This window comes from Chiloscyllium plagiosum, chromosome 3 (genome assembly GCF_004010195.1).
Source record: "Chiloscyllium plagiosum isolate BGI_BamShark_2017 chromosome 3, ASM401019v2, whole genome shotgun sequence".
NCBI classification, from domain to species: Eukaryota; Metazoa; Chordata; class Chondrichthyes; order Orectolobiformes; family Hemiscylliidae; genus Chiloscyllium; species Chiloscyllium plagiosum.
Window position 1 is genome coordinate 15,370,775 of NC_057712.1, and position 72,089 is coordinate 15,442,863.

The following is a 72,089-nucleotide window of genomic DNA, read 5'->3' on the forward strand; positions in this document are numbered from 1 at the left end:
AAAAAATTGCCTCTTTTCCTTTTTTTAAATCTCTTTCCTTGAAAGTGTGTCCCCTAGTCTTGAAATTTCCCATATTAGGCAAAAGACAACTACCATCAACTCTGCCTATACCTCTCCTTATTTTATAAACTGCAACAGGTCACCTCTCAACCTCCTATGCTTCAGTAAAAACAGTCCCATTTCCAGCCTCTCTTTATAACTCAAACCTTCCATACCTTGCAATATTCTGGTTAATTCCTTCTGAACCCTCTCCAGCTTGATAATATCCTTCTTGTAACTGTGTGACCAGAATGGACACAGTATTCCAGAAGAGGCCTCACCAATGTCCTGTACAACCTCAATAGAACATCCCAACTCCCATACTCAAAGGACTGACCAATGAAGACAAGTGTATCAGATGCCTTTTTAGCCACCCTGTCTATATGTGATGCTAACTTTAAAGAATTATATACCTACACCTTAGGTCCCTCTGTTCTACAAAATTACAGCAGGCCCTACCATTAATTGTATAAACCCTACCATTGCTAGTAAGAATACATCTTGGATTGGAAGAATGGAATACGTAAGACATATAGTGAGAAATAACAAGGAGAAGACAACGCTGGGAGTAGTCCATAGGTTCCCGAACAGGGGCTTTACGACAGGATAGAAAATAAATGAGGAGATTATAGAGGTTTATAAAATCATGAGGGGTATAGATAAGGTGAATGGCAGGTGTTTATTTTCCCCTGAGAATGGGATTTTCAAGACTAGGGGGCATATTTTAAGATGAGACAAGAGGGATGACTTTTTTTTAAAACGCAGAGTGGTTGGTGTGTCAAATGAGCTTTCTGAGGAAATGGTGGATGCAGGTACAGTTAAGATGTTTAAAAGACATTTGGATATGTTCATGAAAATAAATATTTGGAAGGATATTGGCCAGGAGCAGGCAGGTGGGAATAGTTTAATTGGAATTATGATCAGCACGGACAGGTTGGACCAAATAGTCTGATTCCATGCTATATGGAGGGCATGTAAGAAAAAGACAGTACATTAATAATGGGTGACTCTAATATTCATATAGATTTGCAAAGTCAAATTGGCAGAGATAGACAAGAAGAATTCACAGAGTGTAATCAAGACTTATCCCTCGAGTAACATATTCTGGATCTAACCAGGGTCAGGTTTTTTTGGAATTGGTAACGTGCAATGGTATAGGTTTAATAAATGACCTGGGTAAAGGTTTCGCCAAAATAGAATATCCATGGTATGGTAGAGTTCACCATTGAGTTTGGGAGGGAGAAACTTGTCAGAAACACTGCGCTAAATTGAAAGAAGGATAATTACAAAGGAATGAATGCAAAACTGTCTGGAATGAACTGGGAGAATAGTTTAACACCAAAGACAGTTGAGGAACAATGATAAATGGTTAAGAAAATAGTTCACAGCTCACAACAAAGATGTATACTAGTGAGGAAGGAGGATTCTAGGAAGGGGATAAGCCAACTTTGGTTAACCAGAGAAGTTAAGGAAATCAGTAAATTGAAAGAAAAAGAAATGCAGTAAAGATTAGTTATAAGCCAGAGAACACGGATAGATCTCCCAAAAAAAGAGATGAACCAATACATAAAGAGGAAGAAAATAAAATATTGTGAATAACTGCATGTCATGTCAAGATGAATGACAAGAATTTCTTTAAATAGATAAGTGGAGAGTCCAAAGTGAACATAGACCATGTAGAGAATGAGGTTGGGCAAATTATTAGGAGACAGGAAATAGCAGAGGAGTTGAATAAATACTTTGATCAGCCTTTGCAGTGGAAGACACTAAAGTCTTCCAAAATTATTAAATAATCAAGAGGCAATAAATACAATAACTAACACAAGATTTTAAAAAAACTAGGAAAAATAATGGAGCTAAACATGGCAAGTCCCTGGACCTGATGGGATGGGTGCTGGATTATTAAAGTGAGTAGCTACAGAGATACTGGTACTGATCTTCCAAGAATCCTTAGAATCTGGATAAGTACCAGATGATTGAAAAATTGCCAATGTAACACCTCTATTCAAAAATGGAAGGAGACAACAAAACAAAAGCTAGCCAAAGACCAGTTGGGGAAATGTTGGTATCTGTTACAAAGACAGCATTTAGGAATATATATGGTCAGACTCAGCATGACTTCATAAAGGGGAAATCATATCCGAAGAAAAGTATTAGATATCTTTCAGGTAACAAACTGAATCTATTAAGGGGAATTAGTGGATGTAATCTAGCTGGGTTTCCAGAAGGCACTTGAAAAGTTATCACAAGTTGGGCTACTTCTTAAGAACCCATCTTGTGTTGGGCTGTTATAAGACCATAAGACATAGGAGTGGTAGTAAGGCCACGCGGCCCATCGAGTTCACTCCGTCATTCAGTCATGGTTGATGGGCATTTCAACTCCACTTACCCACACTCTCCCCATAGCCTTTAATTCATTGAGGGATCAAGAATTTATCAATCTGATTATACACTACAGTTATACATTATTAACATTAATAGAGGATTGGCAAGCTAATAGAAGATAGGGAGTAGGGATAATAGAGTGGGGAGGGTGATATTTTCATCCCTCCTGATTCTGCTGTGTGAAAGGGATGTCTTTTTTTTTGTTACTTTGTGCTCATTACTAAATGAATGGAAATGATTGCTGTGCATCATCTATGTAACAGTCTGACAACATTACAAAATGTGCAGCCTACAAAATAGTTTAATTACCGGTCCTTAACTTGCATATGAATGGGCCTCCAATTATATTGCACAATGCATGCACTGGAAACCCCACCCGAACCACCACTGACATCATTCGGCATCATCATCAATCATCATCATCATCATGGGCAAATAACTGACAAGACACAGTTGGGAACTGATGATCACATTTGCCACAACTGTACAGTTACTTTCTCTCTTCTGTGCAGACAACTTGACCTATTGCTCAACCACTCAAGTTTTCTTCCCTTCATATTTGGATTACATTAGTTAAGTGTGTTTTCACTGAGCACTAATATGTGTCAACAGATCGGTGGCCCCTACTTTTTGCATTGTGTAGTCACAGTCAGTACTTTGTAAAACACAGCTGGGAAAAATGTTTGTGGGCAACTGCTGCTCCTTTTGTAACTTTCCCTCTTCTTCCCCTCTCTATTTGTCAGCACACTGTCCGCTCCCCCCACCACAATGTTTGATGGCCTTCTCTGTTGTGTTGTCTCTCATAGTCCATGTGTTAGTAAGCTTCGAAAAGACATGCTGTAATGCAGTGATTATATCGTGAGGTTACATGCTGAGGGTCCAAGCATCTCATATTCTACCTGGCTGGAAACTGCCTAAAGCATGGTATACTAGTGACAGCCTGCTGCTCTGTTTTAACCTATTAACTTAATAACAGTTCTGCTGCCTCAGGTCAACTACTCTGGAGGCAAACCAACAGAGGTGGTGGCCATCTACACAAAAACACCACCAAAGTTAGGCATTTAGAACACAAATTGAAGACCAGTGTAAAACAGCTTTGGATATCAAAGCACTCAGAAGCTCAGCGGTTTCGGAGTACAGGCAGCCACATAGTTAGGGCACTGGCAGAACTGTTTGTTTAAAATTCAGCTTCTTTGGAGAAACAAAAAAAATTCTAAAAGGAGTCCCTTTACCTAAAACCAAAGAAGGCTGAAGTTACAAGTAAAACTAAAACTAAAAAATGGAAACAGTGAGTGCTCTTTTAAACTGAAATCCAATAGCTTGCTGTATCCATTAACAAAAATAGTTAAAATGGTCCTGATAGTAAAATCCAAAGCATTAAATCAGCTTTTTTTTAAAGAAAAAAAGAAATTAGTTTCTTACATTATGATGGCTGACCTGGATCAGTTCTGCCATTTTATTTTTCTTAATTGGAGTGAAGTAGAAAGATGGGCTCACATGCCTTATTTAGCATAAACACACAGACAGAAACCTGCAACAAAAGCCTATGTTTATTAAAACAACAGTTTTAGTAAGGGGCTAAGACCAGTACACAATAAATTAAATGTGCAGCATTTCAAAATACTCATGTAACATGGTGCACAACTGTTCAAGGTCACCAGCCTTCAAGAACCTTTGAAAAACCCACCAACAGCAGTGCATCACAGCACCCTGCATGCCTCAGCATTAGTTTAATGTCCCCAAGGCATATCCTTCACTTTCAAAAATACAAGAGCTTCTCCAAAGGACAATGTAAGCAACGTCAGTATAACTCAGATGATCTGTGCCATTGGTGATTGTTCTTATGTAGCCTATCAGATATTGAATGACTACAGTGGTTGGTCAGCAGCTTATCTTGCAACTTATTACCAGAGTTTATCTTTCGGTACCAATTAAACGCACCTTTCTTTGGTATGTTTCAACAGTGGAACTATACAGCAAAAAGGAGCATATTTGTTCATATTAACATTATGAATTAACAGGCTATTTTTCCGTCACCACAAATTCCTTGTTTTAGCCCACCTTCAAGATCTGCTACAACACTTGGTTTCCTACTCTTCAAGTAAGCTCCCTGGGCAAGTTTTGCCTGTGTCAATAAAGAGACAGGCAAATTCAGACATTGTAGCCAGAGTACAGGTGTTCCTGAGCTGCTAAAGCACCAACTTGATCCACTTCACAAAAATTCGAGACTTGTTGCTCTGCATTTGCTTCTGCCCACATAAAAAGCAATGACCAGACAGTGAACTTCAGTTATCAGAATTCAAAATGGCGTACCCGGTAGAGGAACTGAACACAACATGATTGTTAATAAGGTGACTATTATTGACACACGTCTTCTGTTCGGCAGTTCAATTTTGGCACGGCAAGTAACAGTCTGCATGAAGTCTACAGATAAACCACAAGAAGGCGGCAAAGTAATAGCATCAGATCTTATATAAAGTGATCATTATCACTAACTCACTACATCAAGAATGGAATTCACATTTTAAGATTTTAGCAGAGTGAATGATTTCAAACTCCAAGTAATCTTTTAACTTTGCAATATGCTTATTTGGCTCAGGACATGAGCAGTCCAGACAACTGCAAAGTCAAGATTTTCAGACTGACTTTTCCATCCTAAAAAGTGGAACCCAATCAAACGGAGATAGGGAGAAACAATTACAGGCACTGTTCCAGCCCCTTTAATGGAAATGAAGAATTGCAGGACAAAAATTTATTCATGATTCCATATTCAGTAAAATATTCCAATTATCTAAGAGACAAAAACATTGTAATTGTGCAGAATTGAGAGGCTTTGTTTGAGATGAGATCTCCTCAGTTCTTTGGAGAGGTTATTTTGCAGTGCACTGAATGTTGCTCCACTTTATTAGATTTCATTACTAATAAGCATTCAATAATTACATTTTGGCAACTTGTTCTTGCTGCTCGTTTTCTTTAAATATGTACAACTTTAGACTTTGAGAAGTCTGCAACAGTGAAAACCATGGAATGTGGAAACCATATTTTTTATATTGTATAAACAAGAAATACAAAAATAGAAATGGAGGAAAACATGTGGTAAACAGCAAGTGCTTGGTCAAGATATAGGAGCAACGGTAGCATTTGTTTATTTACAATGGCTACAGAGCCACAGAACACATACATATTGCACATGACAGGAAATCTGAGCTGATGCAAGGGCACAGAAAATGTGCATGATAGGAATCAGTCATACTCCCTAAAAGGAAAGCTGTACTAAATAGTTCACTGACACTATTTCTTGCATTTCATTCTAGTTAATCTCAACCTAAATACTGAAGATTTATATTGTCATTTGACATTGTATTGTCTGACATTAACATTAATTAGAAAATCTAACATTAAAACTAAAACAAAGCCAGTGTTACTGACAGTGAGCTTATATTTTGAGGTTGAAGAGTGTGGTCAGATCTCATCATAACCAAAAACAGCATAAGCTCACTTTAAAACTCACACCCTAGCAACTAATGTATCCAAAGCAAGCCGTGTAAACAAACCATTATCTTATAGTAAATATGCTTTCTCCTCAACGGGTATAATAAGCATGTGGTCTGGATCAATGCACATTTATGCCAACAGCAAGCTTTGACAAGGTTAAAGCCTGGTAAATTCTCATTCTCATTTTCAAATCCTTCTATGACCGCGCATCTCCCTCTCTTTAATTTCCTTCAGTGCCTCAACCATCTGCAATATTTGCACATAACTAATTCTGACCTCTTGAGCATCCCCCCTCAATTTTAGTTGCTCCACCACTTGGGGTGATACTTTCAGCTACCTGGGCTCCAGGTTTTACAATACTACCATCCCCTCCAAAACCTCTCCTTTCCTCTCCAAGAAATCAGTTAAGAGCCTACTCCTTTGGCCAGGTTTTTGTCAAATCATCCAATACCATCTATGGCTTAGCATCCTTTTTCATGAAAAATGTTCTTTAAATAATTTGCAACATTTTATTTTAAGGTGTTCCGTATAAACACAAAGTTTTTGAGAGAAAAAAAACACATCTTTATATATAGATAAAAGGAATTTGACTAGCCCAAGTAAAATCAAAAATTTCTATTCAAATGACAAATCAAGCTTGTTTTGACAAGTTGGCAGTGATACCCATAAGTTTTGACACGTTAGTGGTACAACACTCCATTCCAGAGTCAAATGTCTTGTTTTGATCCTTATGTCGGAAAAGATTAGTCCCAATAAACTTGTCCCAGTTGATCCAAATTCTGTTTGATAAGTCTTGCACTGTCCAGTTTACCACTCCAGTAGGCCAGCATGTGTATTTAGATAAACATATCTGGATTGTCTCGTGAAGTACACCCTTATAGGAAATATTGCAGTGCTCAAAACGCAGTGGACCCATTTGAACTGACATCAACTGAAGGGCTTTTGCCCAAAATGTAGATTTTTCTGCTCCTTGGATGCTGCCTGACCTGTTGTGCTTTTCCAGCACCACACTCTCAATTCCAATCTCCACCATCTGCAGTCCTCACTTTAGCCCATTTGAACTGAAACCTGAAGTCCAATATTGAAGACTGGTGATTTCTGAGATCTTTTACTTTGTAAAGTTGTTGTTACTCTTAGCCCTATCAAATGATACTCGTATGGATCCTAGAAGTGGATATAATATTGGAACAGGAGCTAAACTATTCAGAAGCAGTGTCAGAGGACAATTCTTCAAAGACAGAAATCTAGAACTCTTTCCTCAGCCTCTCCTCCAACCATGCCTCCCTCTCTTCCCAATAGCCACTGTAACTAGGTCATCTGAAAATTTAGAGATTTATATCAATTTTTCTCAGCAACTATATTTAGGGTTATGGAACCAAAGCATAAGACCATAGGAGCAGAAATTAGGCCATTCACCCCATCAAGTTTGCTCTCATTCAATCACGGGCACGTCACAGTGGCACAGTGATTTGCATTGCTGCTTCACAGCGCCAGTGTCCCGGGTTCAATTCACACCTCAGGCAGCTGTCGGCGTGGAGTTTGCACATTCTCCCAGTGTCTACGTGGGTTTCCTCCGGGTGCTCCGGTTTCCTCCCACAGTCCAAAAAAAAGTGCAGGTTAGTTGAATTGGCCATGCTAAATTGCCCGTAGTGTTAGGAGAAGGGGTAAATGTAGGGGAACACGTCTGGGTGAGTTGCTCTTCAGAGGGTCAGTGTGGACATATTGGGCCGAAAGGCTTGTTTCCAACTGTAAGTAATCTAATAAGTTTCCCGCTTTCTCCCTGTAACCCTTGATTCCCTTGACAATCAAGAACCTATCTATCTTAGTCTTAATTATACCCAATGACCTGGCCTCCACAGCCTTCAGTGGCAATGAATTCCATAGATTTACCACTCTCTGGCAGAAGTTTCTCAGTATTTTTGTTCTAAAAGATATTCCCTTTACTCTAAGGCTGTGCCATCTGATCCTAGTGTCTCCTAACACTGGAAACATCTTCCCAACATATAATCTGTCCAGGCCATTCAATATTTTGTATGCTTCAATTTGATCCCTCCATTGAGTCCGCAAACATTCCTCATATGTTAAGCCTTTCATTCCTGGGACCAGTCTTATGAATCTCCTCTGAACAAGCTCCAGGGTCAGTAGTCTTCCTGAGAATATGGGGCCCAAAACTGCGCACAATACTCCAAACATGCAGCAGGTGGACTGAGCCAAGATACAGATCAGGCATGATGTAGCCAAATAGTGAAACAATTTTAGATATAACCTTCCATGCTTTAAAACACTGAAGTCCATGGCAGATTTAACTTTAAAAAAAATTCTCTTGATCTGATGACATTTATCCCATACCACTGTTGGACAAAGTATGGGAATACACACGCTATGGATATTTTTAATATTTATGAAGTTCTACAGAACTAGAAGAAATAAATATCATCCTTTTATATTTAAATTCGTCCTAGATAATTTATAGACCCATTAGCTTGACATTAATAGCAGATAAAATAGTTGAATCTAATGATGGAGGATGCAAGAGGACATATGTAGCAATAACTTGAGCAAAAGCCAAACCGATTTAAAAAGGAAAACCAGAACTAATAATTTGCAACCTGCACAAAATTAATAAATAACTGCATTCATACTTTACAAATTTCTCTTCAATGCCTCAAACAAAAGGACAAATGCACTAAGTAAACCAAGTTTGGGGTAGCACGGTGGCTCAGTGATTAGCACAGCTGCCTCACAGCATCAGGTGATGTATAGAGTTTGCACATTCTCCCCATATCTGCGTGGGTTTCCTCCCATAATTCAAAGATGTGCAGGTCAGGTGAATTGACCATGCTAAATTGCTCATAGTGTTAGGTGCATTAGTCAGGGGTAAATGCAGGAGAATGAGTCTGGGTGGATTACTCTTTGGAGGGTCAGTATGGATGAGTTGGGCTGAATGGCCTGTTTCCATACTATACTGAATCAAATCTAATCTAAACTGTGTTTGTTCATCATGGCAGAGAACAACATTAAAAATAACAGACTCTCAACAATTTTAAGAGGTTATGCTAAGGCCCAACAATTAACCAATTAGATTACACTTGGAATGCCTTCAGTTTTGAGCATCATACAAAAGAACTAAAGGGCCTCACTTGCATTTCAAAAAGGAAACTCAAATAGTGGTCTACAAAACATGTCGAGGTACTGTGATAACATGAAGACAAGAGAGATACAAAGAAATGCAGGCAAATCAATCAAGTGGGAAAGAAAATGGCAGATAGTGTATGTGTCGGAATGTGATTTTAGATTACATTACAATGTGATTACTACAATGGATAGCTGGAATTGAAAAAGTAGAACAATTCTAAACGGTGAGGGAGAAGTAGATGTTTGCATTCAGAAGGACTTCCATGCCTTCAAGCTCAAATCAAAGTTGACATGCAGATATAGTAAACAATAGTTAAAGGAAAATGACATTAGCCTGTATTGCAAGGTGGTTGAAGTATGAGTATGCTGCAACTATATCGAGTTTTGAGATGATCACATCTGTGCACGTTGTGGAATTTTGTTTGGTACCACAGAAAGAATATACTTGCCTTTGAAGGATTATAAAAGCAAAATTCTCTAAATTGATTTTTTGGATCAGAGGACAGTCCTAGGGGAATAAATGCATATATTCTGCGATTTAAGAGGATGAGGTGACATCATTGATAATGTGGAAGAGTTTGAAGAGGCTTGTCAAGGTAGACGCTGTAACATTATTTGGCCTGGCTGGGCAGGCTAAAACTAGGGTTCATAATGGTGACAGAGAAATGTCTTCACTCAGACGGCTGCAAACCTTTGGAATTCACCACTTTTGGGCTATAGATGGTCACACAAGTCAAGACTGAGAAAGTAGACATTTAAACTCTGGAGGAATCAAAAGATATGGGTAAAAAGGGAGAGTTCAGTACTCCTCAGAATTCAGAATGAATACCCATGTGGAAATGAAAAAGAATTAAGTTGAGAATGGTGACACAAAGAATTGGTTAATTCAGTTATATGCTTGACCAATTCCATTCTTTAAGTGTCACTGGATCAAACTCTTGAAACTCCCTCACGAATGGCATTGTGGGTCAGCCTGTGCTGAATGGACCGCAGAGGTTCAAGGCAGCTCACCACCTTCTTAAGGAGAACAGGGGAACAGGCAATAAATGTGGCAGCAGTGCCCACATCTCAGGAATGACTTAATTAAGTTAACCAGATGAGGCAAACAGATGCAAGAGCACATTCTTGTGTCTGCTGGGAGGGAGAAGAGTGTGAATACCAGGGTGTGGGGAAAGATCACCAGAGGGGGGGTGGAAGGAAGTTGGTTCTTTGGCTGACAAGCAGCTTCTGAACCTTCATTTCATTTTCTTCGTTGCTGATTGAAATTTATATTCCTATAGCAACAGTGACGATGTGCACTGTTCATCAATTACTGAACTAGGTTAATAAGTGCCCTGCTATTGTTCATTGGGAGAGAACAAAATTACATCAGTCCCTTTGTTCATCACAAAAAGAACTGATGCCCAATACCGAACTCAGCTGGGAAATTTGAGACTGCCAGAATCTGAAAAACCAATGCATGACTCCTCGGTATTTTCAAAGCCCTTCCCTTTGACAAGGGGATATACGAAACACTGTTGTAAGCGTGAGACCGTCCAACATTTAAAATAACACTGGTCCATATGCCAAATTGGATTTTTGCCTGGAATATCCCAGCTCAAAATGTATCAAAAAGCAATTTCAAAGATGCAGAGGTTCAACATGCATGGCATTACCTTCCAGCAAACCAGTCACTGATTGAGAGTTAATGTAGCTATGTCATCAATTTACTTGGCAAGGGACAGTAGCTATCTATGATCTCAAACATCACTGATCATTGAGAGAACTGAAAGCCAATTTAGTTATTTAATGTCACACTGAGAAACATGATACAAGCTGGAGAGGCAACTGCCCTCAATGCTAGTGGTTACCACCCTATCGGTTTGTTAGGCTAATCCTTCCCATCACATTCCGTTCAGAGTGCGGCCCTCCTGATGAAGGGCTTATACCTGAAATGTCGATTCTCCTGCTCCTTGGATGCTGCCTGAGCGGCTGTGCTTTTCCAGCACCACAGTCTTGACTCTGATCTCTAGCATCTGCAGTCCTCTCTTTCTCCTATCACATTTAGTTCAGGCTGGTAGTACACAGACTGCACAGTATTTTGTAAAGAAATACACATGCTGTGTAAACCACAGTCGTGCATGCTACTAAGCCAAACATTACTCAGAGGCTGTACATCATCTATAAAGCGAAATTTCTGCTCATCTTCACAAAAGGCACACATGCTGCAATGGGTGTGTTTAATTTGGAGGTCTTGCTGTTTTTGAACAAAATATATATTGTTGAATTAAAGGTTCCATGATCTGGAATGCATAGATTCCTAGTCTGAATACTGATGACAATGAAGTTAAAAATGGTTAGTGTGAAAACCCAAAAAAAAGGTACAAAGACCTACCTACATCAGCATGTGTTTGTTAAGCTGAAAGAGCTACACACCACTCACTAATGCACTTTAAAAATAAGTTTTGGAACTCTAAAAAACAAATTTTGTTTTTAAATAAGCAGAGAGATCACTGGATTGCCATCTCACATAAACAACATGTCTAGCAATTTCTTTTAGAATCATATAATACTGCCGGTAGGTTCAGTTAAGGCGAACTTCAGTGCTAAGTTAAAAATCACACAACACCAGATTATAGTCCAACAGGTTTATTTGGAAGCACACTAGCTTTCGGAGCGGATATACTCCACAACCACTTGATGAAGGAGCAGCGCTCCGAAAGCTAGTGCTTCCAAATAAACCTGTTGGACTATAACCTGGTGTTGTATGATTTTTAACTTTGTCCACCCCAGTCCAACACCAGCACCTCCAAATCATAACTTCAGTACTACATTTCTTCAACTTTAAATACAGAGGAACATTGATTGTCTAGCATTCGATTTTCTGAATTTCAAATTATCCGAACAAGATCACAAGGTCCCGATGTTTGGCTAAACTGTGTTATCCCACATTCAATGATCTGAACATTCGATTATCCAAACAAAATACTCCCCATCTGTCTCTTTCGGATAATTGAGGTTCCTTTGTACACAGTGGCTGTGCCTTAAATTTTATTTCCTACTTTCAGCACCAGGAAAGAATTTTCCTAAAATGCACCAAAGTCACACAGACGCCCTTGTGACCAGTGATGTAAATCAGTTTTCCAGCAGCTGGTGGTGAAAACAGGGCAAAGCAATACAGTGGGGGGGGGGGGGGTATCAAGTAATACTCATTCCTGCAGCAACATTCCAGAACCAGGTCGGACTGGTGAGATGACAGTGTGGATTCCCACGACCTCCCACCTCCTTTGCCTTAAAAGCAACCAAGCATCAGATAATGATTTGGATACATTCAGTTCATTAAAAGTGGAAATTATGGGGTTCACATGGAGATTTTCTAATGCCAAAATTAGGAAATTGATAAATTAAAAATCCTATGTTCACATAATGTGGAAGTGCCAGTGTTGGATTGGAGTGGACAAGTGCAAAAGTCACATGACACCAGATTATAGTCGAACAAATTTATTTGAAATCGCAAGCTTTCGGAGCACTGAAATAGTCATTGGACTACAACCTAGTGTCATGTGACTTCTGACCTACATAGACAAACTATATCCCACCGGATTGATAACGATTCATATACCTTGATCTTTCACAACCTTATGACACAGATATTAACATGGGCATTCAACGGTTTTCAAATAGTCTGAATGTACTACTTCCATCAGGGTTGATTCTCATCAAAAGTCACAATGGAGGAACAAAACTGTGGATATTTTATATTTTGAGACCGTTAAAAAGTACTCCACCTCCCAGCAACAAACAGGTGCTGATGCTTGTTTGACCAGGAGTGCTAAGTTTCAGAATTCAAAAAGAAACAAATTTCATAAGGAAGACATCTTAAATACATTTTATGCAAAGAGTATATTAGGATAATACATAGCCTGTATAGCTAAGCTTAAAAAGTGCCTTCAAAAGGAGTAACAGATACAAGCATTTGATCATACTGGAGAAACACCGTTTTGGAGCAGTTGAATAAGACAAAATGTAAAAGAAACAACATTGACACAGTTGGTATAATGCAAGATCTGGGTCTACTTGAAATTTACAAAGGCTCACTTAAATGGTGTATTTCATAACCAGTGGACATCCCAAAGCAATTTACAACCAACCAAGTACTTCTGAAATACAAAAACTATTGTAGTTCTAAAGTAGTGCCAATGGACTCAAAACGTTAACTGTTTTCTCTCTATAGATGCTGCCAGACCTGCTGAGATCCTCGAGCAATTTCTGTTTTTGTGTCACCACTGGAGCATGCCAGTCTGCTCACAGCATTCTGACACAAACCTCTGCATGAATGAACTAGTACAGATCAACAAGTGTTTAAAAAAAATTGAAATTCTTTATAAGTCCCCAAAGTAACACCACAAATATTGGATGGCCGTATGCATGCTGCTTTTGCCCAAATATGCCACTGTTTCTTTAGAAATAAATATTTAATGCCCAATTGTCTTAATATCTCACCCCAACCCTCCCAAAAACAGAGTTGGAATCATTCAAATTGGTTCCACATTTTAGTCACAAGAGAATAAAATCATGTGTATGATAGTTTAGAAAAAAATAGCAGCAGTTAGTTGTGCAATTCACAATTTATTTACTGAAGGAGAAGATCAGGACAAAACATCAAACCAAATACAATACAAACACCAGAGGCAGTAAAACCCACCATGCAGTCTCCTCTGTTCCCCTTCCACTTTACACTGAAACAAAAAGACGAGTAGTCCCTCTCAACACAGCACCATCCACAGAGTGAATATGAATTCACTCCCTTTTTTAATCGTGATTTTTGATAAATTTTAAATTAAAACTTGGCAAATCAGCTGCAGCTTTCCCCACATCCCTACCCCACCCACCCCATGAGAACTTTAACTAACCATCCTCTTTGTGTTCTGAATTGGCATATACAAGCTCTCCTGAAACGCAGGCAATAGCATCCATAAGCCAAATAGGTCAAGTAGCTGTACGTACATGCAACAGACTATAAAAGCACAAATTCAAGTTAACAGATACGTACTACAGAGTCCACATATACCTACCCAAGAACATGACCATTTCACAGAACTGGTACAGGCAGTAATCAAACAATCAAGGTACTGGAGACAACACAGGAAAAAAAAGGTATGCAAGGTAAGAAATTTCTAATCTATAGCAATTTGAAAGCAGAAAAAGTAATTTGACAAGTTAAAATTAAAAAGTACAACTTATTCAGGGTTTGAGATACATACTGTACACAGATTTGTCTATGTTCAATCATTTTACAAATAGAATCCATAAAATGTGCTTGCATTGAATAGAATTCCTCATTAAAAAGTCATATTTATGCTTTATTTAATCAAGGGCAATAAAACCAGTCAATTACTAAACTATTATTCAAATTACTTTGCTGAACCATACAACCAAGTTTAATCTAAATGCCTAATGCCTCCACAACTAATTCAAAAGGAAGTTGTGCAAATGAACAACTAATGCTTTATGCATGCAATCAAACTGCACCAGGTTCATTACAAAAAGGAGCCTACAAAACAAGTAGATTCAAAATAATGGCAGATATTCGTGGTCAGTCAGTCCAGGCACCATAAATATTTTCAGACACTGGCTAGGGTGCCTGGTGGAAGCAGAACCTTCAAAAGTACGAAGGAAATAAAAATTAGGAACAATTGCCATTTGTTCCTGTTATTTTTCCAGACCATTTACTTTTAATGCAAAAAGTATACTTTATTTTTTAGAAACCTGCATTGTCAGGAACAGACTGAATATTCCAGGCCTTCATTTTAGAATTAACCTGTATAGCACTAAGCCATAAAACAGAACATTAAACAGAACTAACCATTTTGCCATAAAACAGAACTAACCATTTTGTCATTCACTTGTGTGCTAACTCAAAGCTTATTTATATTGCAATATTACTGATTTGAGAGTGCTTATTATTTGCACAACTATTCCTTTTAAGTCTTACATGTGTAAGAAGTCCTGTGTTTGTAACAGGTAGGCAAGTAGTCTAATTAAATATACAATCTCACAAATATTGCAAACAGTGCAACAGATCACAGCTGAAAAGTAGCTAAATGTATTCACAAAGTCTTTCTTTCAAGAACAAAGAGCTACTACTTCATATTTATAACACTGACAATATATGTAGCTGTTACCATTTCAGCAGGAATGCGGGCACTTTTCAAAGAAAAAAAAAGGAATAATTTAATTGGTTTCAAGAAGATTAGGTTAAAAAGAAATCTGGGATATGATCGTTCAACTTAATTGCCATACCATTTACAGCACCATGCTTCAACAGAGATCGGACCGATGACCAGTGAAAACAAAAAAGGTAAAATACAAAATACATCTTAACACTGTTTTAGAATACTGAAGTCCAAAATAAACAAACTACCAAATCAGTAAAGATTGTACTATTGGTAATATTGGGTAATACACATTTTCTCTGCATTAATACAATGGTTCCAGTAGATATATTTCAAACCCTGAATGTTTGCCAATAAGGACTTCCCTTCCAGCGAAATTACATGACATTTCATTTCAATAGCTCCTGCCAATCTGCACTGAAGTACTGTACACACAACAGATGAGTTATTCCCTCTTAGGGAACAGAGCACTAAAAATGCTCTGCTTCTGACAATATTAAGTTTATTCAGAAAGAAAAAAAAATACACAAGATAATGAAAGTAGCTACATATAAACACAAGCATTTCCTTTAGCACCCGCATTTTATGTCGGTGTGTGTGCACCTAATTATTTTTTAATGAAACACATTGAATAAAATGTTTAAACATCAGAAACAAATTTAGGAGACTCTTATAGGAGGATTGTACGTTCCCTGAATAATGAGAGAAGGAAAATAATTAACAGTGCGATGCCAATGTGTTACATTGTGTCGAGGCTAATTAAGTTTCTATTTGTGATTTGTAACCATCATAAAATGAGTGATGAACTGCACAATTATGCATGGGTGCAGTATTCAGCCCTCTCTGTGGCTCCATGAGATGAGAAACTGCAACATTTTACACTGCCTTTTCCTCCCAAATCAATCTAACTTGATAGCAGAACCACCCAATGTGTTGTGCTACATGTCAACCCTGAAACATCCCACTCTTCTCAGTCATTTTAAGTCACTGTACATCTGCACCATTTTTGCTTCCAAGCTAGGTCGATTCGAGGTACCATTTATCAGTTCTGGAAGGATTCCACGTGGTGGGTACCAGCTGTTAATATCTTCTCGACAACACTCAAACTGTGAGCAAACTCAGTTGAAAAAGGGGTCCAAGTCAACATCCATATTCACATCAGGTACCAACTGATCAGCTGCTTCTTTTTCATTAGCACCATATCCGGAACTAGAAGCTGCAAAATCAGAGGCAAACCAGGGATGGTCCAAGATTTCCCGGGATGTCAGCCTTTCCAAAGGCTCACGACGCAAAATGCTACGGATAAGGCATTTAGCCCGTGGGGAAAGAGTTTCTGGAATGTTAAACTGGCCACGTCGAATCTTGCTGAAGAGTGAACTTGGTTCCACATCATGAAAGGGATACCGTCCAACCAGCATCGTGTACAGCATTACACCAAGACTCCAAACATCAGCTGCCTTACCAGAGTAGCTGCCATTGGTGTTAAGGATCTCAGGGCTCACATACGCTGGACATCCATGTTTGTCAGAGAGTGCATCAACTTCGCCATTCAAGATATAAGCATCCTCCAAACTTTCCAACTTCACTTGTGTCCTACAAAAGAAAAGCGTCACATCTTGTCAAGCAAATGACTTGAAATTCAAAGAAACAAAGCATTCCAAAAATTACAAATGACTTTAACATCTGGCTGGAACTTTCACATGGTGTAACAAATGGGTGTACATATAAACCTTGAATATGGCAGACTTGACATTTCTGCATTTCACATTAACATAGCTACTGTTAGATATTACCCAATTTACAGTCAACTAGATATGCACAGCGTTTAGAATAATAAGTGAAAGAATCAAAAACCAATACTACTGGTCTTAAGAGCAAGGAACATTCATTATTAGAGTAACAAGAAATGAAATCTCTCCATTCCATTTTAAAAGCTATGGGCTTAACAGCAGGACTTTTAACCAGAAAATCCATGAAATGGAAATTCAATGACTATAACATTTCTTCTGGCTCCCGATACATCCAATTCCAAATTTGAAAATAGGTCATAGACTTCCTCTTGCCATCCACCACAAAATCCAGGTTCAGGAACAGAAAGGAGGACATGGATCAAATATGTTTTTCAGTGCTGGCAATTCACCACACAATTGTGCAGAGTTATATGGGCAGGCATTGCGGGTCAGCCTCTCTTATTTCAAAGCACAGCTTTTAACAAAATCCCATACTGAAGAAGAAATGTAATAAGCAGGCAATCAAGAGAACATTATTTTAAATGGATTAATACAGAATCTCCCAATGTATTACAACTCCAGCTCAAATGTTAATAAGCACAAAACTTGGTATCTGGTTTTCCTTGAAAGCCAGAAAGTCAAATCAAGAATCTAGCTTGAGGATGTGAATTTCTCTACTCGTGATGTGAATTTGAGTTAAATCTAGTGGATGCCAGAGTTTCAATGTTTGCATATGACAATGTTTTTACTCATGGAATTATATTGATGCTTCAGTTTATAATTCAATACTTCCTGCATTTTGCCCCTTTAACCGTGTAAAGTTCAAATAACTTTAGCAGTAAGTTGTGCATTCCTGATCCCATTCAGTTGCTTCATTAAAAGAGATTTGGGTCATATCTCAATTTTTGTCAATTACTGCACTTTAAACTGATTCTTTCTGCCAGGAAAAGAGAGGACTTCAGATGCTGGAGATCAGAGTCGAGTGGGGTGCTGGAAAAGCACAGCAGGTGATGAAGGGCTTATGCCTGAAACGTTGATTCTCCAGCTTCTCGGATGCTGCCTGATCCGCTGTGCTTTTCCAGCATCCCAATTTCAACAGAGATTCCTTTTGCTGACAGGAACAGTTTCTTCCTATTTACTCTGTTCAGACCCCTCAGTGATTTTGAATACATCTGTCGCTGTCATGCCAACCTGATCTTCAGTGTTGATTTTTCCAACATAATTGAAATTCCTCATCCCGAAGACTATTATCATGAATCTGTTCTCCAACCTCTCTAATGCCTTCATATCCTTTCTAACATGTGGTGCCCACAACTCCAGTTGAGGCCAAAATGTTGATTTATCTTGATTTAACAGCTTCTTTGCTTTTGTACCATGCCCCTAATGATAAAACTAATATACAATATGCTTTATCAACAGCTCTCAGTCTGTCCTGCCATCTTTAACTGATTTCTGCAAAAATACATCCAGGTACTTTTGTTCCTGGATCTCCATTTCAAAATAAAGGGTATAATTATATTGTGTTGTTCATATCAAAGTAAATCAGTTCACCTTCTATTAAAAAATGAAAGTTCCACAACGTCTGCTCTGGTGTATGCTAAGCCAACACAAAATTTGTTCAGAACCTTTGAAGAATAGCATTTAAATATTCAAAGTAATGTTTCATGCAATTTGCACTGCCATCTTAGTTTGTTTCCATAGTGATACTGTGCATGAGATTATGGATGAAATTCAATGCACCAGCTGTCACAGAATAAGCTCTTTGACATATCAATTCCTAGGATATTAGAGTGTGGACATATTTGGTTGTCACTCTCATGTGCCCAATTTACACAAATCAACAGTGAAGTATAGAAGAAATGGGAGAAACGTACTAAAAACAACAATGCAATGAAGAGTTAAAAAAAAGTAATACAATATAGCATTTATACTGTAGGCAATATTTCTAACAATGGAATTGTTTGTTGAACCAGAGTATATGAACAAAACAGACGCTGTTTGGGAGCAAATTACAGCAGCAATCTACTTTGAATGGGGCAGACTCCCACATCAATGACAGCTCTCTGCAGGTTCAAAGAGTATTACAAATAAACAAAGCATTATTCAATCAAATAATTCAAAACACCACAACGCAATAAATATAAAAATTGCAATTGCACAACTTGGAGAGGAATGTGGCAATTTATTTTGTTATCTGAACACAGTCTCGTCCTTGTTGCGACACTTCATTTGGATAGCATTAATGCTCAGTTAGTACGCTGGTTACATGCACACTCAGCTCTTGCACAGCCTTGGACTAGTGGGAGGAAGTCTTAATGAACTCTGCCTCAGGTTAAACATTTTTAACCATTAAAAATGTTGCTATTTTATAAAATTATACGTGTTTATCACAGCTTCAGTCTTTCAGAGGTCTGATCATAAATGTGGAATACAGCTACATGTACATGCAAAAACTTTTCATAGACAGAAGTCCAAACTCTGGTCTCCACTAGATTAACTCAGAAATTCACATCACCAAGCTAGATCTTCTGTTGAGGAAGAGGACAAAGTAAAGGCCTGGGATCAAGATTGGGCTCACTGTTGGGGAAAAGAGTGTGTATGTGGAATCAGGATTAAGGTTATTGCAATATCCCTCATTGTCTCCATCATTTAAACCCATGCAGAAACAGCACCTTGCTCAAGTGACCGAAGTCCCAAAACACCAGAGACCATAAATTAAAATGAGTCACCACACCCAAAAGGTTGAAGGAGAACAACGTAAGTTAGGAAATTGGTCACTTACAGAATAGTAATGAAGTCCTGGTAACAGAGATAGAACAACTATTCAGGAGACAAACAAATTGTGCAAAATGATGCATTAACTGTTGAAGAAGTAAATCTACTCTCAAAACTTTCAAGTACTTAAAGCCCATTACTTCTTCTCAAAATGTGGTTGGCTGAGCCACCCATCACCCCTCCAGCACATACAAAGAATCCTTAAATTATCATGCTGAAGCAGCTCAGAAAATTCTACAAACCAAATCATACCAGCTAATGGGGCAATTAAGAAAAGAAGATATATAATTAGCATACACATATTTGGAGTAAATGGTAGGAAGTTTATTTGAAATCCAGCTGTCAAAGAGCTGTTGCAGTCAGCAGGGATTAGGAATTGTAATTTAGAAAAATGGTTTTAATACCCGCAACATTTATCCTTTGTTGTTAATTTCAAGGTTAACACTGAATTTCTAGAACATGACTTCAGCTTGCAGCAATGCAACTAGGGAAGGTGACACCTACAGCTAAGTAGGTATGCCAGAATTTGGAGACATCTGCTGCTGACACATCTTATCCATCCCAAGACTAGGCAGAGGTAGGTGGGAGTCATATCTTAAGCATACCATGAATAGGCACTACACCATCCAGACAACCACTTGTTCCTGGCTACCAGAAATTCAGCATCATCTACACTGTTGTTGCCAGGCAACACAATTCAGGATGTGTCAAATAATCAAAGTAGTCCCAGGTGCATGGTACCCTAAATGAATTAACAAATAGGGCATTATTTCCACATATTTATCAAATACCTAGTGACAGACTAATTTACAATTAGTCACAACTTAATGCTCAGAAAGCACCATTCTCAACCTATATTGCATGATATAATTTTGAATATTTTGGTTCACACTGTGACTGTTGTTAATCCCATACTTCATTCATAAAATATTAAGAAGTACACTTTTTCTAGATATTGATGCTACATATAATGAGATACATGATATAAAGTTTGCTGAAGCCCTAGAAATAAATACTTCATTCATTCAGGAACATTTCTCGATGCTCTGCTTAGAAAGATTTCCACACTCATTTTAACCAGTTACATGCAGTGGCTAGATTTTCCAAAAAGAATTCTGAAACTTTTGGTCAGCCAACTTATGTAAAGATTATCCCATGGCACTCTTTAAAAATTACAGAAAAAATCAATTATAATGGGACAATTAATACAAGCTTACAGAAATATATAACCTTGGATATGTGAATTACTAAAGTAATAAGGACTGTACTGTGACCAGAGCAAGGAACATTTTTGAACTGAGAGCCAATTATCCAGATTCACATTTTCACTGCTGGGGAAATTAAGTTTTACATATAACTGTTGTTTGTGTTTTTATTTAAATATATAGAATTAGTGCAAGAATTCCTGTGCCTGCCGAGTTAAGTAATTTGAAACCTTTTTCTGCAATTTTCATTCCAATGGAAGAAAACTTTTTACATCAATGGTATCATCGATACATATTTCACTTCCAACACTAGATTCCACAAGCTAATTTAAAGTCTCAAGTGACCTCCCACAAAGCATTAAGTGAATGCATGACTAATTTGTTATGCAAGCAAATAATTAGTTAATATGTGGCACACAAAGTAAATTATCAGTTCACAACAGAATCAGAGCTGAAGCTCAGGGTGATACTTAAAATGTAGGAACACCACCCCTTTGAACCAACCCAAATATAGAGCCCGCGAACAGTAAGGACTGCCACCAATTCCAATTTCCCATTCAAGTGAGGTATCAGCAAATACTAGAACACTTATGCTGATATTAGCCTGCCATATATGTTACTTGTAGTAAATATGTTCTCAATGTAGAGAGTATGAGTTGTTGAAGATTAACAAAATTTAGGTTTTCCAATATTAGGTGACAAGTTTTTTAAAACAGGAATTTTCAACTTACCAATGACAAAGATTAGTATGAAATGAAAACATCCTTCCAAAAAGGCACCTTTTAAAAAAAGTAGCTTGCTATCAAATTTGGATATTTTAAAAAGCTACATTGTAACTTTTCTGGTTTAACAACACGATTACTTCGAAACCTGTTGGATGGCTTTCGACTCAAAACCTTTATTGGCTGCAGCAGTTAAAGTAACTATAAAGAGGCAACTTCCCCTTCCACAATCACAGTCTGAGTCACTCTGCTCTTCTGTTTTCCTCATTTTGTCCAGACCCAGATGGCTGTGGACAAGGGGTATGAAGCACCTGCCAGTCTACAATGTCTTCCATGTGCACAAGAGTGTTTGATCCTTTGCTAACACAGTGAGAGTGCTTTCATTGTGTGATTCAATTCTGTATTAGCTGGACTCCATTTTTTAAAAACGTGAACCTTTGTTTGATGATACTGGGAGCAAACTAGTGTTACCTTATTTATAAATTAAGTCAACGACAATCTATCTGCAGCTTCTGCTCAGGCAGCCTTCAATAGGAAATGTGGAGAAGGCAATGCCTTTTTTTTTGTTTTTGCAAAGCAAAAAGCAAAATAAACCTCTTCAGATTGTTGCTAAACAGCTGTCGAGGTAGCAGAAAGGAAACTACGTGTTTGTAAATGCCTTCCCATTGCTGTGTGAATGAGACCACAGAGCAAGCCGCCGGAAACACGCTTCTGTCGCCATAGAGTTGGGGAACCTGTCACCAGGGTAAGCCTCACCTCACCCAGCCCACATCTCAAAGAGCTGAATACAACGCTGCAGTTTGAGTTAGCAGCTGCACACACTGTCCGCTTTAGCAGCGAGCTGCAGACTGTAAGCTGATGAACCACGACGTGTAGGAGCGGTTTTAAGACTGCACACAAGCCAGATTATCCCCATACCGATCTTATCGAGGCAAATTTGAAAAGAAAACATGCAAATTGCAACATAAGACGTATCCGTCGAAAGTACGATTCCACTGTGTATTGCAAACAAGCGGCTATCTCTGCGGCTTTGTGAGGAATTAGCATTGAGAGTGATTTTGCACTGTGCATCCATGGACCGGTGCACATGCAAGTGCTGAAATGTGCAATGGAGGCATTCCGCTCTTTATTTGCAATACACGGCGACCTTCCCAGCTAAAGTGCACTGCTCTTCCCATTTACTAGCATTCACTGCAGTTACACCGATACTCATTTTCAGCAATATATTTAGCAAGCTCACCCAAACAAATCCAACCACCGCTCTACCGAGTGACTCCACATTTGTACAATTCATGGGAGTTGCAGCTAACTCACAACCCTACTTGGCCATAACAATAATTAAGTAAAACAAAATATAGGTAGTACCTTACTCTGTTGTGCCACAGATTGCTTAAAGTCGCCTTTTGTTTACATTAACGGGAATAAGGACAACAGCGGACATATGTTCAATTAAACTATTTTCTTTTCAAAGTGAGTGGATATTTAGCCCAGCTTCGGGAATCAAATCTAGAATCGAATTCACTCGCACGTCAGCAGCACGTTGGTCGTTTTTTTGCACCAAATCCGTGAAGCTACAAAAGCTGACTCCTTCCGTTACTGTACTCTGCAAGGTTGTGACCTCGGGTTCAGTGCGTGGGAAGGACACAGAATCTTGTAACACAGCAGCCCTTCCATGTCAATACCGTCTGATGGCCCCTAACCTGATCAACAACGCTAAACGCCAGGGAGCAGAAAGATGAAACTACAGTCTTCTTTCACATAGGGGGAGCTGGTCTAATAAATAGTCCGATATCGTTATTGCCTATTTACCTCGTCACACCCCCCCAACACCATCCCAGAGGAAAAAAATAAACAAATTGCTCTCGTTCGATTGAAATGTAATGAGACCCACTCGGAGGACAAAAAGGCTTGAGTCAACTTTATAAATAAGTTGTAAGAAACTAGGTAATGGGAGAGACTTCAGACCCCGAAGCCTCAATCTAAACAGAAACCAACAGCGGAACAACCTTATTTACCAGTTCATATAACGTCATTGACAAAAACAGATCACCGGAGTGTAGCAGTTTAAACGAAAAATGCAGAGTGTTACTTCGTCCAGAGATGATTGCAGTCCTGTATCACTATGTCAAAACCTCTTATGTTATATTTGATGGACTGGTTGCCAAACCTACCGTTCCTCGTCTTTAAATACGAATTTCCTTAGTTTGAGATCTCGCAGGACCACACCATTGTCATGGCAGTGCGCTACAGCAGAGGCTATCTGGTGGAACAGTCTGGCTGCCTCGTCCTCCCTGAGCCTTTTGCAAGTGCGTACAAATGAATGCATATCCCCATGACTCTTCTCAAAGAAAACATACGATCGCTGCTCCCCCAGCAAAATTTCTGTTATCTGGTTGATGCTTTCGTGGGCAGACAGATAAAAATAAGCTGCTAATGTTTCTTGATATCGGCTAACGTCGAATACCTGTGGAAACAAAAAGAGTGAAATCCGACATCTTTTCCTCCTACTACAATAAGCAGCAATATGGGTTAAGACTTAAGAGACCCAATGTATTCTCTGCCTTGCATTAAACCACAGATGCTTGGCTAAAATAAAAATCGAATACAATGGCCCATTAGTTTCTAATCCTTATGGTGCAGCTTAAAAGTTTCAGTAAATATCCCCTTCTAAAAGGGAGTTACCGAATGAACTTCATAAAGCTCTAGAAATTTACTAAACTTCAATGGATTCAATACCTTAAGTTGTTTTAAACTCTTACGTCTTGTTAACAAAAGACTGTACTTCCAATTTATTTGCCTCTAGGGTATTGTATGTTACACTGTGTGCACACGTCATTGATTCTGAATCGAATGCTGTTTCGCTGGTTAAACTAATGGTGTGTGTGTGTGTATTTTTTTTACCTTACAAACGAGCTCCTCGCCGCTATGCAAATGCACTGCCCCAAGCACGTGGTCACCCTCTAAAGGCTCCAACAATAGATACTGTCCGATTTGAGAAATGCAATGAGAAGAGTTCGGAGTTTCAGGTGGGCTGGGTGAGCCTAGGTTCGGGCTGAAACTTTGGCTGCAGTCACTAGTCCTCACACAAGACAATTCTTCATATTCGTGATGACTCTTATGTCTCGACCGTCCATACCTTACAATGCTGATTGGACTGGATCGCTGTATGTTCATGTGGCTGTAAATAGTGGTCCTGTTAAACAAAAGGGTTTTACTGACAAGCGTCCACGTTTGTTGACAGTAGTTTAAAAAGGATTTAAAAATGAACTCCACAAACTGTAGAAGCGTCTCTTTTGCACTTTGGTCGAGACTTGTAGGTCCAGCTCTTTTTTTTGCGTGTTCCTCCAGCAGCAGTAAAATGAGTTCTTTATTTTAAAACGAGCACCATTTGTAGGAATAATGCAGACTGTGTGTTTATTGCTACAGCTTTTGTCTTTTGCATAGATGATTCGGGTAGGTCATACAAATGCAGCTGTTAGAGAGCGAGCAGCCCAATGCAATCAGAGCCCTGATTTTTGTCGAAGTGGAAAGTGGAACGCCAGTTCACAATGCGTTTTGTTCCTGTGGTTACGGAAGGGTATGCGCCGCAACGAGTGAATGACTGAGAGAGAGAGTGGCTTACATACACAAGCCAACCAGGTGACGATCGACTCAGGGGAACCCACTCAGTTCCTCAGCCTCCGACTCTAGATGGCGTCCAATTCCCTCTGTAGCCGTCTTTCTCTCTTTGCAGCTGAAACAAAATCGCCTCAAACTATCATCAAACAAGAGTACGGCATTCACCCTCTCGTCATCTGCTTTGCAACGTCCAAGTACAACTTTCAAGGAGATTTATTTTGCACGTACGCACTCATGAGAGAGAAAGAGAAAAAAAAGTCTTTGGCTGGCGAGTGCTTTCCAATATTGGCAAGCACCTATGAGATGTGCGTATATAATTTTAAAAATATAACAGTCAAGGACAAAAGAGATCAATGGTATCGTGTTCCCACCGAACAGTCTTAATGCCCCCAAGCACAGCGATGAAACTGATAAACTCCAGATGCCTTTGCAACTGCACAGTTGCGGAGATGACGACCTTGGGATGCAGAACGTTGCTTTGTTTTTGGAATTTTTTTTTGTTTTGCAAATCAAAAATGTCCCGGAAAGAAAAATATCTGCAAATTTTTTTTTGCACTAGATAAAGGGATGCCCGATAGAACGGGGCCGATCCCTTTTAGCAACAGCCGACATAAGACATGATTTCTTTTTCCTCTTCCTTTCCGCTGCCTGTCTATTACTTACGTGGCTGCAATCTGAGTAATGTCAGCGGCGGCGGCAGCAGTAGCAACAGCACCACTAACTCCCATTCAATGCAATCGCTGACTGCGGTCCACTGCGCCTTACACTAACCCTGATAAGTCAATGGCCCGCTTCCCGGATCCCCCAGGCTGTCAATCATCCGGGAGCCCGCAGCCCATTGGCCAGCCGGCATGTCAATCAAGGTCCTTGCGTCACCGCTGCTGATCAGGTTAGTCCCCCTTTACTTGGGAAAGTAGGTGATATCCCTCCGCGCCCTGTGTGTGTGTGTGTGTAGAGCTTCAAACCTCTCCAGGACCACGGCTCTTACCGCAGCACGGGATCATGCACTTCCAGGGTGCTGATGCAAAGCAAGGTTGCTCCTCCCGTGCTTTTGATTTTGCAATGTCGGGGCTCCGAGGGAAGAGGAGAATGGGTGGACTACTTTCTTTCCACTCTGGTATTCAATGAAGCGGCGGAGGGTTTCGGAGGGTTGGGTGAGCCGGCTCGCAACCTGATCCCCAGCAGCTGCGTCTCTTTATTCATAGTTATTCATAGAGGAGGTGAATGCTGAGGGCAACCTTGCGCAATACACTGAGGAATGCAGGCAGCAGGAAGAAAGCCACAGGCAACAGCATTCCTTTCTGCTGGATCTCTCCCCTCCTTGCCATAGTCATGCAGTTGCAGTATATGTCCCGTGGATGTTTTAAGAGTTCCAGGTATATACTGTAAATCTCCCACCCCCTCCAACATCACCCATCGTACAGCTTATTAAAAGTAATGTGTGCATTGTAACAAAAATAAAGTCCACACGCATGCACTGCCTCCACCAGCGAGGCTCAGTGTGTACCATCTACAAGATGCACTGCAGAAATTCATCAAAGATCCTCAGACATCATCTTCCAAACCCACAACCACTTCCATCTAGAAGGACAAAGGCAGCAGATACTAGGACCACCAGCCTTCTTCATGTTCCCTTCCGAGCCACTTACCATCCTAACTTGGAAATATATCGCCATTCTTTCACTGTTGCTAGGTCAAAATCCTGGAATCCCCTCCCAAATACAACCTACAGCAGGTAGACTGCAGTGGTTCAAGAATGCAACTCAACATCACCTTCTCAAGGGCAACTAGGGGTGGGCAATAAATGCTGGCCAGCCAGTGATGCCCAAGTCTTACAAATTAAGAACAAAACAAACCAAAGAATCATTGATACTGGACATCAAGAACAAAAAAAGAAATTGCTGGTGAAACGCACGGCATCTGAGGAGAGAAAGTAGAGCTTTGGATTCAGTGACCCTTCTCATGAACAGAAGAACAAATGTGAATTTTGATGTTTAGTCATGCATTGCTGCCACCAAATATATATCTAATATTGGACTCAAAGGTGTCAAGCACTCAATATTTAGTGTATTGAGTATTGTGCCCTTCCTAAAATAAGAGGTAATATATGATTACCTCTGTGTATTGCTTCCTCAAATTTATGCATAGTTTATTGATGTTTCTTCTGGCCTCTTTTTCATATATGTTGAGATTTGCCAGGAATGTTGTATTTCCCAATCTTTTTATTGCTATATCACTGGAGTATCTACTTAAAACCTACCCACTCAGTCAAAGGTTCCACTCCTCATGAAATTACATCTGCCATATATCAGCCTGTTTCATCAGCCTCAGCCCCCTAGAAATCTATCGTAGAGTTTTTTTTTTACCATTCAAAAAGAGGTCCTTTAGCCAACATGTCTGCAATGATCATTGATTTCAGTCCCATTTTCAAGTGGTTGACCTGTGACCTTGCATGTAATGACATTTCAAATGTTCATCTAAGTAGTGGGCGGCACGGTGGCACAGTGGTTAGCACTGCTGCCTCACAGCACTAGAGACCTGGGTTCAATTCCCACCTCAGGCGACACTGTGTGGAGTTTGCACGTTCTTCCCGTGTCTGCGTGGGTTTCCTCCGGGTGCTCCGGTTTCCTCCCACAGTCCAAAGATGTGCAGGTCAGGTGAATTGGCCATGCTAAATTGCCTGGTGAATTGGCCATGCTAAATTGCCCGTAGTGTTAGGTAAGGGGTAAGGGTGGGTTGCGCTTCGGTGGGGCGGTGTGGACTTGTTGGGCCGAAGGGCCTGTTTCCACACTGTAAGTAATCTAATCTAATCTAGTTCTTAGTTGTCTTGAGGGTTCCTGCCTCCACTACCCTTTTAGTCAGTGAGTTCCATATACACACAACCCTCTCGTTATGAAAACAAATTGCTCAAATCTCCTCTAAAGCTCATGCTTCTTGCAAAAATTGTGGCAACTGGTTTTTGACCCTAGTACTAAAGGAAATGTTATGCCCCTCAAGACCTCAATCAGGTCCTCCTCAGCCTTCTCTAAGGAAAACATCCCCAAACTATGTAGTCCCTCTGCATAGCTGAATTGCTCCAGCCCAGGCAGCATGCTGGTGAATGTCTTTTGACCTCTCTCGTGCAATCACATGCTGCCTATAGTGTTGCAACCAGACTCGCACATGTCTGATGCCTCACTAACAGCTCCAGCATAATCTCATTGATCTTGTATTCACAGTCCTCCTCACAATTCACAATACCTCCAAGCTTTGTGTAGTCTACAAATTTTGAAATGATGCTTTGCATCTCCAGACGTAGGTCATTCCATCAAAGAAAACACTGCTTCTAAAATATTATCTTCAGGAATCCCCACCAAACACTGTTCTCCTGTTGTCTCTGTGTTCCCTGTCACTCAGCCAACTTCCAATCAAATTTCTCAAATACATGCAAGTTAAGTGTACTCTGAAATGTTCCAGTAAACCACTCAGTTCTATCAAACCATTTCAGAAAAATCAAATACAAATTGGTCAGCAACAGCTGGTCAAAGCTCCTTTGACAGTACCTTCTAAACCGGCCTGTGCCCGAAACGTCGAATCTCCTGTTCCCTAGATGCTGCCTGACCTGCTGTGCTGTTCCAGCAATAAAGTTTCAACCAAGTTCCTCCCTAAGCATTGCTTCATTATCACTGGGTAATAATCATAGAGCTCCCTCACTTATAGCGCTTCGAGTGTACTGATGGTCAGCAACAGCTGGTCAAAGCTCCTTTGACAGTACCTTCTAAACCTCTGACCTTTAACACTTAGGAGGACAAGAGCAGCAAGTTCCTCCCTAAGCATTGCTTCATTATCACTGGGTAATAATCATAGAGCTCCCTCACTTATAGCGCTTCGAGTGTACTGATATCAAAAGGACTGCAAAAGGAAATTCACCTTCTCACATGAAGTTAGGATTGGGGAGTAAGTGCTGTCCGAGCACCAGCAATGCCAACATCTATGAACTAATATAATAAACACACATTCTTCGGGTAAATTTGACCTAACCCACTCAGCAGGAAAAAGATGACATTGGGCCATTTCAGAAAATTGCAGAATTGTTATGGTGCAGAAGGACACCATTTGTCTGATTTGCCTGTTTTAAATGCCTACTGTGTTTATTTTGAAGTATAATCAAAGGAAAATAAAATAAGGCTGGCTGGATTAAGTTGAAATTGCCCCCAATAACTTTTTGACTTGAAAGTTGAAGTTTAGGCTGGCACGGTAGCTCAGTGGTTAGCACTGCTGCCTCACAGTGCTAGGGCCCTGGGTTTGATTCCAGCCTCAGGCAACTGTCTGCGTGGAGTTTGCACATTCTCCCCGTGTCTGTGTGGGTTTCCTCTGGGTGCTCCGGTTTCCTCCCACTGTCCAAAGATGTGCAAAGGTTAGGTGAATTGGTCATGCTAAATTGCCCACAGTGTTCAGGGATGTGTGCATTAGTTAGGAGTAAATACCGGGTAAAGGGGATTGGATCTGGGTAGGTTGCTCTCTGGAGAGTCGGTGTGGACTTGTTGAGCCGAATGGCCAGTTTCCACACTGTAGAGATTGTATGATTCTTGCTGCTCAGCTACCAGCTTAACAATGCATAATCACTCTTTATCTACCAGTCATCTCAGTTCCACTAAGGTTGAGGTCAAACCAGATTGTTTTCCCTCTTCAATTCTGCACTGTTTACATAAAAACAATCTGATAAGTTTGCTCCCCTTTTTGAGGTCACTATTAAAATCTCTCTTCTTTTCTGAGACAACGTGAGAAAAAATATTACCATCTAATAGGTAATCCTTCATTTTCACATATATTTTCTTTCTAAAATGTTTCTTATCTAGATTCTTAACGCTGCTGCAGTCTCTCCTTTTATTCTTGTAATCTTAAAAATGGCACCCTATAACCACACCGTGTAGAAACCAAGAATCATTACATCATCTCCAACTTCGGATCAAATTTTCCATGACATTCAGAATCAGAAATCTCCAAATGTCACTTATTCCTTCCAGGTTCTTACACTTTCCAGAAATTTAAAATGGAGATTTGGAGGTCATTAGTAATTATTTCCTGATTTACCAGACCCTCTCAGCGTTGTTTAAACCCTGATGGCTTTCAATCCTGCACTGCTTGGCCTTGACTTAACAACCAAAAGTGTTATTTTGTACTTTTGGCAAATGTTGTAAGTTTAGATTAGATTAGATTACTTTGGATTACTTTACAGTGTGGAAACAGGCCCTTCAGCCCAACAAGTCCACACCGACCCGCCGAAGCATAACCCAACCATACCCCTACATTTACCCCTTACCTAACACTACGGGCAATTTAGCATGGCCAATTCACCTGACCTGCACATCTTTGGACTGTGGGAGGAAACCGGAGCACCCGGAGGAAACCCACGCAGACACGGGGAGAACGTGCAAACTCCACACAGTCAGTCGCCTGAGGCGGGACAGCTTTATTGGACAGCTTTTTTGACTTCCAATATTTATTGTTTAAAATAAATAATATGGTACTTTTAAAGCACCTGTGATTATACTAAAGGGCTTATTTAATCACTTTCTGTGGAAAGTGCATGTGTCTTGCATTTTGTAATGGTTATAATGAGGTCAGCCAGTTGAACAATACAAAATATCAGTTCCCTGATTAGACAAGATTAACAACCTCAATCAGGGCGCTCTGGCTAACAATACAAACAGGAGTGTCAGAGGTTCTGCTCACTCTGAGAGTTGATTCTGAGAGAGCTGGATCAGTGTTAAAGACTGTCCACATCTAAATAAAGGGGGACCTAGTGACAGGATACCGGACTCTGTTAAGTTATATCACATTCCTTATTTTCCTAAATATTTCTCACAAATCGACTGAAGGGTATTTTGAAGTACTCAGCAACAGATAACAGAACTTTATTCCCTCATTTCCTTTGAGCTTACTTACAAGTGTACTTGTTCAAAACTACCTGATAAGAACAGTGTTTCAGTTTTACTTTATTTTTTGACTTATTCATGGGATAGGGCTGGACCAATGTTTTTATTGCCCATGTCTAGTTGCACTTGAGAAACTAGTAGTGAGCTGCCTTTTTGAATTACTGCAGTCCATGAGCTGTAGCTGGACCTACAATGCCACCAGGTAGGGTGTTCCAAGATTTTGACCCAGTGACACTGAAAGAACAGTGATACAGTTTGAAGTCAGGGCGATGAGTAGCTTGGGGTGAATTTAGAAGTGCTGAAAATGTGTTGCTGGAAAAGCGCAGCAGTTCAGGCAGCATCCAAGGAGCATGAGAATCGACATTTCGGGCATGAGCCCTTCTTCAGGAATCCTCCTTGGTTGCTGCCTGACCTGCTGCACTTTTCCAGCAACACATTTTCAGCTCTGATCTCCAGCATCTGCAGACCTCACTTTCTCCTAGTGAATTTAGAAGTGGTAGTGTTCCCATGTATCTGCTGCCCTTGTCCTAGATGGAATGGCTCATGTGTTTGGAAAGTGCTGCTTAAGAGTCTTTAGTGAATTTCTGCAGTGCATCTTGTAGATTACACACACTGCTGTTAATGAGCATTGGTGATGGAGTGAGTAAATGTTTGCCACCGCATTCCACAATCAAGTAGGCTGCTATTTCCTCAATGTTGTCACACATCTTGAGTGTTGTTGGAGCTACACTCATCCAGGCAAGTAGGGAATATCCCATCATAGTCCTGACTTGTGCCTTTTAAATGGTGTACAGGCTTTGGAGACTGAGGAAGCTTGCCACAAGATTCCTAGCCTCAGGCTTGGTCTTGTAGCCATGGGAATTATATGGTTAGTCTAGTTTAATTTCTGGCCAATGGTAACATCCAGGATATTGATAGTGGGGAATTCATTGGTAGTGATGCCATTGAATAGCAAGTGGGTGGCTATATTCTCTCTAAAGTGCACCATATATGGGGACAGCTTGATGATCAATCACAAGATCCTGCTTTTATCCAGTTTCAACTCAGTCATCCATTGCTGAACCTCACTTTCCAAGATTTGACTTGCATGTGTGACTTGCTGTCTCTTGTTGAACTGGCTAAAAAGGGGACCTTGAGAAAATTGCACAAAGACTAGAACGTCGGGACATGTGATGCTGGAGAAGGGTGGAGTGGGTCAGTTGGATACAATGCAAGACCAATGAAAACCTTATCAGTATGGTGGAGGAAGAAAGGTAGATAGTTAGTGAACAGCATCAATGAAAGGTTGGCGTAGCATAATCCTCAGACATGAGAACATGCTGAAGTAGCTGATTGAAGTATAGTTAGATGATATACCTCAAGAAAGTTTAAGGAAATGGTGAACTTTAAGTTGAAATTAGGAGGCTGTTATGAGCAACAGAAGAGAAAAGCACAAGGCTGCAAGGTGTAGAGGACTGAGGAGAAATACTGTCTTTAGACAGTTCTCTACCATATACTATGATAAGGGTTTATCGTATGTCATCATCTTATGTCAATTTGGATTGGAAGCAGAGGTAATATGGATTTTGATTTCAAATCTGTGAATATTATTTGCTTCTTGAAAGGTCAGAAAGTCATATGGAACAGTGCACTAAAGGCATAATTTCCATGCAAGATGTAGTTGACGTTAAGCACCTATGGAGTTAATTGCTGAATGTTTACAGAATTGTGTTCAATGACAACAGAAAGACAGATGGTTAGAGGCCAGAATCACGTTTCAGGTCAGAAGAATTGTTTCATAACAAAAAGGAAAGTAGGATAGTTTACAAAACAAGACTCTCGACTGCGAGCTTTTAGTTGGTTGAAATCTCCAGGTTGTAAAAAATTTGAATAAGCCAGATGTAAAAAAAATGTATAAGGTTGTGAAAAGATGTACAGGCTATCAGGACTGCAAAGAATTCTCTCGGCCTCAATAGCCTGCAAGAAATCACCAGCAAGAAATCAAAACTGGAAGGAGATAATTGAATAAGAAATCTTAAAGATAAAATTGGAGTAATACTTCAGTGGAATTGATTATCTTGTAAACTATATTGTTAGGGAAAGGACTGAATATTTGTTTTGCTGTTTTAGTTAAGATATTTCTAAATTGTCATATATATAGTTTTTATGTTTGTATAATAAACTTGTGTTCATTTATTAAAAGAAAATTAATTGCTACATATGCATACATTTAGTGACTAACCACAGTAACCAAACTGTATGAATTAAACTTATGATCTGTAAAGTTTGATTTTACTCTGGCACATAATTTGTCCAGTGTTACTATCAGCTGGGATCAAAGCAATGGCAGGAACAGGATACTGATTGTGGATGATCAGCCATGATCATAATGAATGGTGGTGCTGGCTTGAAAGACCGAATCTGAAAAATGTGTTGCTGGAAAAGCGCAGCAGGTCAGGCAGCATCCAAGGAGCAGGAGAATCGACGTTTTGGGCATAAGCCCTTCTTCAGGAATCCTTCTTCAGCCCTTCTTCAGGAATCATGTTAATGTCTTGATTGGCGTTTGTTGAACAAGCAGAATCAGCATTCTGATACCTATTCTGTGAAGTTTCCTTGGTTCTCTTCCTTTATATGTCAGATCTTATCTCAGAGTCTGCTCCCTTGTTTTTCTCATATCTCAGATAGGAAGCAAATAATCTGTGTATACCATGTCTATTTTATCATTTTGAACACTTCTACTAAAGCCACAGAGTGGACTTTAATGATATATTTGGCAGGAATTGCAATGTCGAGTACTCCAGTTGATTTATCATAGCAACAGTATGTGCACATTATTTTAAAAACACAATCCCAATTTTAATATAACTTTTTCTTCACTTCTTTCTTTGGCAGTCCCTCAGGATTGAGGCTGACGTGATTCTGCTCTGGTGTGGGAGAGTATGGGGTTGAGCTCTGCCATGGCTGAATAATAGATCCACAGACACTGCCACAGACAGGGCAGATGGTGTTTGAGGCAGGTAGATGGGAGTCTCTGGATTTTGTACATTCTTGCAGCTACATGCACTTGGCCTACATGTGCTCCACTCAGTGACACTTCAAGTGGTTGATCCCTTCAGTTAAATTGTGTTCAACAGCAAGCGATTCCCATGTATCCTGTCCAAGGCAATGGTCATGCACAGCCAGCTGTGATGGGCAATTCTCATTCCTGACACCAGCTAGTGACGTGACATCTCATTTTGAAACATTTGAGCCAGACAATTGCACTACAGAAAAATAGTATATTATGGTGTAGAAAACAGTTGTGATTTTAAAGCTCTACTCCAAGCTCTGCAATAGTAAGCAATCGCGAGGAGGGTAGAGAAAATGCCCCGAAGGACATTTGATTAAGGACACCTTCCTTAATCAAATCCCCACCAGCATGTCAGAATTACTGAATGCAACAAATGGTGTACAAAATGTGAAACAATAGACGTTGCAGAATGCTGTGTGAAAAAAAACAAGTATGATTGTTAAACAGAAATTAACGTGAGCTGACTTGCAACCTTGGAACACATGTACATTATTCTTTTACAAATGGACTTCTATTTCCTTTAGTGCATTGTGCATCACTTTTAGAACTCAAAAGCAAAATGAACCAATTCATATTTTGGTTGGTAAGAATATGGGGTGGAAGTTGGACAGAGACAGGAAACAATTACTTCCTCCGCCTGCGTTAATTTCAACCCATATCATGGAGCTCTGTGCTCCATCTAAACCTCTCTGATGTGACATTTATAAGCAATCAGCTAAGTATTTGACACTTGTTTTTGTGAACCTTGTTCTTTTCTTCCTCTTACAACAAATAAGTTCATTTTTTTAATTGTTAATTGAAGCTATTATAACTAATTTGTACAGAACAGTGATGAACCTGTACCAATAGTGACCAAAGTTATCTATAGTTCTTAAAAGGATCTCACACCAGAGATAAAAATGAAAGTCAAATCCTTTGATGAGAATAAAATAAGAATATCGATGTAATTAAATAGACGCACAGGATATAAACTATTGTGAAATGGATCGATCTCGCTTGCATTTTAATTTCCCGTTAAAATCACAACTGATTGCTTTCTATAGCAAAATATAATATTTTTGTACATAACAATTGTCATGCTCAAAACTGTTTCAGTATAAGATGTCACATAAATATAAGGGCCTTTACCTTAACATGCCCAGCCTGACACAAAATAAGTCTGATAAATAGGACGTATTATTTTAAATCATGCTGCATGAAAGATTTGCTAATCCTTCCAGAAACAGTGATGGAAAATAATCATGGTTTGTGGTCAACCAACATGGTGACTTTAATTCATTTCAATTCTGTTCAAAATAGGAAACAAGATATGACAGCAAGGGAATGAATGACTTCTTAGATAATCTACTTTTTAATGGTAAGATTTGTATTGATTGTGCTTTACATTCTGCAAGAGGCAATATGCCAACATGTATTCCGTAGGAGGGTCGGTAGAAGTACCTCTATTTCCTACTTTCTCACCAAACATCATTCAGATACCCTGTAACCTTTGCATTGGACAATTTCTTTTGATACAAGTCTCTTTTATGTATTTTGGAGTTTTCTACACTGAGTCATCTGCAAGTAATTCATGTACTGGGCTCATAAAAGTACTTAATCTATTTCACATATATTTCAGTCATAAACATTTGTTTATAATAATTATTTAAATGGTAGCATATCACATCTTCACCATATAGTTTGTATTAAATATATTTGTTTGTGATGGGTTATGTCTTAATGTTTACTCTTTTGCAGATATTGGTTGTTGCAAAAATTTTGATAGAAGTATTTTATTGATCGATTCATCTTTGCATCCTATTCTTATAAATGGAAGGTTTCTGCAAAGTGCTGATCTAGATATTAAACACTTTATTGTGTTCTTTCTCATGACTGTTCATTGTGAGGTCATGGGAATGTTGAATCATTACCATTATCTATGCAGTAATCTCCAGAAGCTTTATCTGTTTGCCAAAAACAAATGAAGGGCATTTCCAGCTATCACAAAGTACTTGATCATTTCTTTAGCCGCCATGTAGCAATTTAGGGAGTGCCTCAAAGCAATATTGATTAAATAATTTATTTTGAAGTCTTTTTCTTCTTAAGTATTTTTAAAACACTGATGTTCACATTGTGATTGAAGTTCTAGGGCTATGTATTATGTACCATATTCTTCGGCATGCCTCAATAAATTCAAGGTTGAAAGCAATTTTTTTTCCTTCACATTAACAGTTCGGTTGTAGCTCTGATGCTGGAACATGACAAAATGAGTCGCAAACTCATATTAGAGGGACAATGGCAATCCTTGACTGATTTTAATATAAATGCTTGCCAACTTCCTAACCAAAATGATGGGGAAGTCAGGGTGAAGTAATCATTGAAAATTGAGCATCAAGAGACCACTAGTCGTGACTGGAGATTAACTCCTGGCTCAAGGTGAATTCTTCGGGATTGACAAGGGGATGAAATCTGGGGCAGGGTTTCTTAGTGGAACTCTTGATCTTGGTCCACAAGGAGACCAGTAAATTGAAAATTCATTTAGCTGGGATGTCTCTGACCCCAACTGCTGTACCTTAATGATTTTGCCTTGTCGGGAAGACGTCACTTTTCTCCCTTTTTCCCCTTGCTGTTAAAATGACAGATGTTGCGTCAATGATGTAATCAATTCCCAACATTGGCACCTGTCTTCCAGTCGGTCAACTCAAGGCAGAGAAGTTCCTGTTCTATGTACCTGCTCTACTTCCCTGTTCCTGCTGGCAGTGAGAGTAACCATTGTCTGTGATGTTAATGACAGGAGATTCTAATTCAATCACAAGGAGTGAAAAATAATAATTAATTTTGTCAACATCTGAAGGCATCCTATTTGTATCATCATTTGATAATTTACTGATGACATGTACCCTAGCAGATCAGTGCAAACTCAACATGCATGAAGTAGCACCTTGTGTAAATCTAGTATAATGCTAGATAGCATTTACTGAAATGCAAATCTAATTGTGGCTGCTCATAATTGCTACCATCTGGGCAGCAAGGAGTGCAGCTGGGAGAAGTGCAAAAGCAGCATTGGGCAATGGGGAGGGGGAGTATATGAAGAAGTACAACAGCATGAGCAGCAGCAAGTACCAGTGATCCTGACTCTAGAGTTCTCATTGTTCAGCTCATCTTAAAGCTCTTCATTTGCACAGTCCATCCATCCCTGGTCCATCAACAACCCCAAATCCCTTACTACTACAGACTTTACTACTGCAATCCTACTGCCTTCCTTCAAACTGCTCTGAACATCTTGTGCACACTTTGCCACAAATATAAATGCCAATGCCAAAACCAGAACAAAAACAAATTTATTCAACAACTCAATTCCCTCTGCATCTAACATCTGAGAGGGGGCATTAAGAGTCTCTCTTTTAAAATCCTTTGGTGTCTGTGTTGGGTGCCTACTGCAGTGCTCCGATGACATTTTATGTGCAATGGTACAGGTTGGGAGCTGAAAGGCTGCTAAGATTCCACTAAGAGCGCTGTCACTGTCCATGGTGTATGGTAAGAAGTGATAGCTTTTCTACCGAACAAAATCTGCTCCTCAATTGCTGCTGATTGTAGCTTCTCATTGTTTACTGTCACAGTTGATCCCAGCTTGCTATGTGCTAGAAACTGGGGCAATGAGAGATTGGGTGGGAGGACATGACATAATTCTGTGAGGAAACCAGGTGCTTCTCTTGTGGACCTACGTCCACATACCCAAGATTGCAATGGTTGTATCATAATCTGCTGCAGATGCTATTTTCAATTAGTCTCTGGGACCTCAGAAACATTGACCATTCATAGTCAGGTTTCAAGGCCATCACTTCTAACTGAGGTATCAGTAGAAAAAACCCTGCAATTTTCTGATGCTCCAGAAATGCTGATAACTACAGTCAAGCTGGTAAGTTCATTTTGCAATAGAAGCAATACCCTTTCAATGACATGACTAGTATCATCTTAGCCATCTTGATTATGACGTTATTGACATTTAAACCGTACACCAGTTCACTGACAATTTAGGCTAATTGGTATAAGCAAAATACTATAACATACTGATTACATTACATGGCAAGTCATCTAGGCATTTTTGTTCAACTTATTCAGACATGTCATGATAGCTCTGGATCTTGTAGAACTTAAACCATCTTCTAGTCCAGAGGTATGGACACTGCCTCTGAGCCACAACAGCCGAACAAAGAGTGGTGAAATGAATAGTCGTAACCTAGATGCAGAGTCTAGGGGCAAGACTAATGGTCTAGAGATATGAGCTCAAAGGCCACTGCAGTAGTTGTGAAACTTAAGTTTATTTACTAAACAACATCAGTAGTAGTGACCATGATATTAATAGGTTATGACAAAGTCCATTTTATTCTGAGGTCCTATTGGGAGGAAATCTGTCTTCCATACCCACTCTAGTCTTTTTATAACTCCAAATCCACCGTGATAAAGCTGACTCTTAACTGCCCTCTAAACCGACCTAACAAATCACCATCATCTTCTCAAGAACAATTAAGATTGGGCAATAAACATAACTCACATTTTATGAATGCATATAAACAGTCTAATTCACTGCTGGTGATCTTGGCACTGTAACCCAACATGAGTCATCAATTGCAGAGGATGGGAGAAAAATGTAGGAATAATTCATCAGTTGCATTGATATTTTGAACCGTAACTTTTTTTTAACAGAAAAATAAGCTGCATTAACAGTTTGACATATATTTGAATCAAATTAATGCTATAATTCTCATTGATTGTAAATTACAAAGTTTGACATCAAACAAATTTGCATTGAAAATTACTTCAAGTATTTTTTTAAAAAACCATTAATTTATGTGCCATTGGAATCATTTGGAAACTAAGTTTACTTGTTTTATTTTTATTATTCTAAATTAAATGCGAAATTCATGTCGAAATGGTCAAGACAGTAACCAATGCCATTGTGTAAGGTCCCACCAGTTTACTTTGTTTCCCAATGATGAGCTCAGTGCTGTAGACTGGGCAGTAGAATTGAGGAACATAGCTGGCTTCCACTCGATAAACTTTCAGGTGATCTGTGGCCCTTCCCTGCAGATGTGTGCCCGATATCACGGCAGCTGCTGTGACACCTATATCCCAGAGCATACTCTCTTACATCGTGCGTTTGAGAATCCAGGAGTCTTTTAAAGACTGTTAACTGGGAGACAAAAGATACCCAGTGTGACCATAGCTGATTGTACATCTCCTGACCAATGCAAAGGGCTGATATAAGCCTCCCATGCCTTGAGCATTCAACAGGGTGGCTGAAGATGCAGTTCTGCAGTTTTAACTGCTCTAAGGTAAGCTTCCCATCAGCCTGGACAGAGTGTGCTGTGTCATCCTCATAGACTGTGTTCTGAACATTTAGAAAAGGAGATGGGGCGATTTCCTGAATACTGAGGAATGGGGGCGGAAATGGATGTGTTCTTCTGAGGAGGAAGGTGAGGACATGGGGGACAAGGAAGCTAACATTGTCCAGGGCAGAGTTCAGCCACGTAGGGTGCCGCAAGCCAGACAGAAACTCATTGATACCCATTTTCAAAGGGCAAGAGGTGGATGCAGCAGATAACTGTGGACAATAAAAAACAAAATTCATTGCTCATGATACTGAAACCTGATTTGCTCTGTTGGGGTGACCTTTCCCTTTCTGTGTGAGTAAAACCTCATAATTGGAATTGTCGGATTGCTTCTTTGGATATGATGCTCCCTTACAGGACAAGGGCTGACTATGAGTGTCCAGTGGGCATTGGGGACAGGGTCGTGCTGACCTAACGGATGGGATGTAGCTACGGGCCAGGTAAAGTGTGTGACGTGGTAGTTAACCTGTGATTGAGGTGAGAGAGCAGGGGTTGCTCATTCAAAAAGAGTGTCCGCTGCGTTGGTTTTGTGCCAGGAGCAAAGTGGCTTCATAGCTGCTGTACCAAGAGAGTGAATGTTGATTGTCAATGCTTGTTAAGGGGCACAGTGGTCTTTCAAAGTTAGCACAGGGAGTGCCGCACTTTCAGCAGTTGTTCTGGGACTGGCACATGGCAAGGAGGGGCAGGAATCAGATGTAAAGATGCCATCGACCTATGGTAGATAGTTAATGAGGCAAATTTCCTAAGATATGGTGAGAGAAGTCAGAGGCATCGCAGCAAAACAAAAACCTCCAAAAAAAAAAATTAAATACAACTTGAACTTATCCAAAAATGTACAAGATTCAGCCACTGTGTTGTTTGTTTGAGTGTCTTTGTGTTCTGGAGCTTTGTCACAAAATCTGAGTCTATAAATTACGAGTTCATCATGCGTTATTATTTATTACTGGGCTTTTTAGCAACTGGAGTCACAGAGTCATGCAGCATGGAAATAGATCCTTCGGTCCAACTTGTTCATGCTGACTAAAATCCCAAACTAAACTAATCCCACCTGCCAGCTTCTGGTCCATATCCCTCTAAACCTTTCCATTCATGTACCTATCCAAATGTCTATTAAATGTTGTAACTGTATCTACATCTACTACTTCCTCTGGTAGTTGCTTCCACATACGAATCACCCTCTGCATGAAAAGGTTACCCCTCAAGTCTCTTCTGAATTGTTCTCCTCACCCCTAGTTGTGAACTCCCCTCCATCAAGGAAAATACCTTTGCCATTCAACTTATCTATACCCCTCATGATTTTCTAAACTCTAAGCTCACTCCTCAACCTCCTGGGAAAATGTTCCAGCCTTTCCAGGCTCTCCTTATAACTCAAAGCCTCCTGTCCCAGTAAAGTCCTGGTGAATCTATTTCTGGACCTTCTCCAATTTAATAATATCCTGTCTATTGTAGGGTGACCAGAGCTGTGCACAGTACTCCAGAAGTGGCCTCCCCAACATCCTGTACAACTTCGACATGATGTCCCAACTCCTATACTCAAAGTTCTAAGCAATGAAGGCAAGCATGCTAAACACCCCCTCATTCATCCTGCTTACCTGTGATGCAACTTTCAAAAGAACTATGCAGTTGAACCTCTCTTTGGTAGAACTCCGAAAAGTTAATTGAAACAAACCTGTAATATTTTTACTTTCAGAGGAAAAGTGCTTATGTGTGCTTATGCATTATGGCTACACTGTTAGCTTGATTATGTAACATCAGTATCTTAGATTAGATTGATAAAGTCATTTCAGTTCTAAGACACATTGTCTTATTTTCATTTGATATGTATCTACAGTTGGCAAACTAATCATCTTTAACATTTTCATTGACTGAGTCCAAAACCACTAAAAAAAACAGCAACTCTTAGAAATGAATACACCCGTCAGACCAGATTTCCAATTTGGAGTATACAAGATAACTTTGAAACAGTATGTCATCTTTTATTTTTCCTGGTGATTCCTCTGTGTGGAAATAAGGTTACATCTTTGCTTATAACCACATTCAAATTGAGCATCATTTTATTGGCTACTTTTGTTCCAATTTTATCCCCTTAACTTTCCCTTCTCCCTTGACTCACATTGGGATTTTGTTCGAAAGATGTCAGCAACTGTACAAAAATCTGCCAGTGTGTGCATTGGTTGATTGATTTATCATTATCACATGTACCAAGATACAGTGAAAAAGAGTTATTTTGAAGGCTGTATAAGCAGATTGTGCCATACAAAGTGCACCAGGGTAGCAAAACAGAGTGCAGGATACAGTGTTATAGCTGCAGAGAGAAAACAATCAGAATTAATATTTGTAAGGTCTGTTCAAAGTCTGATAACAGTGGGGAAGAAGCTGTTTTTGAATCTGTTTATATGCGTATTCAAACTTTTAAATCTACGGCCTGACAGAAAAGGCGGAAGAGAGTCTGACTGGGGTGAGGGGTGTTTTATCATGTTGTTGCATTCCCAAGGCATTGGGAAGTATAGATGGAGTCAATGGGTGGAAGGCAGGTTTGGGTGATGGACTGGGCTGCGCTCGCAACTCTGTAGTTTTTTACGGTCTCGGGAAGAGCAGTTGCCGTCCCACGCTGTGATGCATCCAAGCAGGATGCTTCCCATGGTGCACCTAAAAAAATTGGTAGAGTCAGTGTGGACATGCTGAACTTCATTAGCCTCCTAAAAAAGTAAAGGCATTGTTGTGCTTTCTTGACCATTGTGTTGATGTGGGCGGTCCAAGACAAATTATTGGTGATCATCACTCCCAGGAACTGGACACTTTCTACCATCTCCACCTCAGCACCATTCATACAGGCATGGACATGCCTCCACTCTGCTTCCTGAAGTCAATGACCTGATCCTTCATTTTACAGACATTGATGGAGAGATTGTTGATGTTACACCATGCTAATAAGCACTCAATCTCTTTCCTGTATTCTGTCTCATTGTTTTTTGAGAGCCAAGGTCAGCAAACTTGTAAATGGAATTGGGGTGAAATTTGGCCACACAGATGTGAGTGTATAAGAAGTATAGTAGGGAGCTGAGTACACAGTCTTGCGGGGCACCGCTGTTAAGGATTATAGTGGACAAAGTGTTGTTGGCCATTCTTACTGATTGTGGTCCATGGGTCAGGAAGTTGAGGACTTAATTACAGGTGGAGGCAAGACCTAGGTCTTGGAGTTTAGAGATGAGCTTGTTTGGAATTATTAGTTACAGTTCTGCTTTCAGCACCGTAGGTAGGAGCCTGACGTAGGTATCCTTGGCATCTCGATGTTACAGGGATGAGTGTAGCGCCAGGGAGATGGGGTCTGTTGTGGACCTGTTGCACCAGTAGGTCAATTACAAAGTATCAAGGCACTTTGGTCAGCTGGAGTTAATGTGAGCCATGACTAACCATGGAGGTCTGAGCCACTGGGTAGTAGTCATTAAGGAACGTTGTAAAATTTTTCTTTGGCTCCAGGATGATGATGGTCTTCTTGAGGTAAATGAGGCATTCAGATTGTTGTAAGGAGAGGAGTCTGGTCAGTAATGACCACATTTCCATATAGTGTGCCTTTCGCTCGGTGGAGAACAAAGGTAAAAATAAATCAATAATCTATCTTTGCGTGTTACTCATATTCATTCAGTTGTCTCCTGAGTACTTGGTGTGTGCAAGTCTAGACAATGCCATGTCAAAAGACTTTGTAACAATGTGTCACATGAGATTCATTCTGCTTTCAGCTAATCTCACATGAATGCTATCTAGTAACTGCTGCTAGAAAGCACAATCAGGAGTGGGAACTTGGCTTAATATCTTTTCCCATTCCCTCAGCCAGGGACAGAAAAACCACGTGAATCTCCTTTAACATCACTGTTGCTGGAGTCAATTAATCCAGTACTGATTGTTGATCACACTCTAGCATATGACACAAGTTTCTTCACAAACTATGGAAGGAACACTTGCATGGTTAATAGATTGAAATACAGTAGTCACAAGTACTGAAACATGTCATTTACGTGGGAGTGATGACAGTTAATTCAAAGCAGATGGAACTGGCTATTTTTAAGGCCAAGTGGTAAAATAATGGGTGATAAATTATAGACTCTTTTCAAATGTGGTCAGTAATGATCACTTTTCCATATGCAGTGTTACTTTCACATGGAGAAAAACTGAAGTAAAAATAAAATCAATGCATCTTTGTGTTACTCCTGTTCATTCAGTTGTCTCCTTAGTACTTGCACTCTACATAAATATTGAATGAGCCTGTTCATTTGACAGGAAATAGTAAAATAATATATTAAAAACTGCTTTGTTTGAGCTAGGCTTGATTTGAATGTTAAATGCACTGGAAAACCTTATTCCCTGAGAAGAAACAACTGTGAATTTTGAAACAAAATCAAAGGTTCAAGCAACTACTGTATTTATATCATTAAATGTATAGAGAATCATTATATTTTACACATAAACCAAATCATTACCAGCAAAACTGCTCACTTAATCAGAAAAATATTTTTCTGGAGAATCAAAATGATCAGTTGATCAGCAGTGGGCCTCAAAAGGGACTTTTATCACATAATACTGGAACTAATCATGAATAGAATTGGCCTTAGGAAACACAAAATGTGTAGACAGGCTCAGCTACTGCGAAAGAAATGTTATTTACGGATGTATAATGCTTGAAGAATTAGGTTCTTGTTTCTGCAAAATAACATGAAAGGGAACCTCACAGTTAAAATCATCCTCCTTATGTTTTAAAAAATGAATTGTATTTGTATTCTTTCATAATAAATGTAGCAACAGCTATTTTTTCCCTCAGTTCTTTGTTATGGTCTGCCATCCTCTACTTTCAATTGGAAATGTCGAAGAAGCAATTCCCAGAACTGATGTCTGCTTTTATTAAGACAAGATGTCTTCCTTCATATGTAAAAACAGTAGCGGTATGGAACACGGCCACACAGATCAAGAAGGTGCCAAGTTCAATCACTGTTTTCCAGAGGGTAGCAACAAGGTGCTAAAATTAACTTCACTATCCTTAGCCTTGAAAAGGAACTGAGCCAGTTGTCTAAAAGTGCTAAGTTTCTACCCTCTGCTATTAGGCCACATTTCGAGTATTGTGTGGTCACTATACTATAGGAAGGAGGTAGATGCTTTGGTGTAAAAGATGTTTTCCAGGATGTTGCCTGGATTGGTGTATATCAGTGATAAGAACACTTGATGGTAAGGTCCTGGGGAGTGTTGCTGAACAAAGAGACCTTGGAGTGCAGGTTCATAGCTCCTTGAAAGTAGAGTCACAAGTAGACAGGATAGTGAAGGTGGTGTTTGGTATGCTTTCCTTTATTGGTCAGTACACTGAGAACAGGAGTGGTGATTTCACATTGCAGCTGTACAGGACATTGGTTAATCCACTACTGGAATACTGCATTCAATTCTGGTCTCCGGGCTCTCAGAAAGACATGGTGAAACTTGAAAGGGTGCAGTAAAAATTTACAATGACGTTGCCAGACTTGAAGGGCTTGAGCTACAGGAAGAGGCTGAATAGACCGGGGGGGCTATTTCTCCTGGAGGCTGAGGGGTGACCTTATAGAGGTTTATAAAATCACAAGGAGCCTGGATAGGGTAAAGCCAAGATCTTTTCCCCAGGGTAGGGGAGTCCAAATTAGAGGGCATAGATTCAAGGTGACAGGGGAAAGATTCAAAAGGGACCTAGGAGGCAATGTTTTCATGCAGAGGGTGGTGCATGTATGGAATGAGCTGCCAGAGGAAGTGGTGGAGGCTGGTACAATTACAACATTTAAAAGGCATCTGGATGGGTACACAAATAAAAAGAGAGAGTTGGAGAGATATGAGCCAAACGTTGGCAAATAAGACTGGATTAGTTTAGGATATCTGGTCAGTATGGACAAGTTGGACTGACTGGTTGGTTGGTTTCCGTGCTGTACATCACTATGACTCTATGAGAGATTAGACAAACTTGGATTATTTTCACTGGCAGAGACAGGCTGAGCTGAAGGGGTTGTTTCTCTATATTTGGTGTCAAGATAAGCAGCATCTTGGTGGAGATGAAGTGGCTGAGAACAAAAGACTCAGATAAAAAGAAACTAGCTTAGAAGTTGCTGAAAGCAAAGCACATCAAGCAAACATTTGAAATGATCATGAATAAGGCTTATCTACACTTCGAAATTGTTGCCATCTCCATATAATGCTAGGATTATAAATAATATAGAACAATAACAGTAATCTCAGTGTTCTATTTAACGCAAACTGAGACACTCAATCTTACACAGCCTTCTTGCAATCTGTAATTTTTCTGCATGTGACACCTCCTCAAGCCATTGGCCATTGAAACTCAACTGCGTTTGTGTTATTATCTCTCACTCTTCTGAGATATGTTTTGATCTTGGTAGAGACCAATAAGTTTAAAAAAAATCTATGATTTCAGTTCTTATGAATAGAATGAAGCCATAAAATTCAATGTTTTAAAATAGTATAAGCTTTACTTTCCAAAAGAGAAAGAAAGCATGCATTAAATTTTATCTTAAATATTGACCCAAACTCTAAAACCAGAATGAATTCAAGTTGAACATGAATTAGTCAGCAAATTGTGGTTGATTATAAACTACAAACTAATCCATAAATGGCAGCTGTAACTACGACAGATCTTATGATTTAACTCAGGAGTTCATTAAGCATAGGTTATTCATCTCTTGATTTGAAGATGCTGGTGTTGGACTGGGGTGTACAAAGTTAAAAATCATACAACACCAGGTTATAGTCCAACAGGTTTAATTGGAAGCACACTAGCTTTCGGAGCAACGCTCCTTCATCAGTCACCTGATGAAGGAGCATCGCTCTGAAAGCTAGTGCTTCCAATTAAACCTGTTGGACTATAACCTGGTGTTGTATGATTTTTAACGCTATTCATCTCAGTTGCAAGGTCCATCCAAATCCTGCCTGCTTCATAAAGTATTTCAGCCTCTCTCCTTCTAGGAGAGAGTTTGATCCCCAGCTAACTACAGTACACTGCAAAACCTGAATTTCACATCTGAGGTGTACAAATGTAGACTCTCTTGAATCCTGCCTATGATAGTCAACATGACATTGATTAGTCAACAGTAACTTCAAGCAACACAAAGAGCTGGGACAGCTATAACTTTGCATTTCTCAGCTTCTGGATACAGCCTTGTCTTCTTCAGCCTCCCTGATGAGACCCAGCATCATTGACGTTTGAGGCCTGATGGATCTGAGTTCTTTTATAGAGTTTCCACCAATTTTGGTTTCTTATTTCACATTTACCCTTGATTCACTTAGCAAATGGTAGAATCGGTTTCTTTTTCATTTCTCCTATACAAATGGGATCCATTTTGAAAACAGAAGCTTAGATCAGATCTTCCATTACACAGGCATTGTAAATTACAGAGCATTCAATTTTTTTTTCTACTTGTAGTTTATATTGCACCAAGGCCTCCTCACCGTCTTTTCTATATCTTGGTCCTGCAACACCTCCAATTCTTTACTTATACTCAATTCCATTTAGGTCTCATTTCTTCAAACCTCTGTAGCTTTTCCAATCCTACAAACACAATGGCTCAGTTCCCCCACTACCTTATGCCTCCAGCTTCAAGCTGTCTGTTTGACTGATTCTAACCTTTAGCATGTACTCACCCCATCACACATCTGTTTATACTTCTGTGAAACCTTAAAGCTATATAGTTACTGTTGATAGAATTCAGCTGTAACAGACTTGGATATGCTGCACTAGACAGTGTCTGAGTATTCCAGGTTGAGTAGCCGTCTAATTTATGATGGAACACGAGGCTGGACCTAACATTAGGAATTAGGATTCTTTTCACTGTGCTTCAATTAGCCCTGATAAATAGCTCCCTCATGGATGGAGGAACAAATTACTGCAGATGTTGGAAATCACAGTGGGTCAGGTGGCATCCATGGAGAGAGAGAGAGAGAGAGAGAGAGAGAGCAAGCTAACATTTTGAGTTTTGGTGCGCTTACACAAAAAAAAACACTTTTAATTTTTTTTTTCCTGTTTATATTTTATTAAACAAGTTACAAAACAGTTTACAAAAAACATTAACAGCTGTACACAAGAGACAGCAATTTTACAAGGGAGAGGAGCAGCAAAGCTAGGCCCCAAACCCTACCGTTCAACCATTTTACAGGGAGGGGAGGACAAACCTCAAATCCCAGTTCCACGTATGACAAGACAGTGACAATGACATGTGTACATTAGACAATACCGTTACATACAAAAGTGCAGACAATACAGACCCAGCAAGCCCCCGCCCCGGCTACCCGCCTTCTGGCTCTCGGTCTGCCCCTAGGTACCATTGGGCTCTCACCCACCCCGTTAAAACACTTTTAAATGTTCTACATTGTTAATCAATGCAGTTTGCTGGTTAATTTCCAACAATAACCCTGATGATCCCTAGACATTAGCTTTATCACTTCATAACTTCAGCCCTCTATAAGTGACTCTTAAACACAATGAATTTCTAAGCATGTGAAACAATTAACTCATTAAAACATAATCCCTGCAGCTCATTTCAGTCCAGTGACTATTGCTGTAAAAATTGCTTGTTGAGGATATACTTGGGCTTTCCAATTGTGATCTTTGTCATTAAATGGCTGTTGTTTGTTCAAACTCAGCACACGTGAAAGGTGGTTACTTAGGTGAGATTCTGAAAGTTTTGCTGCCTCTGATGGAATCTTACTGCAACATGAGTCATTGTTGGAGGAGAAAGAGAGAAGCAGAAGGAAGAGGTGTACCAGTTTAAATCGTTCACTATTTTATTTTCCCCTTGGAAAAGAGCTTCAACTGGCTGCCGATCAACTCTCATTGGACTGTGTACAAAATTATATGGTGCCTTTCAGTGCCACACCTGATACAATGCATCAACTTATTTGGTGGCCTCTTGGGTTATTAGATCAATTTTGCAAAATCAGAGGCAATGCCCATGGGTGGTCTCCCGAGAGTACCTGATCCTGAGGGCGGATTTCGGTTCCCCTTTAGATGGTCGCAAGAGGGCTTTCTCTAATTAAGTATATTTATTACTCCTATTTAAAGCCAATTTTGCTCATTTATTCGCCAGAATTAAGCAGGACCTTCGTAGATGGGAGGCGCTTCTGATCTTTTTGGTTAGGTCAGATAGTCCTCATTAAAATGAACATTCGGCCCCCCTGTTGTTTGCTATGCGAATGCTTCCTCTGCTTTTTGCTAAGCTAATATTTAGAAGACTGAATTGCTAGTTTAGTTCTTCTGTCTGGTATTGCAAGCGGCCCCTAATTAAATTGACTAAATTGCAGTTACCTTACAGACTGGGAGGAGTGGGCCTCCCCGATATCAAAAACGATCAGTTAAGCTCATTGCTATCGTACATGAATGGTTGGGCCCAGGACTCTCACTCACTTTGGTTGGACATTGAAATCTCTCAGGCAAGATGCCCCCTTGTTAGCCTGCAGTTCTTAGAAAAAATGGGAACAGTTAAGGAATATTGCCATAGCCCAATTGTCATCAATACTGTCAAGGCGTGGAGGGCAATGCATCAGGGTGAGGGCAATACTGCCAAAACATCATTTTTGACACCCATAGTTGGTGTGCTGGGCTTTCAGCTAGGGGTGTGTCTTGTCTGGGTGATTATATCGAAGGGGACACACTGATGTATTTTGACCAGTTGGCTCGGAAATATGAATTGCCCAGTCGAGATCCCTTTCGTTTCTTTCAAATTAGAAACTTCATACAAAAAGAATTGCACTGATCCTTAAAGGTCCGACATGGAGAATAGGGTGTTGTGTACTGAGGGTACATTATCTGTTAGTTATCATCTATTGGGAGAGGGTCCCTTGGATGAGGCCAAACGGTATGTATGGGGGGGGGGAGTTGGACATTGAGATCTCTTCTGAAATATGGGAGCATATCTGGGAAAATGCAAGAAGGATCTTGATTTGTACCAGGATCCACGCCTTGCAGTTGAAGATTCTCCACAGGGTCCATCTAGCCCCAGACTGCCTTGCTAAATTTAAAGCTGGAGTATCTTCAATGTGTCCTAAATGTAAAGTGAGCATGGGCACGCTTACTCGTTATCTTTTGTCCTGCCACAGACTGCGGGCATACTGAGCGCCGTGATAGGCGAAATAGAGAAGGCCTTGGGGATGGGGGTGGCGATGGACCCAGTATCTCTTCTTCTTGGCTTTGTTAATTCTCTTTCATTAGATCCACACAAAAAAAGGCTTTTCAGTATCCTCAGTTTTTGTGCCAGAAAGAACATTCTATTAAGGTGAGTGTCAGACAATCCCTTGGGACTGGTGGGTTGGCGTAAGCTAGTCATGAAGCACATCCCCTTGGACTTTCTGACGAGTATGATGCACCATTGAACTGAGAATTTCTATAAGACGTGGCAGTCCTTTTTGGACTATCTGGGTATAGATTTGTCCACCATACTAATAAGAGCCTTTATATAGACATGGCAGTTCTAAGTAATGGGTTTGGTATCCAGAGGGGAGGAACTACGAACATATGAATAAGTATAAACTTATGCACTCAATGATCGAGGGCTTTTGCTTTGTTTTGCTGAGCTGTGTTACAATTATTATTATTATTATTATTATTAATAAGATTTTTAGCTTAGATAATAGGATTTATTTATGTAATTAGCGGTTTTGTTTTTTTAATAATGGTTTGAATTGTTTAGTTTTAAATTTTTTGTAATATCAAAAGAAAACATTTTTCTTCTTTTTAATAAAAATAAATTTAAAAATTGCATGTTGCCAAGAGATAACAATCCAATTTATTACAGCACTGGAAGAATGGAAGGATGTGGATTTTCAATTTCTTTTTGCAACCATTCATTTGGCAACGTAAAAACAAGAATGGTTAATAATCAAAACACATTTGATTAAGTCAGAATCAATGTTTTATCATGCACTCTCATTTAGTTTGAAAAATGCGCTTTATGAAAAATTTACTTGGGATTCATATTCTATCAGAATAGTGTCTGTTCTTCGAGGGTTTGAACACATAAGTAAACCACAGTCAAATTTCGAATCATGGACCTGTAGTTTGCTTTTATTTCCTGTACTTTCACAGCATCAAAATTAATGAATCCAATGCATTTTTGTACTTTCTCTGAGGTCTCCTTGTTAAGTACCTGACTATGTATGTGATTTACAAGGTGTGGAATCATTGCTTTAAATGGAACTAAATGAGAAATACTCAAGTATTTATAATCCTAACACCAGCATCTTGTACTTACTCAAAAGTTTCACAGAGCCGTACCTGTTAATTTTGTGTGAAGTGCTATATCTTGTATCCTCATTGACTTGCACATAAACAAGTTCCTGTAAGCATGATTTTAAAGAATATCTTAATCCAGTCCAGGAAACTACATGAAGATAAATTTGATGCAAGTTATACTTAAAAGAAATTGAGGGTGACCCCATAGTACATTGTATTGTAGTTGAACAATAACTTATGTGTGCTCACCTTTTAATATATGTTAAAATATGCAAAATATTTTTAACAAATTGACTCATTATATTGTTAACAAATATATCAGCTTTAGGGTTTTGGAAAAAGCTGCAATATTCACTTCAATTTTTGTGAGTCTTGTTTCACATGCTATAACCAGTCAAAAACACACTTCAATAAACTAAATTGTCAAAAGGTTTTCAAAGCAGAGATCTCCGATGACTCAGTAACTTGTGTTGCCAAATTGAAATGAGCTATCAGTTATCTCATCCAGACTGGGTGTTGGGTAATTCAGGCAGGATTCGTATTCTCAATTACACTCCGTGGAAATGGCACAAATGTGACCAACACCAACAGCAGCAGCTCACATTTATTTCATTCTTTTAACGTGAAGAATATCCTCAGACAGTGCTTCCCAAACCTCTTCCCACACTGAGCCTTTGTTGAGGCTTGAAAATTATCACAAACCCTCAGTGAGACTGTAAGGACTTGTAGGAATAGGACCCCAATTGTTATTGAGGTAAAAACAATGACTGCAGATGCTGGAAACCAGATTCTGGATCAGTGGTGCTGGAAGAGCACAGCAATTCAGGCAGCATCCGAGGACAGGCAAAATCGACGTTTCGGGCAAAAGCCCTTCATCAGGAATAAAAGGAATAAAAGGAATAAATTACTTGGTCTGAAGTGCAGAGCAGCTATTATCTTGTGGTGTAATGGTAATACCCCTACCTTCTGACCAGGTTCAAGGCCTACCTGCCCCATTGATGTGTGATAACATCTCTGAATGGGTTGAATAGAAAGTTTTTTTTAAAAAGCCATTGCTACCTAAGGATTCCAAAATTCACCCTTGTGCTGACCTGCTTTAATGTCTGTGCCAATCTAATTGGGAGGAGTGGACAAGTGCTTGGATGAGGAGGTCAGTTTTGAGGGGTACAAGGTTGAAAGTCATAGAGTCATACAGCATGGAAATAGACTCTTCCATACTGAGCATAATCCCAAACTAAACTAATCCCGCTTGCCTGCACTTGGCCCATATCCCTCCAAACATTTCCTTTTCATGTACTTATCCAAATATTTTTTAAACGTTGTAACTGTACCCGCATCCATCACTTCCTCTGAAAGTTCATTCCACGCACAAACCACTCTGCGTAAAAAGAATTGCCACAACGTTTTTTAAAAAATCTTTCTCCTCTCACCTTAAAAATATGTCCCCTGGTCTTGATATTCCCCACCCTTGGGAAAAGACACCTGCCATTCACATTATCTAATTATATTATGACATGCTCAGTACTCGTTGAAAGGTTTTCAGCAGATCATTGAGAATAGTTCGACAATGAGTGAACAGTCAGTTTAATAAGTTAGATGCAGGATGAGGATTGGATTTGATTAGGCCATGGTGGACCTTGCGATTCAATCTTCTTTTCTGTTGGTCACATCTTGTTGTATTTGAGGTAGATACAATATATGCTCACATCTGTTTCCCAAGGTAGATCTGTCAAGAAATAGATTATTGTCTTATTACCATTGGTTGTAGCTTGACAGTTGCAACTCTGCATTTAGCTTGGCTGACTAGGAGAACTCTCCTGTTCTTATCATTTGCCACAGACACTTCAAAAAGATGTTCAGGTTGATAATCAACCATTGTGACCAATTATCCTGGAAAGGCTATTGAACTCACAGCTATTGGCTCAAGGATAGTGATACTACCCATTGAGTCATAAAATGTCTTCATGATTCAATAAATCACAGTTTAATCGCAAGAGCAGAAACTGATCGCTTGGGCTAGACCATTGACCATTTCTAAAGCAGTGAAACTGTACATTGGCATAATGTGATTTGGCTGAGGGACCAATTACAGAGAAAATGCCATTAAACCTGGCACCAATGTCTAGACCTGGAAGTTACAGATGACGTTTTTTGTGAGAGTTCAGCACTGATCTTCCAGCCTCCAGATAATTGAAGACTACACAGAATTGAATAGAATCCCTACAGAGTGGAAACAGGTTATTCAGCCCAACAAGTCCATACTGTCCCCCCGAAGAATATCCCACCCAAACCCTCGACATCCAGACTACCATCATGACCCTTTAACTATCCCTTCACTACTCCTTGACCCAACTGAATTGTTCCTCTGACCACAAACTACCTACTGACCAGATCTGACCACCCCTAACCTGGCTACCCCTGTCAATCAGACCTAACTAACCTCAAATCCACCTGCCTACGCTCACTGTCTATCTCACTCACCTGTCACCTTACCCATCCACTATCCTATTCAACTAACATGTTTTTCACCAAAGGCCATACACAGTCTGCCACCTTGCCCACCTAAAACCTTACCCACTTATCACCCTATACTTAGTCACTTCATCTACCCACTTACCCCTGTACCTCACATGCCATGCTACCACCTTACTCATTCACTCATTCATCCACTCATCTACTCACCTAGATTTGCACTGAGTCTTTAATCTGCAGCTAATGCAATACAATAGGGTCATTTCCAATATATCCCTGCCTCTACAGTGCTGCAATGGAGCAAGCTGATGTACACTAACCTGGAGCAGCTGGGCTCAGAACATCCAGAATGAAACGTGGAGGGCTCGCTTGGAAAGTTTAACATCTGAGAATGAGCCAAGCCTTGATTTTGACACCAGCTGGCTGGCAGCACTCAGAATAAGTGTAGATTATTCCCTTCTTTCACTTGCAGTACTGGGTGCTTAAACGTGTTTCAAACGTCAGTGAACAGTGTAAGCTAATCATCCACTTTAAATAGTTCACACCATTCTTACAAGTTCTCATTCAGCTAGTGACTGTCTTGATGGGTCAGCAACGTAAATGTGAGAAGGCAAACTCAGTGTCAATTAAAACAGAAACAATTCTCAAGGCGGTTTCAACCACTTAAAGGTGACACTTAAAGGGTCTCAGTCAGTGTTGCAACTCAATATGACAGCTTGATCACTTTGGAGGCTGCTTAGCGTCTAAAATAGTGGTGGCATGTTGCAGATTCGTCAGGGGTTACTGTGTGAACATGAATGGTAATATTGTATTCGAGAGCAATAGATAATAATAGTGGAGGTTCCAACTTTCTTTCCATGAGTGTTGAAAGGGTGTGAGCGAAGATATTTGACTTATTGTTTTGTATTGTAGACACCACTTCCTTGTCCACCAAGCCCTTAAAGCAGAACTTGAACTTAGCAGCAGAAATATGACCCATTATCTCCCAAGACTTCCAGCATCTAAAGTACCTGGGCAAAATACTCCCCATGGTATTGTAATTTTGCACAGTTGTCAGATTTGTTTTGCTGGTTTTGCAATTATTTTCCAAAAATTGCTTCTTTTGAGATGTTGTATGGTTTTTGTTTTCTCTGTTGCCAATATTATCCCATTTTTAATGGTAAAAATAGACAATATTGTCAGCAGAAATGCAGGAAAGGGATGTTCTGCACAGTGACAAACTGCAATTGGACTAGAACAAAAGCTATGAATTGTCGACAACAGCACCGCTCCGAGGCTGGTGGGGAGGCTTTCATGTTTCTAACCAAGCTGGTCAACAAAATAATTAGAGACCAACTGACTGGATCATCTGGCCCCTCCAAAACGCTACACAGTTGTGCCCAGGTAACAGAATGGCACCCAGTTTAAGAATGCCTCAATTTTAAAATGATCCTTGTCTGGTGATTGGAACCAACAGGACCTTGTTAACTATAAGATCATTGATTGGGGTTGTTAACCAGGACCAATCAGGAAAACTCTGGTTGATTGATATAGCCAGGAGATCAGGTCCAGGCAGCGGGCCGTGGAGGGGTGTCGTTAGGGCCGATTGCCTGCCCCTCTTCCACGGTTACGTTAGAGCCCAGGTGTCTCTGGAAAAGGAGCACGCAGTATCCACTGACACCCTGGAGCTGTTCAGGGAGAGGTGGGCACTGCATGGAGTGGAGTGCATTATTTCCCCCTCCAACTCTATTTTGATTTAATCTCTGCCCTCCCCTTCACTGTTTGATCACACAGCATTGCCCTTTGATGTGAAGAGCAGTGTTTGTCACTGGCCACTCGGGTGTTTTCCTATCTTCCTGGTGGTGGAAATTGAATAAAGATTTGTGCACCTTGTGTCTCTCACTGTGTCTCACATCTACACACACACACCATGGGTGCTGGGGAAAAATAAGCACTACCGCAGTTAGGCGGTGGTGTGGGGGTCAAATAAATAAAAAAAAGAAGAAAAGAAAAAAAAAATAATCAGGGGATTCCCGGGTGTCTTTGGAGAAGGAGCACGTGGTGTCCACCAACACCCTGGAGTTGTTCAGGGAGAGGTGGGTGCCGCAGGGAGTGGAGTGCATCATTTCTCCCTCCAACTCCATTTTGATTTAGTCCCTTCCCTCCCCTTCACTGTTTTGATCACACAGCACTGCCCTTTGATGTGAAGGGCAGTGCTTGTCACTGGCCACTCGGGTGTTTTCCTATCTTCCTGGTGGTGGTAATTGAATAAAGATTTGTGAAGAAAAAAATATATATATATATAACCAGGAGATCAGGTCCAGGCAGCGGGCCGTGGAGGGGTGTCGTTAGGGCCGATTGCCTGCCCCTCTTCCACGGTTACATTAGAGCCCAGGTGTCTCTGGAAAAGGAGCACACAGTATCCACTGACACCCTGGAGTTGTTCAGGGAGAGGTGGGCGCCGCAGGGAGTGAAGTGCAGTATTTCTCCCTCCAACTCTATTTTGATTTAGTCCCTACCCTCCCCCTCACTGTTTTGATCACACAGCACTGTCCTTTGATGTGAAGGGCAGTGTTTGTCACTGGCCACCCGGGTGTTTTCCTATCTTCCTGGTGGTGGAAATTGAATAAAGATTCGTGCACTTTGTGTCTTTCACTGTGTCTCACACCTGCACACACACACCATGGGTGCTGGGGAAAAAATAAGCACTACCGCACTTAGGTGGTAATGTGGGGGAAAAAAAAAGAAATGAAAAAACAAAAGAAATAAAAAAAAAGCAGGACTCTCAGGAACTCTCCTCACTCCGGGGACTGGCTCTGAGCTACCTGGTCAGAGTCCATGCACTGTACACATGTAAATAAAGGGTGACTTGGTAATGGGATACCGGCCTCTGTGGAGTTATTTCAACTCACAGTATAATTGTGAGGGAAAAAGAAAAAAGAAAAAAATAGGAGATCAAGTCCAAGCAGTGAGCCTTGGTGGGGTGGCGGGGGGGGGGGGGGGTCGTTAGGGCTGATTGCCTGCACCTCTTCTGCAGTTATGTTAGAGCCCGGGTGTCTCTGGAGAAGGAGCACGCGGTGCCTACCACCATCCTCGATGTTTTTAGGGAGAGGTGGGCACGGGAGGGAGTGGAGTGTTTTATTTCCCCCTCCAACTCTATTTTGATTTAATCCCTGCCCTCCCCTTCACTGTTTGATCATGCAGCATTGCCCTTTGATGAGAAGGGCAGTGCTTGTCACTGGCCACTCGAGTGTTTCTGTTCTTCTTGGTGTTGGAACGTGAATAAAGTCTTATGCACTCGTTGTACATTCACTGTTTCTGGCACGTGCACATACAGAACATGAGTGCTGGGGGAGGTGGGGGGAATGGGAGAAAAAAAAGAAAAAAACAGGAAAAAAATAAAATAAATAAACAGGAGTTTCAGGGGTTCTGAATCAAAAACTAAATAACTAGGAGATCAGGTCCAGACAGTGGGCTGTGGAGGGGGTCGTTATGGTGTATTACCTGCCCCTCTTTCTTGGTTACATTCGAGCCCAGGTGTCTCTGGAGAAGGAGCACATGGTGTCTGCCAATACCCTCGAGGTTTTCAGGGAGACATGGGCACTTCAGAGTGTGGAGTGTTTTTATTTCGTCCTCTGATTCTATTTTGATTTAATCCCTACCCCCACTTTCACTTTTTCAATCATGTAGACATTGCCCTGTGATGGGCAGGGCACTGCTTGTCACTGGCCACTCACTTGTTTCCTTTCTTCCTGATGGTGAAAATTTAATAAAGATTTCTGCGCTCGTTGTTTCTTCACTCTGTCCTACACCTGCACACACATGGCATGGGTGATAGGGAAAATAAACACTGCTGCTGGTAAGCCCTAGTGTGGGGGCCTACTAAAACAGTGTAACCAGAAGATTCAAATCTCCTCAGTTCAGGGGACTGACTCCGAGCTGGCTACAAAAAATACTCAGGAGATTAGAATCTCCTCAGTAGAGGACTGACTCCGAGCTGGCTAAAAAAAATACTCAGGAGATTAGAATCTCCGCAGTAGAGGATTGACTCCGAACTGGCTGCCCACAGCCATTCTGTTTTAAAAATAAAAAAATTAAGCAGGACATTTGAATCTCCTCAGTTCAGGGGACTGACTCTGAGCTGACTGGCCACAGACAGTGTAACTGTGCACAAATAAATAAAGGGTGACTTGGTGAAGGATTATTGGCCTCAGTGCAGTTATTTCACCTTGCTTTCAAGTCTTTTCACACCATCATCTCTCCACATCTCTGTAATATTCTGCAGTTGTCTAACCTTCCACGATGACTGTGTTGCATCAAATCTTTTCATTGCTCTATCATCAATGGCCTTGCTTTAATTCAGCTGCAATATTCGGAATTCCCTCCCTAATCCTTTCTCACCTCTCAACATCTCTCTTACTTTAAACATTCCTTAAAAGTTACCTCATTGCTCAATGTTTTCATCATCTGCTCTAATGTTTCCATAGATAGCTCTGTATAAGATTCTGGTTCACTTGAATTGAGTACCTTGGGATGCTTTACTATGTTAAGAACACTATATCATTTTTGTTTTGATGCAATCCAATTTACACCATGAAGCTAGTTACTCTTTGTAATTTAGAGTAAGATTTTTATCCTTCTTCTTGGCTTTTGCCTTAAGATGGCCATCAGACAAGCCTGGATTGTCATTACTGCCTCATTAAGCAGTATTTCTGTCATTAAAGTAAAACAAAGCACTGTGGATGCTGGAAATTTCAAACAAAAATGCAGATTGTTGAAGAAACTCAACAGGTCTGGCAGCTTCTGCAGAGAGAGAAAAGGAGTTAAGGTTTCAAGTCCATTGACCCTTCATTGGAACTGGCGTTAATCATGTCCATAATGACCCTCACCAACTTTAACAGATGCATCACAGAAAGCAGACCATCTGGGTGCATAACAGCCTGGTACGGCAACTGCTCTGCCCAGGACCATATGAAACTACAGAGAGTTGTGTGCACAGTCCAGACCATCATGGAAGTCAACCTCCCAGTCAGGGACTCCATTTATAAATCTTGTTCCAGCGGAAAAGCTGCCAACATCAACAAAGACCCATAGACCTGGGTAATGCTCTCCTACGACCCTTCTGTCAGGCAGAATGTACAGAAGCTTGCACACACACACACACCAACAGTTTCAAGAACAGCTCCTTCCCTGCCATTATTAGACCGCTGAATGGAGCTCTCCAACTTCAAATAGCGTTGATCTCACTTTGCGCACCTCCTGTGCAGCTGTTACCTTGTATGCCTCACTCTGTCTAAGCACTCTATGATCTGTTCGTCCTTGTTTGCAATGGTTTCCCTGTATTGCTCGCAAAACAAACCTTTTCACTGTATTTAGGTACATGTGACTACAATAAATCAAATCAAATTAAAATAAATCCTTTCGATGGTAAGTATTTAACATTCCATTATGATGAAGTGTGGCCTTTAGTTAATTCTTTGTCTGCCATTTTGTGTGTTTATTGCAAGTAAATGAATTGCCTGGACAAAGGTGTTAGCACTGAATAGTTTCATCCACCAGTTAATTGAATGACAAACCATGGGCAATTTAGTAGAACTTGCTGTTCAGTACATGGGTCTAAAAAGATTAAATTGGTTTGAGAGTGATGTGCATCACCCACTGTAATGATAATGTGAAGACTTAGGGTGAGAGTAAAGTAGGTTTCTATGGGAAGCACACCTAAAGGCAAGGTTCCACCAACAATTGTTGCAGTAATGTAGGCCTATTCATATGAGATAGAGTCACCATGGGTCTTCACAGACCTTAGGGCCACTCTCTCATTAAAGAGAAAAGACTGGTGGTGCTTTAACCTGAGGATTGTTGCACTTCAGGTGAGGGAGAAGCTAAGAAAGCAGGACTTCGACATTCACCTCAGCTGGTGCAGGAATTGAACCCATGCTCTTGGCAGTACTCAGCACTGCAAGCTATCAAGCCAACTGAGCTGACTGACCCCAAACTCTATATTCTTATAAACCTGTAAATTGCTGCTGAGATGTAATAGACAACATTTTGTTTACTCTGCAAGACTTTCTTCCTCAGATGAGAGGCCGATTCTGCTTGCATACTTAGATCGTTTAAGCCCCTAACAAAACCGCACACTTTGAAGGTAGGAATGGCAGCACACAATGGAGCCAAAAATCTCAGAATATAACTTGACCCAAACTTCATGTATGAGTCAGAATATCATTCATGGTTGGGGTTGTAAATAGCCTCAGCATCCTTATGTTTACCGGTTTGTATGATGTTTCTGAATTTGGAAAAAGCTGAATGAATTATATTCTTGGGTATATCAGAAACAGGTAGCCTGAGCCTGAGGCACTAATTGTGCAGGGATCATGATGCACAATCACTCCACAGTTGTGTGCAGGTGGGCACCTTCATGCTGTCTGCAAATGATCATGATCGTTGGGGGCAGCCAACATGAACCACGCTGTTTGTTGGCTTTAGGCATCAACAGGAGATGCAAAATCACAAGTTTTTATCACTACTCAAAGTTATCCTGGACTCCTTAAAGAAGAATCATAGAATCCTTACAGTGTGAAAGCAGGTCATTTGGCCCATTGAGTTCACACTGAGTCTCTGAAGAGCATCTGACCCAGACCCAAATCATCCCTGTAACCCTGCATTTCCCATTGCTAACCCACATAACCTGTAATCACTTGTCACTATAGGCAACTTACAATCGCCAATCCATCTCACGTGCACATCTTTGGACTGTGGGAGAAAATTGGAATACCTGGAGGAAACCCACACAGACAAGGGGAAAATGTACAAACTTCACACAGTCACCCAAGGTTGGAATCGAACCCAGGTCCCTGACACTATGAGGCAGCAGTGTTAACCATGAGCCACTGTGAGCAGCATGTCAGACAGGTGTGCTTTTCCAGCACCACTCTAATCTTGACTCTGATCTCCAGCATTTGCAGTCCTCACTTTCGCCTAAATGGCGATGGTAGTCCTTTGTGAGTTGAATCTGACGTGTGACCGATTTTCACACACTGTTGTGGAACAGGAGGGGAGAAATCCTATCGCCACTGGAAAGCCAAACACACACACACACACACACACTGGCGGTTATTTTGCACAAGAATTGAGTTTGTTCTATGTAAAGCGGTTGGTTGGCCTGGAGCTATGTTTGCGACCCGAGTAGCAGTGATAGGTGTGGAAAGGTGGGGGTGGGGGGTGGGGGGGGGTCCAATATGGCAGCTTTTTTGACCAGGAAGGCGAGTCCACTGTTGGATCAAGACTGCAAACCTCCTGGTCACCGGTAACCAGAAAACAAAATCTGGGAGTGGTCTGGCGACCTGGTAGATCTCCCCAGGGAGAGACATGTACACAGCACCCATGATAATTCAAAAGCATAGGTCAGAGCTCTGGTGCCTCTGGACAGGATGCTGGATCACAGATTGCTGCGGCCAATGCAATTGATACATTGCAAATGGTGTGGGGGAAAGGCTTTGTCCGAGTTGCATTTTCATTCACCTTGAGGGCTAAGTGACAATTGAAAACTAGAGAGAAGGAGATGGAATGCCTGAGCAGTGTATTGATGTCACTGACACTGGTCCTTGAATTAGCAAGAGTGTCATAGACAGAGTGAAAACATCTTCACGTCTCCATCTTCAAGCAGTGTATAACAATTCTCCTAAGCTGAAAATGCCAAAGCTGTTACTGTTTTTAGCAGAGTGAGCATCTGTTGACTGTGCAATCTTTCATCAACATCTAATCTTACATCTCCCACAGGGCCAGCTGTAGTGGGGGAGGAGGCCAAATAAAGACCATAAGTCCCCGATGAATCAGGAGAGGAAGACACTTTGGAATATGTACCGTCACATAATTCCTGTGCATCCCTCACCGATGCAGATATTTGCACCAGAGTGGCCTGCACCATTAGCACAGTACAGGTACAGTACATGCCACCTCACAGCTGGAGGATTGAGGAAGGCAGAGATGGCTGGGGCCAGATCTCGAGGTGTGGAGGTGAGGTACAGACATGTTTCACACAGTGGAAGTCATTAACCAAGTGGCTCTACCTGATAAATCAGCTTGAGATGTGTGCTCACATGTTAGAGTTACTTGAGCTACTATGGAGTCATGGGATGAAAGTGGAGAAGTCCATTCACCTTATGCACTGCAGAATGTCTACATTCTTTGGAGAAGCTTGATTCCATCTTCTCTAATATATGTTGTTGGCAATGAATTGTGGAGTCTTCCTAAAACTCCCATCACCCTCAATAAGCAGACTAATTCTGTTCCTGGTCTTAAGTGGGCATCAGCGTAGAGTGGGTAAATTGCTTCTTTGCCCTCATGAAACCACCTTATAACTTGGAATGTACCAATTTTGTATTGAACAATGTAGCAACCTGATAGATGGGTTTAAGGTGGCCAGTCATCCTCACAAGCTAACCAAAATACCATCTACTGCAAAATGGCAGTGTTAGCAGATAACCCCATGGTCCAATCCCACCCGTCTGAGCTTCATGTATTGCCACAAAAAGGCTAATGCCTCACATGAATGGCCAGGGTCAATAAATATATCTCTAAATTAGGATAACTAGATATTCCAGTCTTGCTGGGACTTATAGAGTCATAAAGTCATAAAGATATACAGCATGGAAACAGACCCTTTGGTCCAACTCGTCCATGCCAACTAGATATCCCAACTCAATCTAGTCCCACCTGCCAGCACCCAGCCTATATCCCTCTAAATCCTTCCTATTGATATACCCATCCAGATGCCTTTTAAATGTTGCAAGTGTACTAGTCTCCACCATTTCCTCTGGCAGCTCATTCCATATACATACCACCCTCTGTATGAAAAAGTTGCCCCTTAGATCTCATTTATATCTTTCCCCTCTCACCCTAAACCTGTGCCCTCTAGTTCTGGACTCCCCCACCTCAGAGAAGTGACTTTGTCTATTTATCCTATCCATGCCCCTCATAATTTTATAAACCTCTATAAGGTCGCCCCTCAGCCTCCGATGCTCCAGGGAAAACAGCCCCAGGCTGTACAGCCTCTCCCTGTGGCTCAAATCCTCCAACCCTGGCAACATTCTTGTAAATCTTTTCTGAACCCTTTCAAGTTTCACAATATCTTTGTAAATTGAGCCTGGGGGAGATATCAATGTAAAATGTTATCCTTCTTACTGTAAACACCTACACGATCACATTACAATGCAGGCAGTATACCTAAATTCATCTCTCCACCCAGCCTCTTGACATCTCCAACAGGATTGTGGTATCGACAGGTAAATTTCTCATGGTACCTTTTAAACAATTTATGGAAAAGCATTACCAATTCTGGTTGGCATGTTTTGGCACATGATCACTCACCCTCAATTAACCCTCTCCAAATTCTTGCTGCATTTAAGCGTAAATGCCCAATGAATCAAATGTTATGGAGCCCCACCCATGGATTTTCAGAAAATGTAATCACCCTACTTCAAATGTCATGTCCGAACAACTGAATCAGTAATGTGCAAAAGTGCTAAATTAATTAAAAGAACCATCTCTCAACTTACAATAACTTTTGTTGGTTAGGAACCATACCTAACATTCACACATTCACCTGATCCTCATACACTTAGTGTTGTTGTAAACTTCATAACCTCAACTTACAACTTGCACATACACATTCAACACTCACATCAGCCAAACTTGCGTGACACTCAATAGCACACTTGCCTCTGTCTTATACGAAGTGCTGTTCAATAATTGGATGCTACAGAAACTGAGCAGTGTCATAGAGATGTGCCTCCATATTCGAACCTCCATAGAGGTCGCCAAGCCAGATATTTTGGCTGAACTGATAATTCTCAACTGCATATTGCTGTCTTTTCCCCATAACCTCTCATTTCATCAATAAGTCTTGAAATCTGACCTTACCTGGCCTGGTTAATATTTGACTTTGGACCCCTAGCAAAATGAATAACTGTTAGCTGGCTCTTAAATGGCATAGGAGATCATTCTTTTCCATTCAAGAAGTTAGCTCACCACTATTTTCTCAAGGGTAGCTGAGGATGAAAAGCAAATTGTTGGCTTTGCTATCAACATTCACTTTCTGTGAATGAATTTCAACAAACAAATGCTGTACCCAAATCTTGGAGCATCTGGTTTGTGCAGAAGCCTTGAAATCAGCTAGAGGTACTTGAACACCTGCCATATGCTCCCTGGAGACTTTTAATACTTGAAGCAACTATAAAAAGCAACCAATACATGCAGAAACAAATCCACTGGCAACAGAAGTTAACTGGTTAGCAACCGGTTTCTATTGATACAAAGCAATGATGGTGAAGATTGATGTGGTGGGGGGATGGGGTCTGCAAGAAGGGTACGCACCTCCCACTGCTCAACATATGCTCAGTTACATAAGGTTAACAGAGGGTGAGTGCTGGAATACTCATCTCCAAAATAGCAGCACTTGTATCAAACCAACATTTGATACTGACTGTTGGCCTAACCTGCTCACCTTGGCAAACAAGCTCTGTGCTTCTACCTTTACCAAGAAGGTGTGCAAAGTGCTTTGCATTAGGTATGTGCACAAACGACAGATACCGTAATAACTAGACCTGCAACAACCTGCACTGTCAAGGCCAATTTCGTTGCACAATGTTTCCTGATTGTAAAAGTCTTAGTTTCGGCAGAAGCATGCAGCTTTTCAAGCAAATGTTAAATTTGATCATTCATTGATTCAGCAGCTAGAAAGCTGCAAGATTGTCTCAACATTTTCAAGGACTGTGATATTGAGTAATCCTGTTTTCACTCTTCTCTGCTATTCCAAACAACACAATTCTGCAAAGTTTCTGTTTTCTAAAGAATGTTCACCATATTACCTCATACTATGGTGCTGCTAATTTATTCACTGCTTTTGTTTGCAATGAAGTGATTATGTGTAAAGGGACAGTTCCCGCCGAGCTATTTCCACAGATTTAACCTGCCTCAGTTTGACATAACTATTTAGATCAACTTACAATCGGCCTATCAAATCTTTGCAGAGATGATTTAATTTATTTAAATGAGTGTTGGTGACAATGGTGAGCCAACATTCCAGGTGTTGCACTTCCATGTGGCAGGGTGGTTTAATCAAAAATTTAGCTGTCCTGCTTAGTGGAAATGATGGACATGAGTAACATTTGAGCAAAAATATTGGTTGTTTGATTGGAAAGGGCTTTTGGCAGATGCTTTTCATATTAGCAACACAGTACTTGTAACAGCCTGTGAGGGGGACCATGAGTCCCTTTCCATCAGTAGTTCTGAATGTCCCAAGTGTTCTATTGTTTGCCATTATGTTTTTGTTTACAAATCCATTGAGTTGTCGGCATCACTGGCTAAGCCAGCATTTATTGCTCATCCTTAGTTGTTCAGGGGGCCGTTAAGAGTCAGCCTCATTTCTGTGGGTGTGGAGCCAGTCTTTATCAGCAGGTCTTTTGGACAAGTTGAAGGATTATTGTTGTGATGAATAAACTACCGTTGCACCACAGGAGCCCTTGTAAACACTTACACAGCTGGCCGTACAGGGTTTGACTGATGTTGAATTTTATTTACAGCTGTGCGTTACTTTGACAGAAGAGCTTCAGAAACTCCACTAATTAGCTCTTCCACCATAATTGTAGCAATTGTGTGGGTGGTATGGTGGCTCAGGGGTTAGCACTGCTGTCTCACAGCGACAGGGACCTGGGCTCAATTCCAACTTCGGGCGACTGTCTATGTGAAGTTTGCACATTCTCCCCGTGTCTGCGTGGGCTTCCTCTGGGTGCTTCGGTTTCCTCCCACAATCCAGCAATTTGCTTTTAGCAGATCTATGGGAACAGTAATAGAAAGCAGACGACCTTAGTCCCGCTTCGGGCTACGCCAGCCATGCCGCAGCCAGAGGCCCACTCCATGCGGAAATGGGAGTTCCGCTCTGGGCCTCACAGGCCGACCGACTGGCAATGTTGCCACGCTGTCTCTGAATACCCCGCCGCCGCTCCAGAGCCCATCAAAGCTGCCTTCCCACCGAAAAGCTCTCTTTATCAGGTAAGTTTGAGAAAAACGAAGTGGGGGGAAGAAGGAAGAAGAAGAAGAAAGAAAATGGATGAAAAGGACATGCCTGGGCACCAGAGCCCCAGACGCTACCTATTCCACCGCCGCCATCTTGATTATGAAGGAAGTGTCAATGTTGTCCTGGTGTGAGGCAGCTTCCAAGAGGTGTCCCGTCTTCATCCCAAACCTTCCACAGCAGGCCTCTGCCTCATCTTCCATGCGGATGTATCTGCTTCACTGCCATCGCTTGCAGTTCTTGTGACAATATCTTGTGGCCAATGGGGAAGGTGAGGTTTTGAGTCAAGGTGCCTCCCTCCATTGACTCTTAGTGACCTGAGAGATCACAAAATAGCATTCAGGCCACATTGTACTCTCACCCAGTTCTTCACAGGAGCAGGTCAGATTTGGATTGTGTGAGCTAAAAAACATGTGTGGACACATGTAGTTGATGCACAACTACGTGAGCATGACATCCTGAGGTGAGACTTGAGCCTGGATTGTTTAGCTCAGAGGTAGGAACACAATCACAATTGAGCTGCTGACTAAATGTGAATTGAAAACATTACTTTGCAGTACCCTCCAGAAAAAGGTGGCATTGATTCAAAGTAAATTTGGCTGCAATGTTGCTTTCTATATTTGCTCACCGTGAAACCAACTGAGTCATTCACATCTGTCTTTGTTTCTTACTTGACTGCCTTCAAAATATCGATGAAATATATGTGCAAGCAACAGTCAGAGAAAGCAAAAAACAAACTCAGAGAACTGCAGATGCTGGAAATCAGAAATTGCTGGAAAAGCTCAGCAGGTCTGGCAGCATCTGTGGAAAGAAATCACAGTTAACATTTCGCATCAAGTGACCCTGCCTCAGAACTGATGGTAGCTAGGATCTACTTGGTCTTACTTTCTTTCTCAATTTGATTATAATGTTTGGAAGTGAAATATTTAAAGTGTGCCTGATGCACATTAAATGCAAACATTTATAGGTAATTTCTAATCAGCCTGTTCAGAGATGTAACCACACACCTCTGGAGTAGGTGGGACCTAAACCCAGGCCTCCTGGCTTAGAGATAGGGAAATGACCACTGTACCACAAGATCATACTAGCCTACCCTGAAGTCTACCTCTTTTAAATATTTCTAACCAACCTGTATGGACACACCTCCAGATGAATAAGCTACCATTACACCACAGGAGCCCTTGTAAACACTTACACAGCTGGCTGTACAGGGTTTGACTGATGTTGAATTTTATTTACAGCTGTGCGTAACTTTGACAGAAGAGCTTCAGAAACTCCACTAATTAGCTCTTCCACCAAAATTGCAACAATTGTGTGGGTGGTGGCATGGTGGCTCAGGGGTTAGCACTGCTGTCTCACAGCGACAGGGGCCTGGGCTCAATTCCAACTTCGGGCGACTGTCTCTGTGTCTGCGTGGGCTTCCTCTGGGTGCTTCGGTTTCCTCCCACAATCCAGCAATGTGCAGGTTAGGTGAATTGCCCGTAGTGTTCAGGGATGTGTAAGTTAGATGCATGAGTTAGGGGTAAATATAGGGTAGGGGAATCAGTCTGGTAACTCTTCGGAGGTGTGGATTTGTTGGGCTGAAGGGCCTGTTTCCACGCTGTAGGGATTCTATTTTTTTTTTAACTTGCAATGACCACAGCAGAAATTATCCCCCATAGTTTCCATGTCACGGAAAGGTGGTTTAGTTTGAACAATTTTTGTGCAACTGCTGCAAATGGTTTTACAGGTGGTGACAGGAGTACAAGATATTCACAACTTTTGATCTAATCATTGAATTCATTATCGAGAAATGAACTTTACTTCAATCTTGATTAAAAGATTACGTGAACAAGATTAGGGAAATAAGTTTTGGGTTGTTTTGAATATCACTAAGGGATCAGCAGCAAAGGGTACCAAAACCAGATACCTTTGCAAAGTACGCTGGTTAATGTCATCGCATTTAGGATCTGCACAGTAGCATCAACACACATGGAGTTCCCTGCTGTTTAGGAGACAATGCGATGAGGGTATGGAAACTGTCTTATATACGTATCAAAACCAAGGCAGGCAGTCATATTCTGTCACATTGTGACTGTCACAGACACAAAGGAGGACAGGGTCCTGCTGATGCTTTACTCCGGTAAGTGGACTAAAGATCAAAATTATGTGTGAAGTCATTGAGAAATAGACAGGACCCAGATGCTTAATAACTGAACTGTCCAGTATGAAACTGGACGTCTGACCCCCGTAACTATCATACTAGAAACAACAAATGTTGCTTCAATTGCTCTGATACAATGCCCATAACCTTAATAGCGAACATATACAGGACGACCCTCGTATCCGTGGGATTGTTTTCCGCTTTTTCGGTTACCCGCAGTTTAACGAGGCCCGAAAATATTACAGGGAACATTCCAGAACCAGGGACCAGGGCGTTGCCGGGAAGGTAAATTTCCCATTTAAATGCATGGGTTCGCTCCTATCCGCAGTTTCAAGCCTCCACGGTAGGTCTTGGAACATACCCCTGCGGGCTTTGGGGGTGGGGGGTTGGAGGGAACTACTGTAGATGAATTCCTCAAAACCTGTCACACAAACAGTGGAGGTCAGAGCATTAGGCTATTGTTCAGCATGCTTTCCTGATTTAACTCACTAGAAAATTTGAAACACACAGAACTCGACATTCTGATCAATTCTTTGATTCATTATCCTGTTGACCAATGTGACCCACTGGCAAGCTCTCACACATTGTTCCTGCAATCTGAGAGTGAAAACTACATAATTATTTATGGAAGGTTAATTTGCTTGTTATTAACATTATTGTTAGGATGTCATACTTATAGAAAATGAATAATTCAGCTAATCTATTCATTGTAAGTAATTCTTCTTGAACTCTGTCTCCCAGGGCCATATCAATTCTCCCTGTTCCGTACATTGCTTTAAAACATAAACGTGGTATCATCCAACAAGTATTTCTTGATTTATCCTCATTCCTGCCTACTTTATTAAGCCATGGTGTTGGTTTATTCTCTAAAGCTTTAGTTGTGGTTTCATAATGAAGTGCATTGAAGACCCAATACCTGATTGAGAATGGGAACTGTAGTTGAAAGTCTAGTGTGGCCTTTGCATACCTATTTGATTAAGTGAATTTGCAGAAATCACCCTGCAATTTCACCTAAATCGACAGAAAGTTGCTGAATCATGTAAATTGGAGTCCAAATTTCAACATTTGGAATGGAGAAGAAAGGGAATGAAAGGGTCTGTCTCAGGATGGCAGCCGGTGACAAGTGATGTTCTGCAAGGGTCAGTGTTGGGACCACAACCTTTTACTTTATACATTAATGATCCAGGTGAAGGAACTCAGGGCATTCTGACTACATTTGCAGATGATACAACGATAGGTGGATGTGCAGGTAGTATTGAGGAGGTGGGGAGGCTGCAGAAAGATTCAGGCAGATTAGTCAAATGGGCAAGGAAGTGGCAGATGGAGTACAACGTGGGAAAGTGTGAGGTCATGCACTTTGGGAGGAAGAATAGAGGCACGGACTATTTTCAAAATGGAGAGAAAATTCGGAAGTCTGGAGTGCAAACAGACTTGGGAGTTCTGGTCCAGGATTCTTTTAAGGTAAACTTTCTCACTGAGTCAGTAATGAGGAAGGCAATTGTCATGTTACTATTTATTTTGAAAGGACTTGAATATAAAAGCAAGGATGTACTTCTGAGGCTATGGTCAGACCACATTTGCCGTATTGGGGGCAGTGTTGGGCCCCATATCTCAGAAAGGATGTACTGGCCCTGGAGCGTGTTCACAGGAGGTTCACAAGAATGGTCCCAGGAATGCAAAGCTTAACATATGAGGAACGTTTGAGGACTCTGGGTTTATACTCAATGAGTTTAGAAGGATCGGGATGGGGTGGAGGGTGAGGGGGGCTGGTGAGCTCTAAATGAAATTTACAGAATACTGAATGACCTGAACAGAATGGATCTTGGGAAGATGTTTCCATTGGTAGGAGAGACTAGGACCGGAGGGCACAGCCTTGGAGTAAAGGGGAAATCCTTCGAACCGAGATAAGGAGATACAAATCACACAACACCAGGTTAGAGTCCAACAGGTTTAATTGGAAACACTAGCTTTCAGAGCGCTGCTTCATCAGGTGGTTGTAGAGTACACAATTGTAAGACACAGAATTTATAGCAAAAGTTTACAGTGTGAGGTAACTGAAATTATACATTGAAAAATACCTTGATTGTTTGTTAAGTCTCTCATCTGTTAGAATGACCATGTTAGTTTCACTTCTTTCATATGTAAATCACAAAGCTTTTTTTAAAAGTTACATTCTCAGGTTAACTTTAACAATTGGTGTCAGCCCAGATAATGTGTTGAAGGCGTTAGCCCCCTGTGTGCTGTTGTCTGTGCCATAATGTTTAGACTGATTCTAATCTAACAAATGAGTTAACAGTGTCTTACATGGATTCATGCAGTTTTTGAGCAAAGTAGAATATAACTCTGCAAGTACAAATTCACCCCACAAACGTATATGTGTATGTGTGCATGTGTGTGTGTGTGTCTGGGGTGGGGGTTTGTGAGTGTCTGTGAGAGATAGTGTATAGAGAAAGTGAAGTCACATGGTGTGCAGGGTGGTCTAGCTAGGTGGATAAAGAACTGATTGAGCAACAGGAGACAGAGAGTAGTAATTGAAGGGAGTTTCTCGAAATGGAGAAAGGTGACTAGTGGTGTTCCACAGGGGTCAGTGTTGGGGCCACTGTTGTTTGTAATATACATAAATGATCTGGAAGAGGGCACTGTTGGTATGATCAGCAAGTATGCAAATGACACGAAGATTTGTGGAGTAGCAGAAAGCATAAGGGAATGTCAAAGAATACAGGAGAATATAGACAGACTGGAGAGTTGGGCAGAAAAGTGGTAGATGGAGTTCAATCCAGACAAATGTGAGGTGATGCATTTAGGCAAGACTAATTCTAGAGTGGAAGAGCCTTGGTAAAAGTTGATGGGCAGAGAGATCTGGGAGTGCAGGTATATTGTACCCTGAAGGTTGCTGCACAGATGGATAGAGTGGTTAAGAAAGCATATAGTATGTTTGCCTTCATTGGATGGGGTATGGAGTATAAGAGCTGGCAAGTCATGTTAAAATTATACAAGACATCGGTTCGGTCACATTTAGAATACTGTGTACAGTTCTGGTCGCCACATTACCAAAAGGATTTGGACGCTTTAGAGAGGGTGCAGAGAAGGTTTACGAGGATGTTGCCTGATATGGAAGGTGCTAGCTATGAAGAGAGGTTGAGTAGTTTAGGTTGTTTTCATTAGAAAAAAAGAGATTGAGGGGGGACCTGATTGAGGTTTACAAAATCATGAAGGGTATAGACAGGGTGGATAGAGATAAACTTTTTCCCAGGGTGAAGGATTCAATAACGAGAGGTCACACTTGCAACGTGTGAGGTAAAAAGTTTAAGGGGGTTTCACACGGCAAGTACTTCACACAGAGGGTGGTGGGTGTTTGGAATGCGTTGTCAGCAGATGTGGTAGAGGCAGGCACAGTCGATTCATTTAAGATGCATGTGTCCAAAAAGGAGACAGATAGTAGAGAATACTCCATGGTGGGTTTGATGGTGGGGCAAAACTTGTTGATAAAACTGCACAGTTGAAGAACTCAGGGATGCCCTCATACGAATAGGGTATGATGCTCAACTCATCAACCGCCAGTCCCAATGTGCCAAAGCAAGAAACCGTAATGATCTCCTCAGGAGAGACAGACCAGAGGCTATGGCAACAGATGAATGGACACCGCACAACAATCAACAGACAGGATTGTTCCCTCCCAGTTTGAGAACACTTCAGCAGTCTAGGACATTCGACTTCAGACCTTCGAGTGACCATCCTGCAAGGCGGACTTTGGGACAGGCAGCAGCGAACAGTGGCAGAGCAGAAGCTGATAGCTAAGTTCTATACCCATAGGGAGGGCCTCAACTGGGACCTTGGGTTCATGCAGGTGACCACTATTACACTATACACACACACAGGTACTCCTATACACAGACACACATACAGACACACACTCTCCCACTCCTACAGACACACACTCTCCCACACTCACACTTGCAGCCTCAATTGTTAGATTAGAATCAGTCTAAACATTATGGCACAGACAACAGCACACAGGAGGCTAACACCTTCGACACATTATCTGGGCTGACATCAATTGTTAAAGTTAACCTGAGAATGTAACTTTTAAAAAAAGCTTTGTGATTTACATATGAAAGAAGTGAAACTAACATGGTCATTCTAACAGATGAGAGACTTAACAAACAATCAAGGTATTTTTCAATGTATAATTTCAGTTACATCACACTGTAAACTTTTACTATAAATTTTGTGTCTTATGATCTTATACTCCACAACCGCCTGCTGAAGGAGCGGCACTCCGAAAGCTAGTGCTTCCAATTAAACCTGTTGGACTATAACCTGGTGTTGTGTGATTTTTGACTTTGTACAGCCCAGTCCAACACTGCATCTCCAAATCAAGAGATAAGGAGAAATTTCTTCAGCCAGAGAGTGGTGAATCTACGGAATTCACTGCCACAGAAGGCTGTGGAGGCCACGTTATTGAGCATATTTAAGATGGAGATAGATAGGTTCTTGTTTGTCAAGGGGATCAATGGTTACAGGGAGAACAGGGAAGAATGAGGTTGAGAAACCTACCAGAATCAAAAAGTGTGGCACT

The 72,089-nt window shown here is 40.7% G+C and overlaps 1 protein-coding gene across 1 annotated transcript; it reads right to left on the bottom strand.

Moving 5' to 3' along the window:
- Positions 1-13,642: 13,642 nt before the first annotated feature.
- On the bottom strand, positions 13,643-26,165 carry trib2 (tribbles pseudokinase 2). Its single transcript, XM_043677598.1, has 3 exons — positions 24,543-26,165; positions 23,813-24,105; positions 13,643-16,802 (listed from the first exon to the last, which is right to left on the bottom strand). Exons 1-3 carry the CDS (start codon positions 24,813-24,815, stop codon positions 16,328-16,330), a joined length of 1,041 nt encoding a protein of 346 aa, XP_043533533.1. The 5' UTR covers positions 24,816-26,165; the 3' UTR covers positions 13,643-16,327.
- Between the last annotated feature and the right edge of the window lie 45,924 nt (positions 26,166-72,089).

Bases quoted from the DNA above. Each gene is read 5' to 3' on its own strand.
- trib2 (XM_043677598.1), bottom strand. From the start codon at position 24,815: ATGAACATACAGCGATCCAGTCCAATCAGCATTGTAAGGTATGGACGG. The intron at 24,106-24,542 runs GTAAAAAAAATA...TTGTTTCCACAG, and splicing joins GCGAGGAGCTCGTTTGTAAG to GTATTCGACGTTAGCCGATA. The intron at 16,803-23,812 runs GTAGGTTTGGCA...TTTCTTTTGTAG, and splicing joins GTATTTAAAGACGAGGAACG to GACACAAGTGAAGTTGGAAA.